At 33.6% G+C, this 67,121-nt stretch overlaps 4 protein-coding genes and 1 long non-coding RNA gene across 13 annotated transcripts; 2 read left to right on the top strand and 3 right to left on the bottom strand.

The window, feature by feature from the left end:
• Positions 1-13,362: 13,362 nt before the first annotated feature.
• LOC110659109 (GATA transcription factor 5) lies at positions 13,363-15,108 on the top strand. Of its 2 annotated transcripts, none has more exons than XM_021816962.2 (2): positions 13,363-13,778; positions 14,192-15,108. In XM_021816962.2, the coding sequence occupies exons 1-2, from the start codon at positions 13,635-13,637 to the stop codon at positions 14,942-14,944; spliced, it is 897 nt and encodes a 298-aa protein (XP_021672654.2). In that variant the 5' UTR covers positions 13,363-13,634; the 3' UTR covers positions 14,945-15,108. The 2 variants fall into 2 exon arrangements, with proteins under 2 accessions (XP_021672654.2, XP_057998462.1); XM_058142479.1 differs by having other exon boundaries at positions 13,725-14,096.
• Positions 15,109-19,905: 4,797 nt separating this feature from the next.
• LOC110659108 (glucan endo-1,3-beta-glucosidase 8) lies at positions 19,906-24,246 on the bottom strand. The gene is made up of 2 exons (XM_021816960.2): positions 22,697-24,246; positions 19,906-21,134 (listed from the first exon to the last, which is right to left on the bottom strand). Exons 1-2 carry the CDS (start codon positions 23,023-23,025, stop codon positions 20,027-20,029), a joined length of 1,437 nt encoding a protein of 478 aa, XP_021672652.2. The 5' UTR covers positions 23,026-24,246; the 3' UTR covers positions 19,906-20,026.
• An 8,012-nt stretch (positions 24,247-32,258) lies between these two features.
• LOC110659107 (uncharacterized) lies at positions 32,259-52,703 on the bottom strand. 3 transcript variants are annotated; one of them, XM_021816958.2, is made up of 16 exons: positions 52,372-52,703; positions 50,774-50,905; positions 42,760-42,897; positions 39,749-39,799; positions 39,263-39,352; positions 39,039-39,185; positions 38,690-38,800; positions 38,436-38,492; positions 37,047-37,784; positions 35,766-35,933; positions 34,432-34,594; positions 34,207-34,352; positions 33,144-33,422; positions 32,914-33,048; positions 32,637-32,818; positions 32,259-32,514 (listed from the first exon to the last, which is right to left on the bottom strand). In XM_021816958.2, the coding sequence occupies exons 1-16, from the start codon at positions 52,462-52,464 to the stop codon at positions 32,448-32,450; spliced, it is 2,697 nt and encodes an 898-aa protein (XP_021672650.2). In that variant the 5' UTR covers positions 52,465-52,703; the 3' UTR covers positions 32,259-32,447. The 3 variants fall into 3 exon arrangements, 2 of the variants coding, with proteins under 2 accessions (XP_021672650.2, XP_021672649.2); XM_021816957.2 differs by having other exon boundaries at positions 34,432-34,597; positions 52,372-52,697; XR_002495698.2 differs by lacking the exon at positions 32,259-32,514 and having other exon boundaries at positions 32,632-32,818; positions 32,914-33,065; positions 34,432-34,597; positions 52,372-52,699.
• A 2,470-nt stretch (positions 52,704-55,173) lies between these two features.
• LOC110659105 (uncharacterized) lies at positions 55,174-63,591 on the top strand. Of its 6 annotated transcripts, none has more exons than XR_009146944.1 (4): positions 55,174-55,432; positions 58,239-59,184; positions 59,544-59,982; positions 63,276-63,591. It is a non-coding gene; the product is annotated as an uncharacterized LOC110659105 (long non-coding RNA). The 6 variants fall into 6 exon arrangements; XR_009146943.1 differs by lacking the exon at positions 63,276-63,591 and having other exon boundaries at positions 58,294-58,372; positions 58,483-59,184; positions 59,544-60,331; XR_009146942.1 differs by lacking the exon at positions 63,276-63,591 and having other exon boundaries at positions 58,239-58,372; positions 58,483-59,184; positions 59,544-60,331.
• LOC110659104 (myb-related protein 2) lies at positions 55,801-58,721 on the bottom strand. Its single transcript, XM_021816956.2, is given in 7 exon segments — positions 55,801-56,173; positions 56,175-56,905; positions 57,485-57,554; positions 57,641-57,725; positions 57,809-57,866; positions 58,345-58,421; positions 58,511-58,721. Coding segments are annotated over 7 exon segments (1,257 nt in total). The 3' UTR covers positions 55,801-56,148.
• Positions 63,592-67,121: the final 3,530 nt, after the last annotated feature.

The following is a 67,121-nucleotide window of genomic DNA, read 5'->3' as shown; positions in this document are numbered from 1 at the left end:
CCTGTGCTGGAATGATAACTGTTGTTGTGGGCAAACTCCACTAAAGGTAGCTGATCATCCCATTGACCTCCAAAATCCAAAATACTCATACGAAGCATGTCTTCCAGTGTTTGGATTATCCTTTCGGACTGTCCATCTGTCTGAGGGTGAAAAGCGGTACTAAAGTTCAACTGTGTGCCAAGTGCCTTCTGCAACTTCCTCCAAAACTGAGAAGTGAACTGGGGCCCTCTGTCAGATATTATGGAAGCAGGAACTCCATGCAATCTGACTATTTCTCGAATATAGAGCTGGGCGTACTGTGCAACAGAATATGTGATCTTCACAGGCAAGAAATGAGCTGATTTAGTTAGACGGTCTACAATCACCCATATCGAATCATATCCCCGCGTGGTACGAGGCAACCCAGTCACAAAATCTATAGTAATCATTTCCCACTTTCATTCTGGGATAGGGAGCTCTTGTAGCTTCCCTTACGGCCTCTGGTGTTCAAACTTCACCTTCTGACAAGTCAAGCACTTGGATACGAAGTCTGCTATGTCTCTCTTCATGTCATTCCACCAATAGCTATCTTTTACATCTTGGTGGAGCCTGGGTGGACATTGTACAGTGTATAGTGTGCCTCTCGCATGATTTCATTTCTAAGATTGTCCACGTCGGGCACAAATATCCTGGAACCTTGCATAAGGGTGCCATCACTGGCAAATCCAAACTCACCACCTTCACCCTGCTGTACTCTTTCTATAATCTTCATCAATTGTTGGTCTCTGTGCTGGGAAACTCTAACTCTATCTCGCAGGTCTGGTCTCACTGAAAAATGAGCCAACAATACCCCCTCATCTGAAAGATCTAAGATCAGACCTTAATCCATCAACTCATGTACTTCCTGAATCAACGGTCTCTTCTTCGCTGATATGTGCGCTAAGCTGCCAGAAGATTTTCTACTCAAAGCATCTGCTACTACATTGGCCTTCCCAGGGTGGTATTGGATGGTACAATCATAGTCCTTCAGAAGCTCCATCCATCTCCTCTGTCTCAAATTTAAATCCCTCTGTTGAAAGATATACTTCAAACTCTTGTGGTCAGTATATATCTCGCACACTTCACCATACAGGTAATGTCTCCAGATCTTTAGTGTAAAGACTACAGCCGCCATTTCCAAATCATGGGAGGGGTAGTTCTGCTCATGCCTCTTTAGCTGTCTTGAAGCATAAGCCACTACTTTACCATTCTGCATCAAAACACACCCTAAGCCAACTCTGGAGGCGTCACAGTATACGGTATATCCTTCACCACTCATTGATAGCGTCACACAAGAGCGGTGGTTAAACACTCCTTAAGCTTCTGGAAACTCTCCTCACAGTCATCTGTCCAAATGAATGAAACATTCTTCCGAGTTAACTTAGTTAGGGGAGCTGCTATCCTAGAAAAATCATACACGAAACGCCTATAGTAGCCAGCTAGGCCTAAAAAACTTCTCACCTCAGTGATTGTTGTAGGCCATAGCCAATCAGTTACAGCCTCAATTTTCTTGGGATCCACTTGAATGCCTTCATTAGAAACCACGTGTCCCAAGAATGAGATGCTTTCTAACCAAAATTCACATTTTGAAAATTTGGCATATAGCTGGTGCTCCCTCAAAGTCTGTAACACCATCCTCAAATGCCACACGTGTTCCTCCTCAGTCTGAGAGTATACCAAAATGTCATATATGAGTATGATGACAAAACGGTCCAAGAATGGCTTGAACACCCTGTTCATCAAGTCCATAAAGGCTACTGGTGCATTAGTGAGTCCAAAAGACATCACCAAGAACTCATAATGACCGTATCTTGTCCTGAATGCTGTTTTGGACACATCCACATTCCTGATTTTCAACTGATGGTAGCCTAATCGCAGGTCTATCTTGGAAAAGAATCTAGCTCCTTGGAGCTGATCAAACAGATCATCGATCCGAGGAAGTGGATAGTTGTTCTTCACAGTCACCTTGTTCAGCTGTCTATAGTTAATGCACAACCTTAATGACCCATCTTTCTTTCTCATAAATAGAATAGGAGCGCCCCAAGGTGAAGTGCTCGGACTTATAAAACCCTTGTCCAAAAGCTCCTATAGTTGCTCCTTTAACTCTTTCAATTCTGCTGGTGCCATCCTGTAAGGCGGTATTGATATGGGGTTTGTACCCGGAACAACATCAATGCAGAACTCTATTTCTCTTCCTGGTGGTAACCCTGGAAGCTCTTCAGGGAAGACATCTATGAATTCTCTGACAACAGGAACATTTCCCATGTCGACACCTTCTACAGATGTATCTCTCACCAATGCCAAATACCCATGACATCTACGCCTCAACATTTTTCTAGCACTAATTACTGACACCAATTTATATGGAGCCACGCTCCTGTCACCATCAAAGCTAAACTCTTCCAAACCAGGTATGTGGAAATACACATTTTTGTTCCTGCAGTCTAATGTGGCATAATAGGTTGCCAACTAATCCATTCCCAAAATTACATCGAAATCTATTACTGGTAAAGGAACCAAGTTTGCTGGGAGGATCTTTCCATCCACTACTACTGGGCTACCCGGAAAAACCATATCTACATCTATGTTGTCACTAAGCGTGGTAGCTACAGACAAAGGGCTTTCTAAAGTTGTAAGGTTCCTACCTAATCTTATGGCGAACACTGGGGAGACAAATGAGTGCGTAGCACCCGGATCTACCAAAACACGAGCCTCATAGGAACAGACTAGAAGAATACCTGCCAAAACTACATTGGAAGCCTAAGCATCCAGGTGGGTTAGGGTGAAAACCCATGCTTGACCCCTACCTTGCGTTGCAGAACTCTGATATTGACTTCTACCTCCTGATCTGCCTCTAAATCCACGTCCTCCTTGTCTTCGACCCTATTGGCCATTGAACTGACTGCCTGCCATGCTGGAAGCACCAGGATAAAACTGACGAAGAACATTTGCAACAGAACCCTGTGACCCCATCTGTGGCTTGCTGAACATGGGGCATTCCCTAGCAAAGTGACCTGGTTGGCCACACCTAAAACATACTCCTAAACCCATCAGACAAGGTCCTGAATGTCCTCTTCCACACTGTGCGTAAGGTGTCAAGAAGGATCCTGAACCAGACCCAGAACTGCTGTATCCTGAACTGTGACCACTGCTGGATCTGTATCCTGGTCTAAATCCTCGAGATTTGTGTTTAAAACCACTCCTCTTATTCCTACTTTTCCTCTATAATTACTTTGGCCTCCGCTATCCGGAGCACCCATATGGAGAACACTTGAAGAACCCTCTGCTCTATTTTTCTTTGCTCTTCCACTGTCATCTCCGATGTAGCTAATCTCAATCTGTCAGGCTTTATCAACTACCACATCAAAAGACTGATCAGACATCATGGCCAGGTTTGCATACCTCCTGTCCAGCCCCTTTAGGAACCTTTTTACCTTCATACTTTCTGTAGCCACTGCTGTAGGGGCATATCTGCTCAGTTCCAAAAATTCTGTAGCATATTCATCTACAGACCTGCCATTCTGCCTTAAGGCCTCAAAGGGCCACTGCTTTTGATCTCTGAAACTTTCTAGTACAAACCGGTTGATAAACAGTTCCACAAACTGGGTCCATGACAAACCTTCCATTCGAGGTAATATGTAATCATTCATCCATTGTCTAGGCATAGGCCCCATAACATGTTACACACACTCTATAAGTCTTCTGTCAGTCAACTGCAACTCCATCCCTGCTTTTTTGCGGGAATCCAAAAATCGATAGGTATCGTCTGACACATCATATGTACCAGGCACCAACTTCTTAAAATTAATTATTTGTTTATAAGGTTCCCCTATTGATGCGGTGGACTGCTGCTATTGGGGAGGGTGGACCATATACTGTGCCATCATATCGATGATTCTCTGCAAACCATCTAGAGTAGCTGCCATTGGGTCCATGGGACCCAGGGTCACAAAAGACTGTTCCTGAACTGATGGTGGCTACTCCTCTACTTGAGCCGCTTTAGGCCTCCTACCCCGCTTCCTTGGGACAGGCACCTCATCCTACGCCGACACCTCGTCAGGAACATCTGATTCTGGTGCAGTGGCAACTCTCCTGCTTCTACGTATTTTCTTGAAATTCAGCAACATTAGCCCACAAAATTTTAAAACTGCATATTAGACAGCTCTACAGACTCATATTTACACAAAATATATGAAGTAGAAACTAGAAGCAAAGATGATAATGCAAGACGAATGTGGACCCTATTTTCCGCATATGACTCCTATTAGACTCTTCCCAACACTTTAGACAAATATTCTGTAACACCCTCACTGTAGCAATTCCATACATTTTACTGTTCCGGTGACCGGTGTCGGTCCGGACAGCTAGAACGTCTGGAAAAATAATTAGACTAAAGTGAGGAACCATAAATAACTCAAATATTGATAATAAAAATTTAGTAAAAATTTTAGAAATAAAATACAACCAAGTTAAACGAGCCGGTGCCCAAGCGATGGGTAACCAGAGGGAAGTTGCGGTTCTCGCAACGAGGAGCCCACCCGGGGAAAAATTCATAAAATAATTTTTGGGACACCAGAGAAAGGTCATTGAGGTTCCTATGGCATTATAATGCCAAGAAAATATTTAGAAAAATTTTTCAATCGGTACAGACAATTTTGACCCGTTAAGCCAAACGGAGGGCATTTTGGTCATTTCGCCTTCAGAGACGATTTTTGGCCGACTTGTCCAGTTGAGTAAATAATTATTATGACATAAAATATGAATTAATGTTGATGAAAAATTAATTTGAAGTTAGTAGAAAAGAAAAGAAAAGAAAATAAAGAAAATTAAAGATAATGACATCACATGATGTCACTCACTTACTCCCAACCAATCACAAGTTAACAAGCATTCTTAAAACACTTAAAAGAGTCAAAAATAGACCAAAAATTTCTGGTCTCCTTCTTCATCTTCAACCAGCCGAAAATCCATTCCTCTTCCTCCATAGCTTTTATTTTTTTTATACCTTCCAATCTTTGATTTCTTACCCTAAAACCCTTAGGTCTCTTCATTAAAACTTGTCCACTCATCTTGGGAAAGTGATTGGCAGCCTAGAAAAGGAAAGAAAGTGAAGAATTTGAGCTCTTGAAAAGCTCTCAAGTGAGGTTAGTGCTTATTTATATAAGTATTTCTTTTATTTCATGTTAGGAACTTGAAATTGTTATGAAATGGTAGATTAAATGAACTAAACTCATGTATATGTACTCTATGAATTTTGGCTGCCCTAAGGAAGGAATAGGATTGAGTGTTTTTGATGGACTTGGAGTGAACTAGAAATCATGTTTAAAGTATATAAACATAAGGATATTGATTTAGTTAGTTAACTAGGGTAGTTTGTACAAAACCATGAATTTGAGCTAGGGTTTGGGAGTGAAAATTTGACTTTGCTTATAAAATTGTTAAAGAACATTCTAATGGTCAATTAGTGACCATTTGAGGTAAGTTGACCATAATTAGGAGTGAACTATTGCATGGCAAAGTGAAATTGGCAGGCTGCCTAGTGACAGCAGCAGGGAGGCTGTGAGTCCAGCCTGTTTGGACTGCCATATCTTTGGCTGTGTAGGTTCAATTGGTGTTTGGCCAATTGGACATGAAACTAGACTTATAATGGCACAATTTTGCTGAAGAAACCATGCCCAAAAGACCAAAGCAAGAGGACCAAAAGTTGGCCCCAATCCGGATACCCTGCAATCAGCTTCTGCAGAATGACCAAATGAACAGTAACTGTTCATTTGGCCATAACTCACTGTAGAATGGGTCAATTGATCTGAAATTTTTACAGCAATAAGATAAGACATAGACAAACAACTTTTATGAAGAAATCTACCCCAAAATATCACCAGAACCTATTCAACAAGGCAGTGGCAGTCACTGTTCATGGTACTGTAGATTTGGTAAATTCTGCAGTTCTCTAATCCGGCCAGCTGTGGTTTTTGGACCATATCTAGAGCTACAAAACTCCAAATTGAGTGATTCAAAAAAGTAAATTCAATTAGACAAATTAAGGAACAACTTTCATGTTTACCATTTCCTCAAATTCCCACTGCAACAGTGCTTAATGGAACAGTAAAGTTAAGCTTCAAAAACTGAAAATTCTGCTCTCTTGTGTTAAGCTTAGAAATGGTGATGGTAATCAATTCCAACAAGTTTTAAATGTAAAATGTGGTGCATTGGGAGTGTTAAAATCAATGTACCTATTTTCTATCCAAAAGTCAACATTTTTGTTGACCAATGAGGTGAATAGTGACACCAAACTTGAAATTCAAAGTTTAAAATTTAGAAATGCATCTAGGAGACTTTAAATTGCAATTGGCAATTAATACTAGCAAATATAAAACTCAAAATATGGGATCTTGGTGTAATTAGAATTAATATATCCATTAAGTATAAAAAAGTCAACATTTTGGTTGACTAGTAGGTGAATAGTAATCAAAATGATTAGTAAATTAAGATGAAAACCTAGAACCAATTCTAAGCTTAAATGCTTAGAATTGTATGACAAATGTAGGCTATGCATCCTAGTCAAAATTGTTAAAAAGAAATTAAGGCCATAAATTTAAAATCCATGAAATATTGATGGATTACTTGAAACATGAAAAATCAGTCACCTAATTGATGTGAATAAATAGCTAGGGCTTATATGCCCATCACAAATGGAATTCATAAAATATTAATAACTCAACTTGAAATATAAAATTTGTAATTACATAAGTAGATTCCTGAATGTATAAATAAGAAAGGAAAAATGTTTTGAATACAATGGTACATGTGAACCATTGTTTAGAATTGTGATCAATATGAATAACATAATGAATAAATAAATAAACCATATTAATGTATAAATGAGACATTAGTTCTCATTATTGTAGAGAGGAGGAGTATTTTGAGTAAAATGGTATAAAAGGATAATTGATGTGAATTGTGATCATATAAATGATCAAATGAATGTATGAATTATAATTGAAATTTATCATGAAATAATAAAGTCATAAAACACAATATATTAATATTTAATGATATTATGTGCCCTTGTATTACCTAGACATGTGTGTCAGATTGGATAGTTTGGCATGCCAATAGGGTATTGTTTTAGCAGTACTGCGAAAGGCTTTATGCCTGTATTCATGGCTTTATGCCCGTATTCATGGCTTTATGCCCGTATTCATAGCTTTATGCCAACATTCATGGCTTTTATGCCCCATTATGTGTTATCATGGCTTTTTAGCCATACTGACTGCATACGTGGTTGACGTTCTGCGTCCCATGGTATGACGGCCCGAGGCACCGCGGTGTCCAGTGCCAACGACCCGTTATCCATTTTAGTCAGCCTGTCGTAGGTTACTTGGGCAGTGTAATCTATTGAAATAAATTAAGACTATTAGTAATTAAAAATATTAGAAATCAAATAAATGAGTTAATAAGACTTCAAAAGAATTAATTAGAATTATGAAATGATCCAAACCACATAAAAAAAAATTGTTAAGAAAAATGACAAAAGAGTTGCAAAAATAGGTATAACTTAACTAAATATTTTAAATGTACCTTCTATTGCCATATAAATATAATCTGAGTATATTTATTAATTCTGTATGTTGTACATTATCACTGTGAATTTTAGAATTAAACGCTTCCAAAGCGAAACAAATGAGAATAAAAGATAATTAATATTAGACACATTGTATTAAATTAAATTGATTCTTAAATATTCAAATTATGCTTCTTTCTTTCTTTATTTGTATATTTTATTTTCTTGTTATATTATTGCACCACTAAGCAGCAATGCTTAGCACGATGGATTTGTTCCCTCGCGCAGGTACTTTGACTAAGATTTTTGGAGTCCAGATCTGCAGAAGTGGCTGGAGTATTCAAGGTTGTCACCTCCTCAGCAATGTATGTAGATAGGGCCCATATAGATCATATTTTGTATTTTGTATAAAATGCTAGATATTGCATTATAATGTAGATTAGGAATAGGTAATTAATATAAATGTGATGTAAATTAATAAATTAGCTCTTTCATATGTAATTAGTTTATACATCATGTAAATTATGAAATTTTGTAATTATTTTGTAAATTATGTAAATTAAGGAAATTTGAAAATTTTGCTTATTGAATTTGAGAATGTTTACATATGAATTGAGTATGAATGGAAATGTATGGAAATGATTATGAAATTGAAATGTATGGATGAGATTTGAAATATGAGAATGATTGATGAGATAATTATGATTAGCATGGATAAGATTTTATTTTGGAAATATTATTGAAATTTTCAAACAGGTAAATAGTAAAATACGTCAACTGGTAATAAAATAGGGGAAACTCCGCTGGTTTCTCCGTCGAAAAATAATTAATATTAAAATATAATGAGATCAAATTATGAAAGGAATAAAGTAAGATAAGATAGGGTGCTCCGGCACCGAATGTAGCACACTTTACTCGGCTATACTGTAGTCGGGTGAGGGGTGTTACATATTCCCTATGAATTTGGAGTCTAAGCTCTAATACCACATTTGTCATGACCCAACCTATGGGTCGGACTGGCACTAGGACCTGGGCCAGCCTAAAGCCCCCGAGGCCTGTAGTAAGACTAACTGTTCCTCAATCCAACTCTAAAGCCCATTTGGGCCCAATTTCAAGAATTTAACCAGACAGAGTCTGTCCATAAAATAGACCTTTTAACAGAAAGTTTTTGACTCATCCGACCTGTAAACAAAATATATAATCAATTAGGGAGCTCAGCTCACCCTCCACATACTCATAATAACATAAAGTCAAATGGGAGCTCAACTCCCTCATCCAGTCCAACATACATGCATATAATAAGTTTACAGGTCCAACATGGCAAATTATATTACAGACCCAAATCAAATAAATATTTCTAACACATGCGAAAATTCTAGGAGTTAACAGAATTACACAAACATAAATAAACGACCTGCGAAAAAGAAAAGCAGGTTAACCATAACAATAATCCTCCTGTAGCCTGAAAAAATAATGAACAAGAGTGAGCGTTTGACTCAGAGAGTAAAATATTAATTTTAACCATAATCTCTATAACTATCTAAAGCTAATGCACCCTGTAGAGTGAAATGCAACATCGTCAATATTTTCACGTCATAACAGTAAAAAGGTAATCTGGAGCACTCACACACCCGATAGGGTTAAACAATACATATATGGGAGCTGATCCCCTATAAAGCCCTTTTAATCCAACCTGTGACAGTGAAGAACTCAAGCCGGACTTTCACTTAATAAACCAAATCGGGGTCCCAGCGAAGAACTCAAGCATTGTCTACCCCGAAGGACCGGGTCCTAGCGAAGATCTCAAGCCGTGTCTACCCGTCCTGTCCATAGCCAACACTATACCACACGCACGCCAACTCACGCACACTGCTCCAAATTATCACAACAACATTCATGGCACTTTAACAGTTGTGAATACAACATAAAATGTGCCTAGAGTTTAACTACATATATACATATTTATAAGTGATGTATGGGCATGCTTGAAAATATCAAAATTACAATTAAATTAATATTTTACTCACAAACTTGACCTCAGTCATTGCGGCAGCTGGACGGAGGAGGAAGGCTGTCCCGGCTCACCTGACAATTTTATTACAATCATTCAGTACATTTGACTCAATACAAACTAAGAAAAAGACCAAAGATATCCTAAGTCGTGCTGAAAATCCGGCAGAGTCTCCCCTATACCTAGGACCTACCCAACCTGCAAAATGGCTTAAAACGCACTTCTATATTCACAAGCCATACACCCACAACTCAATCACATCACGCAGCCCCTCCTGGACCCATCCAAACAGTCATCAATCACAACATGTGAAATTACATTTTAGTCCTCATATTTAACCCTCTTACAAAAACTACCCAAATGAGTTCTAAAAATTCTAAAACTTTGCCCCGCGGTCCTTAGCATCATAACTAAGCTAGTGCAAAATGAATTATAATTTTCTAAGCTACCACAAATATTTTATGAATTTTTAATCCAATTCAAGCACTAAAAAATTACGAAAAAGTAAGGTTCGGGTTAACCTATGTCGATTCTGACCTCAGGAACGCGCTTGGGACATCTGACAATGGTGGGGTAGCTAAAATCTCGATCCAATTCCAAGACTTTTTCGGTAGCCGGTCTGTCTAGCTGAAAATTTACAAACCCGGACAACCGTCGAATTTCTATGAATTGAAGGTACCTACACGAAGCCCACAACACGGGGGTTAGTATATAATTTTTACAGAATTTTCTAAGCTCATTTAATGCTCATAAAAACACTACGAAGTTTCATAGGACCCAACGAAAAACGGTGTCGAAAAATTTTAAAATTTATATTGCCGCGAAGCTCTCAACGAGTGGAGAGCTCTGGTAATCTCGGTTTTCTCGTGGGGTTCACGGTTTGCGAAAAATCTAGCCCAAAAATCAAAATGGGCTAAAACTTCCCGGATAAAAATTAGGCAAACCGCTCAATGGATTTTGGTGTTCTTGGTGTTTATGGAAAGCTCTCGATGTGTAAATGGTGTTTAACACAAGACCCGGCCCAATCGGTGGCCGGATCCGTCGAATTTCGGCCGGGAAGCCGAAATGGGGCGCTGCACATCGCACCTCTTCGCGCATCGTTTTCGGCCTCCTGGAAGGCCTGCCGACGGTGGGGGAAGGCTGGGGCGGGGCGCCAGCGAGGTGGGGAGGGCTGGGTGGTGGCGGTGCGGCGTGGGGAGGAGGGAGGAGAGAGGAGAGAGAAAACGGGAGAGAGAGGAAGAGAGGTTGGGGACGCGCGCGGAAAAAGAAGAAAAGGAGCTGGCCGGTTCAATTCGACCGGTCCAATCCGATCCGCTTCGATTAGGCCGGTCTGATTCAAGATACAAAATTTTGAATTTTTACTCTGCCTTGAAACCGAAAACGAGGCCCAAAAATTCCAAAAAAAATTCTAGAAAATACAGAAAAATTCGTAGAGTACAAATATATTTTTAGTTTTATCACGTGGTCTTTAAATTAATTTTTAAAAATCATCAAAATTTTATATTTTTGAAAAATCGAACCCGTTTTCTAAAACCTGAAAAATCTCAAATAATTTCTCAAAATTTAAATAAAATAAAATATTAATATTTACCCACAAAATAATAAATTTAAAAATTAGGGGTGTTACAAGAAGAACAATACCACTGTCAGTTCGGCGAGTGAATAATGCAGAATCATGTGGACTAGAGAGAAAATCAAGTTGAGCAAGAGTGAAACTAAATTTGGCAAACCAGGCCCTGGGAGCTTGTTTTAATCCATATAAGGCTTGTCGAAGTTTGTAAACTTTATGAGGAGAATGATAATAATTACTGTAATTATGCTATACAAATCTCCTATAATCATGCTGATTGCAATAATTATGCTACACAAATTTCCTATAATCATGCTAATTGCTGTAATTATGTTAACACAAATATAATGGCCCGGCCCACTAGTGATATTGTCCGCTCTAGGCTGAAGCCCTCACGGTTTTAAAACGCGTCACTAGGGGTTACGAACTACTAACTTATAAACCCAGCATCTCTCCCATGTCTTGTCGATGTGGGATTTGCCTAGGGTGTTACAATCCAATACCATGTTAGAAGAAAGAATACAAGTAATGAAGGAAAGGATTGTGTATTTGTCAGTGTCTTATTTACAGAGATATTACATCTATTTATACATGAGAATATGAACTAATTTAGATAAGAATAATAATTGCTGTAATTATGCTACACAAATCTCCTATAATCATACTAATTGCCCTACACAAATCTCCTATAATCATGCTAATTGCTAATTGCTGTAATTATGCTAACAAACCCTATGATTTAGAATTTGTGCAGTGATAGGCAAGTAGAAATCTCTTTCGGCAGTTGATGAGAAGGGGTGCTCAAAATCTGAATACCTTTAATAATTTGATCCATGGGTATGCAAAATAAGGGTCTCCTCATTCTTCTTTTAAGTATGAATATCATGGGTAGGAGAAGCATCCCTCGAGATGCAGATGCTTCATCTTGCTTATCGAAGAGCTGCTTGAGAAAAATGTGAGCCAGCTGAAATTAAAAATTTGAGTGGTAATGTTGATGGTTTTCAATTTTGGTATTTTCATCTCAACACATTTATGAAAATGTATTAAATTGTAAATCTTTGTTTTCTTCCTAATCTTTTGAGCTATGAATGGTTTGATTTTGTTTTCCTTAACAGGGAATAAGGTTGAATGGAATCAATCTAAATCATTAAGATATCCATGATCCATCACCAATCAATCTGGCGTTGAAGGGAATAAAATTTGTAAATAGTGTTGCAATTCGTGTGAGCAACACAATATGCAATCTTCGAGATGCTCTATGAAGATGTTGCTGTTGGTGCAAAATAGAGTCAAAAACTAGTTGCTGCGATTTTTGATTGCAATCACTTGGAGGCGATGCCTAACTGTTGGTTCCATCGTCGTCGAGGTTTCCTTTTTTCTTATGCATATGTTCAATTTTGGGTTTCAATCATTTTGAGTTTTTTGAATTTCTATTTTTTGATTTTGGATATTTGATTTATTGATTTAAAGTTTCAATCTTTAATTTTGTGTGAATTTAATTGCAATTTGGGTATATTTTAATTTGAGGAAATAATCATAGGTAAATTGATAAGCAAAGAGAAGAATTCTAGTAAAGGATAAAAAGAGATCATAATTATAGAAGAATTCGAGTTTAGAATAAATTTAATTTTTATAATGAATTCGAGTGATTGAAAATAAATTATAATTAAATTTAGGATAAATTTATATGGTATGAATATTAATTGAATTAATTCAATTCAATTAAATATTTATTCAAAAAATTTAAAATCGACTCTATAAATTTTATTTCTCAATTTTAAATGATTTTTATCAATACTCTACTTATTGCATACCAATACTCTACTTATTGTATCGTTATTATTCCTAATCACAGCTTGTCCAACAAACCGTAGAGAAGGCGAGAGAGGGAGATATCGGTGATGATTGTTGGTTGGAGAGGGACGAGAGGTGTGAGGAAGGGGGTGGCATAGGGAGAAGGATTAACTTGAAAATTGATAATAACAAATAATAAGGATTAGTTAATTTTACAACGCTTAAAGCTCAATAATGATATCTGAAATTTACCCTAAAGATAGTGAGAGAAATTACGATTACCCTTAAAAATAAAAGTTTTCTTTTTTTTTTTTAAATCCCTTAAAAATAACTAAAAAAAATTCCTTAAAAATAAAAGTTAAAAATATGGAAGTAGTACAGAAAATATATAAAAGGAGGGTGTGGTAAACAGAGGAGAGAGAGAGAAAGAGAGAGAGAGAGAGAGAGAGAGAGATGGGGATGTGAGCTTTTGTTTTCGTGATTGAGCATTTACTTTGATCTTTAGCTTTATGTGCCGACAGAAACCCCGGCCATAAGGGTCCAGCGAGACAGCTTAGCAGTTAGCAGCACTGCATATTTTCTTTTGCTTTCTTTCCTTTTCCCTCACTTTCTCTTGCTTTTTCTCCCATAATTTCTCCATTGCTGGGTTGTGGGTTTTCTTCACTTTCCTTCACGCCATGGATTTTTACCGGAATGTGACAGTTTCCGGTGAGTATCACCAACAGGAGAAAGTCCTTACATCTTCTTCTCCCTGCTCTAAGCTTGGTACTGCTATAACACATACAAGCCCTCTTGATGACCTTTTCAGTGCTCAGAATACGGTTGGTGTTTCCCTTCATTTGAAGTTTTCTTCGGCTTTGCACTGATTTTGTACTTATTCTCTCCTAAGTTTTGCAGAGTTCTGGTTGCTGCTGCAAGAAATTTCCTTTTCTTTTGTTTGTTAGTGCCATGGTGTTCTAGCTACCACAGGAACCAAGGACTCTTTCTTGTTCTTTTCTTGCTTGCTTGTGCTTCCTCTCTCTTCCCCCCATCTTTTTTTCTTGTGCTAGAATTTGGCTACAGGCATCTTTTCTAGTTTAGGTGCCCCAAAAACTTAAAAAGGAGTAATCTTTACTGGGTTTTATCTGTTTCTTGAAATGGTAGTTAGTTTTTCATACCCATTTCATATATGAGTAATGTATATCTTATCTTATTTCTTTTTCTAATGTTTCTCTTTTGTGGCTTGTAAACACAGGAAGTAGATGTCAGCTTAGAATGGTTGTCAGTATTTGTAGAGGACTGCTTATCCAGTACAGGAAACTGCCTCCCGGCACCCACAAGCATTGTTCAAAACACTATTAAAACTCCAAACCCCCCAAAACCCTTGCAGCAGAAGCACAAACAGAACTCCCAATCTTCCTTGGAGAAATTTGTAATTCCAGGCAAGGCAAGAAGCAAGAGAAAAAGAGTCACAAGTGTCAAGACCAGAAACCCACTATCCAGCTGGTCCTATGGCCACCAAACCCTCCATTTTCCCAGTTCAGACCCTCCTTTGCTCCAACAAGCATATTGGTTAGCTGACAGTGAACTCATTATGCCTAAAAAAGAAAGCACCAGCTGCACAAGCAATAACAAGACAAGAGATAGTGAAGTGGAAGAAGAAGAAACAGGAGAGGAGGAAGCGGATGTTGATGAGGAGCAAGAACAGGTTATTGATGTCAGTAATAATAGCAAGGAGAGTATGGCCATTTTGGAAAATAGCAGTTGGCAGCAACAGCAGCCAAGGAGGTGCTCCCATTGCCTAGCACAGAGGACCCCACAGTGGAGGGCTGGACCATTGGGTCCAAAGACACTGTGCAATGCATGTGGAGTGAGGTACAAATCAGGCAGGTTATTGCCCGAATATAGACCAGCCAAGAGTCCTACCTTTGTGAGCTACCTGCACTCCAATTCTCACAAGAAAGTTATGGAAATGAGAATGGCTGGCCCTGCTGTCTTCAATTCCTAGTGAGCAGTGAAATTTTTCATTCTCCAATGAATATCAAAACAACTTTAGTTAAATTTCTAATAGAAATTAAAATATGGGAGAAATTCTAATCCTTATTAATTTCGTAAGGCTTAATTATTTAGCTTTACATATAATATTAGTGTGATTTCCTTGCTTTTTGATTCTTTCTAGTTTCTACAAGTTTTCTTCCTCGTCCTCTTCTTTCAAACTAGCATTTGCAAAATATTTTATCTTATGGATAATTAAAATGTATATTCCTTGCTTGGAATCCAGGCAAAGGAAACCAATGTGTAGAGGCCACATTATTTGTTTTAACATCTTTTCCCTCTGAAACAGAATTTAAGCAAAATTTTAAAATATAATTATCTAGTAAAATTTTGGCCTTTAATGCTACGCAATGTACTCAAATTTTCTATTAAATTATATTTCGATGTACTAAACGTAACCTTAGTTCATTCTCTCTCGGAAACTTCAAAAGAAATTCCCATCCGTTCATTAATTCAAATGATTCATATTAGGGTTTTAATTTTCAAGTTATCATTATAATTAAATTCACTGAAATGAGGATTGAACAAAAATTACCCATCTCTCATTTGTTGCTTTTGCTTTCAAATTCATTCTTCTTTCAAGATTAATATCTCATAATAATAATATGGGCAATAGGTCATAGGAGATAAGATGATGGAGTACACCATTCACGTGATTTCTTCAAATTTGCTTTAAAAAACCAGTTGATTTTCATGAAAACAAGAAACGCTTTGAAGATATTCTTGTCCTTTACTTCTTCTTCTTTCACTCCTCTTTTTCCCTCTCTTCATACTTTCATGCCTCATCCTCCCTCAAAATTTCCCTCCCATTCTATATGAAATCCCCATCTGTCCTTCCCTTCTTGTGTACTCAAAACCCTAGCTAGATGCCCTCATTTAATTACTATTTTATCATTCTTTTTGTCATCAAGTAATGTCATGTTATCTTTTCATTAAAATATAAGTTTTTAATTCACTGATTTTTGAATGGTCTCTAAAATTACAAGGTCTCGTGATTGGATTCCAATAAAAAATAATTTCAATTTCACCAACATTAAACCATTTAAATTGAAATTAGTAGATTCACTAAAAAAATTGAATGCTTTAATCAACAAAGTGATTAATTAAGGGATTGCCCTTACTTGAACCTTAATTAAAGACAATAAATCAATGTTTATTACTCCACTGTGATTAATCTAATTCGAATATCCTATTTACTTATTTTTAATTATTTATTTTTATAATAAAAAAAAAAGTAAGTGCTGTATTATTATAAAACAAAACTGATTGTTGTGTTTAATAATTGTTGCTGCTTGCTGCTCAAAAAAAAAAATATCGATCCGGAAAATTAGTTCAAATTCAGTTGACTTTTCAATTCGTTGGTTACCTAGCCGATTCTAACCAATTTTCTTTATTTCTCAAAAATGAGAGTTTAATATTTGAATTGACCGAATCATGATTAAACCGATTTGACTAGCCGATCCAGTCCGATTTTCAAAACCATGATTAAAAGAGTAAAATAATTTATTTATCTTTTATTTTATAAAAATAATAATTACACCTATAAATATATGAAATTATTTTCAAATATAAAGAGTAAGTTTTACATAAATTCACTTTATTTATATTATTTTTAATATTTTTTTTTTTAAAGAAATCTGATGACAGCGAAGGGTGTGGATTTTTTAAAAATCTAGAATTCGAAGAAATTGTGAACGAGCAACTCAAGATGAGATGTATATCTTATCTTTCAATTTTCTCCTATCTTTGCAAAAAAAATTTATTATTTTATTTATATTAAATTTTCAATTTTTAAAATAATAAAATATATAAATAATTTATTTAATTTAATGGTACTTCACTCATCTCTAAACGTGAGGTCTCAAATTTAACCTTTAATTGCAAGCTTTGCATGTATGCAAAAATAGGGTGATTTTAATTATTGAACATAAATGATGTTTCGTGAGATGATTATATATGTATATATTATTTTTATAATTTTTTATATCTTATTATATCTGTTAATTAAGTGAGATAAAAAAATAATTTAGTTAAGTTAATGAATATATATTATTATAATTTAAGTAATTTAATTAAGTTTTTAATTACTATATAAAATTTTAAATGAGAAATGAAAGTAAACATAGAGTAAATTAAAAATTCTTGATTTGTGTGTGATACAAAATGTTATGCAAACTCAATAATTTAAGTCTCTTTCAAGTTTGAAAAATTTTTCAATCAATTGGCTCCATGCCCATGTTATGTCTCATGAGGCAATTTCTAGTTTCAATATCACCAGAATTCCAATGTTATGTCCCTTCATTTCAAGGTGCTAGTTGACCAATTGGAAGGAGAAGTGGTTACCTTGGGATTCTAAGGCCCTTATTTATTTGATAGTTATATTGTACCTTAATTTTAGGTTCCCGACATTGAAATCTAATTAATCTTTAAGTGATATTTTCAACATAAGGTGCATTTATAATTAGGAAAGGTTATAAAAAGTGAGAATTTATATGGGAATTAATTTATTAATTATTAAATTAAATATTTTTATATAAATTTGTATATTTTATAAATATTTTAATTAATTATATATATATATTTTAATATAAATATTTAATTTAATAATTATTAAATTCGTTTTCTTATGATTTTGAAGTTATATTTAATATAAGTGCCTTTACAAATTCATAATTATTTCTATATAACTTTTTTTTAATGGACTTTGGTTGTAGTTTAAATTCAAAAATTTTTAATTTTTAAAAAATTTATAATTAATTCATTAAATTAAAATTAATTGACGATTTTTAATTTTTGAAACGTTTATAATTAACTTATTAAATTAAAATTAATTGACAATTTATAATTTTTTATATTCATTTAGTTTTTATTGAAATTTGAATTTGAAATCTTATAATTCTAAATATAATTTTAATATTATTAAATAAAATTCATTAATTCATAAATTTTTTTAATTAAAACGTTTTGATAATAAATTAAAGACATAATAATAATAATAATAATAATAATAATTTAATGGTTAAATATTTGCATCACAATATAATATATAGATCAAATATTTAAATTTGAATAACACTTTTTATCAATTTTTTTTATGTAAAAATATTGAATTAAAAAATTATAATTGAAATACCAATTAAATAAAGATCTGCGCCATTAACAGTTTAAACAGCAATATCTTCATCAAAATGATTGTAGATGTTCATGTCATGACAAATTTTTTTTTTTTTAAATTCCCACCAATTGGAATTTGAATTTCAACTATAGTATATTTTTTTGATTTATGGGAGTTTTTCTCTTTGATGGTATTATAATTAATAAAAAATTAATCCCTTCAAAATTTATGAAGTGTGTTTAATTAGTCACAGAAGAAAATATATCCATATATATATATATAGAGAGAGAGAGAGAGAGAGAGAGAGAGAGAGAGAGAGAGAGGATGTATGATAAATCACATCCATAAGAGAGGGGCCCAAGTGGGTTTGGGTTTGTTGTGTTGGTAGGTGTTTGATGGGTGCATAATTGAGGGAAGGAAGTTCAAATTATCTTTTGGACTTTTGGACATGGGCTACTGCTTGTCTGCCTACTGAATTGGAGTTGGGGTCCCACAAAAGAATTAAAAGAAAAAAAAGAAAAAGAAAAGTCACATGTTGCCTATTGAAGATTTCACATGACTCCAATGCATGCTTGTTTCTATACAACAATTTCACAAGTTTGGATTGCTGGTTCCTTATCCTCCATTAACTCTTTCTAAATGTCTTCAACCCCACACTCTTCAATACTGTCTCTTTTCTTTTTTTTTTTTGGCCCCCTTTTTTTTTAAAAAAAAAATTACATTCCTTTATGGTAAAATATTGAAGACTAAAAATGAGAATCAAGATTATATATATATATATATATAGAAGAGGCAAGCCCAATTCTAGATTTAATGGGCTCAACCTTTGACCCGGCCCATACAAGATCTGCCGCCAGGATTTGCATTAATTTTTCATACTGACTATCTATTATTGTTTATTTTTATATATTAACTTTTGGCTAAAATTTGACGTATAATAAATATTATATAAAATATATCACAATTTATATCCATTGGTATTTTTAATATGTAATTCTAAAGAATTTGGAGCATTTGGGTTATAACTAGCTCATATGAAATTGAGCACGTCAACCTGTAAATTAAATATTTGCATGTAGATTCTTATACTTTATATACATACAATTCAACTCAACTAAGCCTTTATCCCAAAAATTTGGGGTCGGCTATCTCGATTCGTTTTCTCCACTCTAAACGATTTTGGATTGAATCCTTAGAAATATGTAATATTTCTAGGTCATGTTGTACTCTCTTTCAAGTCAATTTAGATCTACCCCTTTTTTTCTTTCTATCTACGCTTCACATGATCAAATTAACTCAATTTCCCTTCTCTCAACTTATCCTTAATTAGCACTACTTCTACCTTTTCTCTAATACTCTCATTACGGACTTTATCTAGTCTAGTACGGCCACTCATCCACGTTAACATTCTCATCTTTGCAACTCTTATCTTAGACGCATACGACTCTTTCAGTGCCCAACACTCACTACCATATAACATGGCCGGTCTTATGACTATACGGTAAAATTTTCCTTCCAACTTATTGAGAATTTTGCGATTTAATCCTATGACTAACATTCTCCTCACATCCCTCATCAGCCGAAATATTTAAAATTATTACTTTTAAGCAGTACCACTCCATCTAAACTAACTCCTTCCCTATTTTACATTCATTTTAATAAAAATATTTAATCCAATAACTATTAAACTCGTTCTTATATGAGTTCGGACTTCTATTAGATGCACCATTCATTTTGTGAAGAACAAAATCATCTGAAATAAATTCTAGAAAGAGAATCAAATCAAGAAGCTAGGGACATTAATAAAATTCTCTGAAATTTTATTCAAAGAATGGATAAAGTAATCCAAATTCATAAAGCAAAAAATTCAAAAAAAAAATGTATGTAAATAGTACATCCGAGGTATCTACAAACAAAAACCTATAACAATAAATATGTTACTAATGTTACAAATGCTAAACCCAATAATGAGGAGCGAACAAGAGAGGAAGCTGAAGCAATCTGAATGATAAAATTACATGTCCCTTGTGAAATATTCTGTGAAGTAACCATGGCCAAACCTTGAAAATTACAGGCCATGGGGTTCTGATTCTGTACCTGGAAGTACATATTGAATGCATATGAAGCATTTCCATTAGCATCCAAGCCATTACAAGAGGAGCCATATCCAAGCGCCGTGCAATCTGAAAAAGTGCAAGCATAATCTATGTTATCTGCAAGCTTGCTAAGGTCCTTGGCATTTGGATTAAACATACACCATTTTGATGGTTGATATTGCACATTCTGTGCACCCACAGGAAACTTGTTCTGACCCTGACCAGTAAAATCTAATGCAAATTTAGGCTGGCCATCGTACCGAAAGATTCCCCAATGGCGCTCAAAATTTCCAGGAGCTATGCTTTTTGCATCTTCATCAAGAAGACCAAACAAGTAAACTTCTATGTATCCAGGTCGAAGCGGGGTGCCTCTACTGCTTGCAAGTCGCGGTAACAGCCCATTGTAAAATCTGTAAGCATAGTTTATAGTTGCACTCTTGTCCCCATCAGTGGGCCAACCTACCTCCCCAACTATGATGGTCATCTCTCCAAATCCTACTGTTTTGAGGGCTGTGACCAAGGTGTCGAAGTTAGCATCAAAAACATTGGTGTACTGAATCCCAGTGCTTTTGTCTACAATGGGTTGTGATGCTCCATCAAAGAAAGCATAGTTAATAGGGAAGTTATCATTTCCATAGAGACTTAGGAAAGGGTAAATGTTCACTGTGAAAGGTGCATTATTCTTATTCAGAAACTGAATGATCTGGCTCATGAGGTCACTGATATCACTGCGGAATCTTCCAGCGGATGGATAAGGCTGGTCATCGGGTGAGTTGTAGACATCAGCATTCAGGGGTACAGTGGCCTTTATAGAGTCTCCCAACCCAGCTTCATTGAGGGCATTTTGAATGTTTTGAAGTGCTGGGAAGGTCAAGTTTATGAATGACCCATTGTAGGATGTGAGGAAAGGCTCATTACCAACTGCAACATACCTGCACGGATATAGTAAATGTATTAAAAAAAAATATGCAGAACTCAATTGTGAGGTTTTATTCTCAGCAATGCCAAAAAAAATTGGAACCTAAACAACCATCACTTGGGATAATTTACAAGCAATGAATGTAAATGCTACATCAGTTTGCAATGCATATATTCCTTTCTTCTGAACTCTACTAGTTTGAAGCACGAATAGAATTGGCCATATAACTATGGATATCTTTTGGTAGTTAAATCCTGTTTGATGAATTACTTGCTCCTGTTCCCTTGCTGAGTTTGGAAAATCTAACACACTCTTGAAAGATTCTCACTGGAAATCAATCACAGATTACAGACATCAAGTTCCCTAGATAATAATCTGGTTTCTCACTTCTATAATAGAAGAATCTCTTCTTCTTACACATTGATTGATCATTGCAGTCATCTCTTGGAACAGACAGGCTAGTTCTATTATGGCCCATCCTTTTCTCCTTTTCAATATGAGGTTCTCTCAGAAAAAAATAAACCACACAAAAGAATCTAATACTCTGACTGATTGCTGAGTGTATAAGAAAAGGGACTTGAAGTCCCTGGTAAGATTCTAAAGTCCCTTTTTCTTTCCAGAGAACTTCTCAGTAAGTGCTATGAGAATATAGCACAGATATTAATCAAGAATTAGATTAGAAATAGATTAACATAAGACTGGACAGTAAAATTCAATCGCTAGAATCAATCATTAACTTTTCCAATTAACAAATGCCAACTGCCATCTTATGGCAGATTCAACAACAAAGTCAACTATTTAACACCTTTACTTGCTTCCCAAAATAAATCTGAGTTGAACATCTCAACTCTTTATACATATCAAGAATAACAGAAGTGCGTGCATTTCTCAATAAGTACATGGATCGTGGTATAATATAATAAGGTTTTCTGACAAATGAAATCAAGAAGCAACAATAAGTGGATAACAATCAATGGAAGTTATAGAACTATTAGATTTTCCATAATTGACAATACCTGCAACTTGTATACTCAGAGAAAAACCAAATTTCCAGCATGTTATCCATCAAAACCCAGGCAAACCCATAATTTTAAACTTGTGAAACCACATCACTGGAACAAAGAAATCAACCTCTCCAGAAAATCAATTTCTCAAATAGATTCATTATACATCAGCAAGTAACAAATTCAGATTTACCAAGGAAAAGGCACAAAGGCTTTGGCAATAACAAATAGAACTATAAATACACAATCAAAATTCAGACTAAAGATATAAACATAGTGGATGTCAGCTTCTCCACAAAACCATTCTGGAAATTCAATCAATGAAATCACTAAAGTTCTACACACAGAATATAAAACTACCATATCAGCATCCAATGCAACGCCAGTATAACAAAGGAAAAAATAACACAAAAAAATAACAATAACAATCAAAACCATAAAATCCAAAATTTCAAAATCATTTAACACCATAAATCAAACAAAAGAAATTAATTTAAATCGGTGTCAGTTTCATCCACACTGCAAATTCAATAGAGAAACACAAAACCTAGTACAAAAAGCTTTAACTTACTTGATGTTAACCCCTCCATTGAAGTTGTAGATTGAGACATTCCTCTTGACCCAATCCTTGGCACGATTGTAATCATTCATGGCAGCCAGTTGGTCATTGGGTATAGCCACCATGACTTCAATACCACTTCCAGCAAGTGCACTCATGGTGTTTCGGTCTGCATCAAAAAGCTTCACTTTTTGGATCCCATTGTCCTTCAACATTTGCACCACTGTCTTTGGTGGTAATTTGTGAGTAGCCTGGGTTCCCCAATTAATCCCCAGACCGTAAACACAAGTTCCCAATAGGCCTAAAAGCAAAACCCATCTAAGAAACCAAGAACCACCCATTTTAGTGGAGAATTTAGGGGGAAAGGGAATTGCGCTAAAAGGATGATAAAGTTGTCAAATGGATTATTTATTGATCAAAATTCACCCCTTTTTCGTCTTCTCTCTTCTCTGCTAAGGGTGAGACTTGAGAGTTGTGTCAGAGAGGTTTATGAGAAAGAGAGGGAAAGCAATGGCTTTTGGTATGTGGGTACGCAGAAAGAGCGAAAAATATGCGATTTAATCCCACGGAATTGATATTTTGAGATCGAGATGTGCGCTGTTATGAGATAGACTGAGAGAGAGCAGAAGAATCTCAATGAATATCCAAAAGGTATTAAAAAAAATAAAAAAGCAGAGGAGAGAGAAATTTATACTTATGGCGGTGTATGGAGAACCAACAAGGACCACTGCCGAGAAACAGCCCTTGGGATAGAGAAAGCAGTTAAGGAAGAAACATTAACGGAGAAACGAAAACAGAACAGAACAGAACAAATCAAGATAAAACCGAAAGAATGATGCCAACTGAACTTATTAACAAAAAAATGAATACTAAAGACGGTGGAAGTAACCGATTTTGGAAAATGCGTTTTGAATCAAACTTGAAAAGTGGAAAAAGATCATGAGTTTGAAAAAACAGGGGATTTACGTAGAGTTACACGGAAAAAAACAGAGAAATGTTCGTCAGAAGCCCCCAGAAGAAGACCAGAACCATGTGTTTTGTACGTGGATTCTATTAAAAGAGAATAGGAAAAAATTTTCAAATCAAATGCTGATTAAAACAAATACAAAATGGACAACAAAGAGAGAATTTTTGACAGTGAAAATGTGAAAAAAAAGGGCAATGAGGAAACGACAACGAAACCAAAAAGAAGCCTGAAATTGTGAGATGGGTTTTTGTGTCAATTCAGAGATTTCAGAGAACTCTTAACGGCTAGAATTTGAGAAATTCATAGCTCAAAAACAAAAGGGTTTAAGCTTAGAGAAGGTTTACATATTGCTAATCCTCGGAAATGAAAGAACATATATATGACACGAAACACACAGAAAGCTTAGGCAACAAAGCAATCTTAGATAAAAATACGAAGTTACAAAGAAAGAGAAGGAGGGTTTGAGAAAGTTCTTTTCTTTGATATTTGGGTTCTAGGATTCAAATCCTTTCTCTTAATCTTCCTCTGCTTCTGTTCTTCATTTTCTTTAATCTTTCTCTCGCATTTGGAAAGTAATTTTCTTTTTAGCATTAATTTTGATTGAAGATAGCTTCACTAATTTTTATTTTAAATTATATATTTTTTAATTTATAAATTAATTTAAAAATAAATAAATAATTATTTATTTTTTAATTAAATAAAATAAAAAATAATTTAATTTAATAAAAATATTTTTTATAATTTAAATAATTTAATTATTTTTTTAATAATTATACAAAAATTTTAAAATAAAATTGATGAAAGTAACATATTTTAATATATATTTTAAAATATTAATAATTTTTTTTGTTTAAGAAAATGAAAATATTAATAAAATTTTAAGCAGTGAAAGAGGAACTTGCATATTATGAGATTTGAAATATGACGGTGATTAATTAAACTGACAAAGATAATAGTGAAGTTCTTGAAGTGTAATCCTTAGGTGGCAATGACGTGGCTCCGACCAAAGACAGACAGACAAGACAACCCACGTTATTGTTTAAGCAATGAGCAGAGTGACCGATTCCTGCGACTAGACCGACCAAGAACCGGTTTAAAAATAAAATCGAATTAAAATTTTTTAAATCAAATCAAAATTAAAATAAAACGGATTGAATTGTTTTCGAAAGAAATATATTTTATAAATAAGAAAAAAAAATTAACTATTGAATTTAGTTAAATTAAAACCAAAACAATAAAAAAAAATCTGCAATTTCGATTTCTATTCTGTTAAATATTAAATTAAAATTATGAATTTCATTTTTTTTATTTATATTTTTTTAATTTATCATTCAGATTCCAAGTTTATGCATTATTTTTTGTTTTCTTGGTAAGATTTGATGTTTTATTATTATTTTTTATTATTTATGAGGTTTACATTTTTTATCATTTCAAATTCAAAGTGGCCGGTGACCGACAGGCAGTCGGCAGCATCAGATAATAGATCCCTCGTATCATGTGCTGCTTTTTGGAGATATATATATATATATATATATATTATTAAAGATGAAGCACAATTTATAATTAAAATAAATTATTATTAAAATTATAATAATTTTAATAAAATTTTTATTTTCATATAACTTATATTTATAAAGGCTTCATAATTAATATAAGATTTGAAGGATTAGGTTATTGGTAAATGAATTTATTTTAATTTTTTTATTATAGACTTAAGTATATCAATTTTTTATTGATTTTTAAATATATCTAATTAAATTATTTTTATAATTTATAAAAAATTAATTATTTTAAAATTAATTATTATTTTTTTAATAATATCTATTCTAAAAATCGAATCCAGCTCTCAAAAGTGAAATAGACTTTATACTTATTATTATTATTATTATTTACCTCTATAGTAGATTTTGGTTACATAAAAAAATTTTCTTATAGATTTTGTACACATAAATATAATTTTTTTTTACTAATTAAGTACTGAAATTTAATTCATTACTTTTTCAACTTATTTTAGCAATCAAATTGTCTCCTAATATTGTGAGTTTTTTTTTATTTAAATTCTACCAAAAATTAAATGAAAAAAGAAAAGCCTTAAAAGTTATAGGATGGAGAAGGCTAATCCAGAGGGAAGGTGGGAGGTGCTTTCATACATTGGCATTGAGTCCCACAAGGCCAAAATTATCCAAAACATTAATAGATAAGGTTTTGGCATTTCATTCACATTTTCCATGCTTTCCCACTTCTTCATTGTGTATGGGATTGAGAGAGTGCATACTCAAATATAATTTTATTAGTGAATAATATATTTTTAATTATTAAGTCAAATTAATTTAAGCTATTCATACCTTTTATTTAAGAAATATTATTGCACTTTCTCCTATTAATAAATACATAACTCACTAATAAATTTTATTTCAGTGATATTAAAAGTAATTTCTAAAATAATAACATTTTCAAGTTAAAATCCCAAATAAAACCAATTATTAAAAAGAACACCTACCCACCTTCACATAATTTTATTGAAAATCTATCAAAAGATCTTGTAATATTTTAATGCATGATTTTTTATTAAAAAAATATTTAATTGACTTAATTGTTATTCTTAAAATAAATTTAAATAATAAGCAACTTAATTTGAGTTTAGAAGGTGATTGATTTGATTAATTATTTTTAATTTTTAATTTAAAATATATTTTTAATTTATGAGTTAAATTAAAAATAAGTAGTTAACTATTTAATAAAATTATTTAAAAATAACATTTAAATTGTTTAAATGTTTGTTTAAAAATGTCACGACCTAACCTATAGATCGAACCGGCACTAGGACCTGGACCAGCCTAAAGCCCCCGAGACCCGTAGTAAGCTTAACTATTCTTCAACCCATGACTAGGTCCACAATTTAGGCTCAATATGCATATAAAACAATTTAAATTAAACTATTAAAATTTTCTTTTGGGCCAACTTAGCCCAATAATTATCAAAAACTAAAAATAGGAGAGCCCAGCTCAACCCTATTACATCATTTACAAACTATTCAAGACTCATGAAAATTTTTTTTTTCATTTATTAATATAAAAACTTAAATTCATACAATCCCTAATAGAATTAATGTTACTACTAGTACATGCGGAGTCCTAAATTATAAATTTAGAGAATAATAATACAATTAAGTAATCTTTTCATAACCTGCGAGGAAAGAGACAGGTTATTCTGAAAAAGGTCTCCTCCTGTAGCCTAGAAAAATATGGTGAACAGGAGTGAGCGTTCAACTCAGAGAGTGAAATATCAATTTTAACCATAATCTCTATAACTAGCTAAAGCTAATGCACCCTGTAGAGTGAAATGCAACATCGGTAATATTTTTACATCATAACAGCAAAAAGGTCATTTAGAGCACTTACACACCCGATAATGTCAAACAATACATATATGGAAGCTGATCCCCTATACAACCCTCTTAATCCAAACTGTGTCAGCGAAAAACTCAAGCTCGGACTTCCACTTAATAAACCAAATCGAGGTCCCAGCGAAGAACTCAAGCCCTGTCTACCCCGAAAGATCGGGTCCCAGCGAAGATCTCAAGCCGTGTCTACCCGTCCTGTCCATAGCCAACACTATACCACACGCACGCCAATGCACGCACACTATTCTAAATTACCACAATAACATTCATGGCACTTTAACAATTATGAATGCAACATAAAACGTGCCTAATGTTTAACTACATAAATACATATTTATAAGTGATGCATGGGCATGCTTGAACATATAATAATATCAAAATTACAATTAAAATTAATATTTTACTCACAGTATACCGATGACTATTGTGGCTGCTGGATGCAGAAAAATAGCTGATCTCGATCACCTAATAATTAAATTATAAATTTATTAGTACTAAGTTAAGATAAAACTCTAAAGAGGCAACAGACAGCCTAATTCATGCCGGAAATCCGGCAGAGTTTTCCCTATACCTGGGACCTACCTAACCTGTAAAAAGGCTCTAATAACACTTCTAAATTCAACTCATATCTCATCATCATTATATGGCCCCTCTTGGGCCCTCCAAACCAAGCAATACTCAAAACCTTAAAAATTACGTTTTAGTCCCTATTATTGACATTTTGTAAAAATCCACTCAAACAAGCTTTAAAAATTCTAAAATTTTGCCCCGCGGTCCTTAATAATATTATAAGGCTATTGGAAAATGAATTGTAATTTTCTAATCACCCATGAATATTTTATTCAAGAATATTACTCAATTTCATAAGTTTCCGATAGCTAACATATTCTTAATTCAACCAAATTCAATATTCACATATTTAAACCTCCATCCTCAAGCTTCAACCAATCATATAAAATTTAAATATCTTAATTTCAAATAATCTTATATGCCCATATGCTAAAAATCTAACTAAAATCCATCAATATTTTTCAAAAATATTATACAATCACTTAAAAATTCAACAAACACCATATAATATCTCCAAATAATTTTACTTTCATCATATATTTTTCTTAGAATTTTTCTCCAATTTTTCCTGTTTAAGAAACACTGTATTTATGCTCCACAGACAGAGAAATAATGAAAAAAGTCTTACCCGAAGTTTATCTGTGTCTCAAAAATTCTAAAAATTTATGAGGAAGCCTCTGAAAGTTGAATCATCTCCAAAGCCCACCGGAGCCACCACCGAAACCAATGCGCACGGTGGTCGGCCGCCGGCGACATTTGCCGAATCTGATCATACCATCATATTCCTCTCTTCTCCCTCAGTCCATAGGTGGTCTCGGATCGTCAATCCAACAGTCGGATCGTCGGAAATCTCGTCGGAAAGTTAAAGAAAAGCCGATTTTCTCTCTCATCGCCGGCACCGAAAACGGCCACCAAATTCGGCGAGGCTGGTCTCATTTGAAAAGGGCTCGCTCCTAGGAGTCCATAGCCGCTGGAATCACTCCAATCGGACATCGAGATCACCGGATACGAGCATTCAAAGTTTGAGACTCTTTTTTTTTCTCTCTCTCTCTCTCCACTGTTGGGCGGATTCCGAGCTGCTGCCGCCGCTTGGGAGGTCGCCGGCCGGTCACCGGAGAAGGAAAGAAGAAGAAGAAGAGAGAGGAGGAGAGGAGACGAGAGAAATTTGGGGGGGGGGGGCGGCCCTCCATTGAAATTTTTTTTTTTTTAACTGGCAGTGACAGTGGAAATCCACTGTCACACGCCAAGTCCCATCCCCCTTCCCCTTTTTTTTTTTTTGGTTGTTACAAAAAAGTACTTTAATGTAATTTAATTAATTAAAATTACTAAAAAAAAATATGTAATTAAGTATTATAATTATTAAAATAACATAATGTTGATATTTTTAAAAATTATTAAGATAATATAGTTTTTTACTTTGTCAAATAGTATTTTTAAAATAAGTGGATAAGTTATAAATAAGATATATTTACTCATAATTACTGACTTATTTTAAATAAATTTTTTAATTTATAAATTAAATCAAATATTAATCTACTTACAACTTTCTGCTTTAATCCACTCATAACAAAATATTTTATTAATTTTTAACAATACAAGGCAAAGAAAAAATATATGTCAAAGAAAATAATAAAGGTTCTCCAATTATTGGTCTTATATTATCCTGGATATTTTAAAAAAAAAAATTAGGAAACATAAATAAAAAGAATATATAGATATTTTAAATTAATAAAAAATATTTTTTTTGGAATAGTGAATAGAAAATATTAATGTCAATTAATTATAGATATGAATGATTCGAATTTTTATCATTTAATGTATTTTTAACTCTTTTCACTCTTGATAATATGAAATTTATTTTTAATAAAACAATAGTTAATTATATAATTTTAATGTCATTATATAATTTTAAATTATATCGTTAGTTCATTCTAATATTATTGAAAAACATATAATAGCAAATTATATAATTATAAATCGGAATTTGCCATATACTATCGGAATTAAGAAAAAAAATTATATAATTTTAAATTAATTATAATTAACTATGTTATTTTAATTAATTAGCGATATAAATATATAATTTTAAAGTCACTATAATAAAATAATAACAAATTTAAGAAGAAAAATATAAAAATTCATAATAATAAAATTTGCACCGAATGGTGTAGTGAAGACAAGAGATTGCGGCAAAGGTTTGATAAATGATTCTTTTTCTTTTTTAAAGGAAAGCTTTGATGAATGATGAACAATCTCAATTGCACCGAAAGAACTTTTTCTCCTTGACTTATATTGACTTTTTATTATTGAAAAATTATTGTATTTTTTTGGAGATTTCTTATAATTTTTATAATATGTCTCTAAATTTTATTTTATATTTTATTTTTATTTTTTAACTTTATCTTTTTTATTAAAAATTTTTAAACTTTAATTTTATTTCACAAAATATTCTTTAAACTTATAATCGTAAGTTTTCATATAAAAAATTTCTTTTAAACTACAATGTGACATATATAAATACATATTTAATATTTTTTGGTAAAATATACATCTTTCATTTATCGGAATGGCATTAATATTTTTATAATAAATTCATATAGTGATTTAAACAGTCATTATTTATTAAGTGTGATAGAAAAGAGATAAAAAGATTATTTTATTATTTTTTTTAATATGAAAATCTGTTATAATATTTTAAAAAAAAATTTATGAAATAAAATTATAATTTAAAAATTATTTAATAACAAATTAAAATTAAAAAACATAAATAAAATATAAAACAAAATTAAAAAAAAAAGCTAGTCGGTGCACCCACCAATAACAATAAAATATATCAGCAATTTTATTTAAAAAAAATAAATACTTAGTAAAATCAATAGTCCTATTAGTGAGAACATCATTAGCAAAAACATGGGTTGAAGCACTTTTAATTGCCTCATTTGCTGATGTGCTATATTATTATTGGAAATAGTTAGCGTACTAAATAATGCTTATGACATGTTACACCAACATGCAATAATTTTTTTTTTTTTAATTTTCTCAAATCTGATTTTGCCTTTAGAATTTTGAAATTAAATTAGAAATGAAAATTTTTAATGTAAGTTAATATTAAAAATAAAAAAAAAGAAAAGGTTTGTGTGATTGTGAGATCAAACTCCAGAGATCATTAAATGTGAAAAAGAAAAAGGCAATAATTTGCAGATGTTTGACACATAAATGAATCCTTGAATGTCTCTATCATAATCATAACACCACCAATTTGTTTTTCTTATTATATTCATTTTGCTACTTCATGCACATTTTGAATAATTTTGTGCTCCAGAAGAAATTAGAAGTGACTGCTTCAAAAGAATTTAACTATAATTTTTAAATTAAACAAGCTTAGGATCTTATTGGTAAAATTATTATTATTAATTTTTTTTATAAATATATTAATTAGATAATATTAAAAAATAATTTAAAATTAAATTTAATAAATTTTAATTATAAAAATATTAAAATAAAAAAAAAACTTTTTTTAAATTATTTTTTAAATAATATTTAAAATAATACTTTTATTTAAAAAATATCTAAAATAATATTTTTATTTAAAAAAATAATTTAAATCCTTAAAACTCAATGTGAAATACACACTTATACTCGTGTCCAATGACAATATTAATAGTCGGAAAAGCAAGCCAAAACCTACTCTTACTCTTTCAATTTTTTCAAATAAGACATTATAATCAATATCCACAATTTTTTCACAAAAATTATTAAAATTTAAATTCTTAATATATTTTATTTACATATTTAGCTTTATGCGATTATTAAATTTTACAAATATTTTCATAAAGATAATTAAATTTTAATTATTTTATAAAATTCATTAAATTTATTTTATAAAAGTCAGTATGAATAAAAAATAAACATTTTTAAGTTAATATATTAATTTACCAAATACAATTAATGAAAAAAAAAAGAGAAAAATTTAACAGTAATCCATTTTACAAATATTTTTTAAGAGTAATAAAATAAAATAATTTTATTTATAAAATAACTCACAAGTCCATAAATTAATCTAAAAACATGTCTATTTTATCCTAGGGAGTTGATTCACAAGAAAAACCTTTAAAACCTCGTAGCATACTCATAACTTTAATTTTCGATAAGAGACTTTTATGAAATTGAAATAAAATTTAATAAGTTTTATAAAAAATAAAAAAAAAATACAATAAAGTTATCATATATAATATTTACCCAACTTTGTGTGATAAAAAGTCGAGTAGCTTTACTGGACATGCAAATCAAATGATTTGATATTATTAATATTTACAATGAAAATAATTTAAATCCTTGAAATAAAATTAGCCGAAGAAATCAAATTGTTTGTTTGTTAGACTCTTATAATTTGGATTCAGGAAAATAGAAAATCAACGAAACTGTTGAGAGTATAACATGAACCGGCCATGGGAGAGGGGAAATCTGAATCTCGAGAGAAGAGTAGCTAGCAAGAAGAGCTCCTCAAGACCCTAGGTGATTTCTTCTTTTTAGAATGTTTATTGTGAAGGTTCCTTCATTCGTATACTTTCTTTTAACATAATCTGTTTTTAATGATATATTTAAAGAATGCTTACCAATCTCCACGCCAGATCTTCTGCAAGCATGATCTTGTATTTAGCAGATTTCACACCGATCAAAGTATTCCAAGGGCTCTGACAAGAATAAATCACAATTTTAACTACTACATCCAATTAAAAACTTCTGAAAAAATCAACCCACAAAATTCCTGATGTATGAACTATGGATCAAATTTGGGTGATTGTTATGGTGCGGGGCATCCCCTAAACAATAAGTTCATCTTCAAGATAGTTATACTCAAAAGTGAACTCGGTCTTGATTCTTTGACACCTGAGCAGAGCAACAAAGATTATTAGAACCACAGAAAGCAACTCTCATCCTCACAGATACAAATACATGCGATTTTACTTGTAACAAAATTAAAAGTTATGGAAACTTAAACATCCGCATACCATCCATGTTGGAGGTCATCATTGGCAATATGGAAATCAAAGTAAACATAAGTGCCCAGTTCATATTCATCAGTTGCAACTTTGGGTTCCTCATGCCGTTGAAACCAGGTGTTGTATTTTCTGTGGTATCTCCAGGATTGCTTCTTTAGCTCTCTTGCAGCCAAATATTGCTGATAGGTATTCTGCAGACAATAACTGACTTTAGAACAAGTTCACTGTGATTTTATGCCAGAAATTAATATCACATATAATAAATTAACATTGTATGCCACATCACCTGTTGGTAGTAGAACGCAAAGAACAAAGTATCAGTGCCATAATTATCAATGGTTAGTCGTTCCCAGAATCCAGGATTATTTACAATAGGTGCCTGAACTTGAGGATAGCTAGGAGGTGTGGCTGCAGGGTGCCTCTGAAATAGACAATCAACTGCATATAATTTTCTTAAAAGATATTAAGGCCAAAGTTTAACAGGGCCAAAAAGGACAAAGATAATGGAATCCATACTGGAGTATAGCTCCTAGCACGTTCCGAGTCTTTAGGTTGAGGAAGTTTGTGATATGCAGCCTCAAGCATCTGCAAATTGTATAACTGATCATGCAGAGCCCCAGAATTCACAGCAGATCCACTGATAGTATCACCAATGGCACCAAGGTCAGAGACACTTCTCCGACCAATAACACCAAGGGCAGTAGAAGGTTGACCGGATTGTATGGGTTGCCCAGGCGAGAGATCAATATCTCTTGGCACTTGGACAGGCTCTGCCAAAGAAGCAGATGCTCCTGTCTGCAGCCAAAAAGCAAATTTACATCACATCATTCCAAACATTAAACTGACGTTTAATACAATGTACACTACCACACTTCAAACCAGTCATTTTTTGAACAAACAATTACTGCCAAAGAATTACAGAAAGTGCAATTTGACGTCTTCAGATAAAGATTTTGCCCAAGACAGTTAAACTGTAATGAAATTTCTGGTTTTAGTCTATAGTACGTAAATAGAAATTCATAAATAGATTAACTGGGATGAGCACCAATAGAATCAAAACATATTCTTAATATATTAACTCTCTATCACAAATTAGCAGCAGTCCATTAGACACCAAATATGCCACTCCCTAAATTAGATAATACAACAAACATCCTCGCACTCCCTAAATTAGATAATACAACAAACATCCTCAATAGTTTCTTTATCCTAATTGTGCTATGAGCTTTCTGAGGATATTTGAGAACAAATGATTAATCCCTGAGATGTACAGTCCATAAAATTTCAAGTCATACAGTACAACCTGTAATCCTAAACCAATATCATGCCAAGCCACCAACCTATGGAATTTTCTATTTTTTTATGCATTTGGCCAATGCCTCTGGAGATTCTAACGACCAGAACAGGAATAAGGATGAAATTGATTCCATCAAACAACCAAGGCAATTAAGTAACCCTTCCTGGGAGGGTGGAAAGGTTCCCAGATTGATAAGGAAAATTCCATTGCAAAACATTTGAAAGGCATCATTCAGCATAATTCATGGTACAGCAGGCAAGATAAATGAATTACACAACATACAGGAGTATCCATTGCGTATGGAGTTTTCAATTCATCCTTGTTCACAAGATTTTTGCTCAGCCCAGATGTAGCAACAGATTCAGGAATTGAATCATCAGGTAAATTCTGAGGTTGCTGCTGCTCCTCGGCGTTCAAATGGCCAACATCTGCACTATCCATTCACAGCATTACCATAAGCACATTTAATGACAGTGAACCAATTAAGGTAAACTAATTAAGTAGTACCTGCATCTTTTGCACTACTTGATATCATAACTTGTTGACTAGACTGTTGATGGATGGAGTTTTGCTGCTGTAAGGCAGCAGATGTAACAACACTGTGACCTGGTGCCTGAACTCCAAGTCCCAGACTAGATTGAGAAGAGACAGATGAACTTTGAGAATTGAACTGCTAACATAGTCAGAAAAGTAAGCCAAAAAGGTATCAAACTAAATTTTTAATTATACAGGGAAGCTAAAAAGGCAGAATAAATAGGACTGTCAAAAAATAGCACAAACAAAAGGAAAAAGAATTCTATAAACACAAAATATCAACCATCATCATGTGTCACCAAGAGCATGATCAAATAAGAGATGATTACTTTCTTTTTTATTATTTGATAAAAAACTGTGAATGCGCTTATAATTTTTATATTGAATTTAAATAATTTGAAAAGTTAAATTCAATTCATTCATACAAAACCTAATTCAATTCATTCATACAAAGAAAAAGAAGCAAAAAAAGAGTACTCTATATATATATATATATATGCATTCTCAATTCAAGATGGACACTTTACATTAAAAAATATTAATGATTGAATAGATATGTCAACAAGTGCGTGGAGGCAGTTGTGACTGATAATTATGAACTTTGTTTCCACACCACAAAGCATATTGCAGAAACAATTATTGATCCAACTACACCAAATTTAGAAGATGTCACAAACAAAAGGAAAAAGAATTCTATAAACACAAAATATCAACCATCATCATGTTTCACCAAGAGCATGATCAAATAAGAGATGATTACTTTCTTTTATATCATTTGATAAAAAACTGTGATGTGCTTATAATTTTTATATTGAATTTAAATAATTTGAAAAGTTAAATTCAATTCATTCATACTAAACCCAATTCAATTCATTCATACAAAGAAAAAGAAGCAAAAAAAGAGTACTATATATAAATATATATATATATATATATATATATATATATATATATATATATATATATGCATTCTCAATTCAAGATGGATACTTTACATTAAAAAATATTAATGATTGAATAGATATGTCAACAAGTGCGTGGAGGCAGTTGTGACTGATAATTATGAACTTTGTTTCCACACCACAAAGCATATTGCAGAAACAATTATTGATCTAACTACACCAAATTTAGAAGATGTGTATTGGGAAATGATGACTGAGCTAATTTTTATGCAAACACTAATAAAAAGAGTTGGGAAACACTACCCTGAAATATCATATTTTGCCAGAACAAAGTTTCTCCACAAATTGTTAGGCCGGAAGAGCAAGAAGGGCAAGGAATTGAAAATCATGTATAAGAACAGGCACCTGCTGCAACAAGGGGTTTTGTTGGGCAGAAAACTTTTTATGATTTCCACCAGCAAGAGATGGCATGCCAAGAAGGGTGCTGTGACCTTGTTGCTGGACTTGTTGAAGGCGTTGCAAAAATTTCTCCCTCTGATCAGGTGCTATTTCAGTTCTTGCACGAAATTGTCCCTGAAATAAAAAGTAAAAAATGGCCTGGTGTGAATCTAAAAATACTGTTTACTGGAACTTAATATTTATTAAAAATTAAGTGAACATAATGCCCTAACAAAGTGAAAGGTAAGTTCTATAGGACTGTAGTCAGACCAACTATGTTGTATGGAGTGAATGTTGGCCATCTAAAGGTCAACATACCCACAAGGTGAGTCTGGCAGAAATGGATGTTTGGTAACATAGTAATGGATCAGATTAAGAATGATAATATCCGCTAAAAAATTTAACACATATTGGAGATAATATGAAAGAGGGTCGTTCAAGATAGTTTGGTCACGTAAAATGGCCCAGTACAAAAGTGTGATAAGTTAGTAGGGGAAAGAGTGGAAAGGGGGAAGAGGGAGGCCTAAGATGATGTGGAAGGAAGTAGTTCACAGGATTTACAAATTTGGATGTTGAGGCAGACCTAGCGTCTAATAGAATTGAATGGCGAAAAATGATATATATAGCCGACCCCAACTAGTTTGAGATTAAACCTTAGTTGTTGCTGTTGCAAATGAACATAATTGTCAGCATGCTTTGTCATTCTCCCCTTGTTAGCTTATATACATTTCTCCCCCTTTGGTTAAGCAAAAGGTTTTCCTCAATCTTCAGCTTATTTGCTTTACCTCATTAGCTACGCACTCTCTCCCTCCCTCCCTTTCCATTCTTTCAAGTTTTGTTTCTTTTCAGTTAAATTAACTATTTAAGAACAGTAAAGCACATGCAAAATTATCTATCGGTTCAGTCAACATGACTACAAACTACATGGATCTTGTTTCACTTCTATTTTCCAAATAAAAGTAAAATGCTAAAAGCTGCAATAATTAAACTCTTACAATTTCGGAAAGGCCTGGAGGCACACAGTGGGTTGTATTTCAGATGGAGTCAAGTCCTACAATATTTTACATTAGTATATCCCCTGCCACACATTTTCCGTCTATCCAAATTAAAAAAAATTCTTCTATTTATCAGCTACATATCAAATGAATTGTTGCTCATGAGGACAGCATAGATTGAGAAGCCATACATTCACAAGTAAGGCTATTATATGCACTAGAGCAACAATGCATAAAAATGAAACAAACTTACCAGTTCATTCTGATTTTGAAAGGAACTTCCAGGTCTCCAGTTCATGCCAGGGACCAAAGAAGGAGAAAAAACTCTTCCACCTATTGCAGCAGCTTCACCAACATTACTAGAATCAACCATACCAGATCCATCATTAATCTTGCCAGTCTGAGGCAAGATCATTCGATTACTTAATGGGGAAGTCAAGGGTTGGACCATTCCACTAGTCCCAAGTCTATCATCTGTTGCTAAAATACTTCTTTTTGCAATGTCAGATGCTGACGGTACTGCACCAAGTGCTCCATTGCTAGGAACTGCACCAGAACTAAGAGGGATACCAGATGAAGGCTGACTAGGGAGGCTACCTCTACCAATGCCCCTTCCTAGTCCAGTATCAGACAAAGCTGGTGAAGGTCTACGGCCAGGGATGCCTGCAATTTCTTCCTCCTTTACAGAATTTCCCAGAATTGCAGGAGATGAAGGAATGGCAGCAGCTGCATTTTCCAGCACACCTCTAATGGAAATCGAACTTGGAAGAATTGAAGAGGCTGAAACACTAGACAATGTATGAGATGGAACACAGACAGAAACGGGAGTTGCATGATTCATGGTTGGTGTTGATGCAGCAGAAGAACCAATCATACTACTTTTGGCAGGTGGAGTTCTAGCAACAATTTCAGAATTACCATCCTGTGAGGCTGTATCATCAGCTTGCTCCTGAACAGAAGTAGCCTGCTCATGAGTAGAAGTGGTAGTAGCCTGGACAAAAAACAATTAATTCCATAATTACATTTTACAACAATGTTGCTGGAAGGCATACCAGAAAGTTGAGGAAAATTTTGGGGAATCGATAATAAGAAAAGAAACTAGAATATAATGTGGAAGTTTAAGTCCAAAATGAAATACAACACATCGATAACTATAAAAGTGAAAAAAGGCTCTCATAATTATGAAACAGTTCTCAGTTTAACATATTTTCAAAGCAGAACCATTTGGCAGTTAGCATATCATCATTAGCAGTAACCTTGATGGCACACTTAATATTTAACATACAAGACTAATGGACCCAACAAATCTGAATCCCAAGATAACTTTCTTGTCAAATATTAAAAATTAGAACAGCAACAAGGAAGGGCACAGCACATGATTTCAAAACTTTTTTTTTCCAATCCACAATAAAATAGGAGGCAAATATGGCATATAAGTTACAAGCAACACTATTTTTATAATCAATAAATCTCAAGAGACACCCATGATCAAGGCTTCAGTCATATAAGTTACAAGCAACACTATTTTTATAATCAATAAATCTCAAGAGACATCTATCATCAAGGCTTCAGTCTTCTCAAGATCCTTAAGAATTAGAAAGCAAAAGATAATAACATTCTCAATTCAGCACAAATAACATACAGGCATTTGAGATGCTGGTGCTGCTAAAGAAGTCTTCAAGCTGTGAACTGGTGCACCCTGTGGACAAAATCACAATTTCAGAAGCCAACAAATAATAAACAGAAGTGGTATATATACATTTAGGGAGGAGGAAGACAAAAAAAACATAGTATGATTATTGATACATCCAAAAAGAATTATGGAACAATACAATTATATTTTATCACCAACGTGGTAACAGAGCTAGAAAAATGAACTCCATGTCATAAGTTTACCTTGACAAGACCAGGAGGACCGACTGTAACCAGATCTTCAAGAGACTCCACCTTGTCTAATGGTAATGAGCTATAAAGCTCTTCGATGTCACTAAATTCCTCAAAATCCTCCTATGGGGTGGGGTGGGGTGGGGTGGGGTGGGGTGGGGGGATAACATAGCTAATAAAGGTTAGACAAAAGCAAGCACATGAAAATCTTTCTCATCAAGTATACTAAAAATTAAACAAAAACTGGTAAACACAGGCAAAACAACATACTAGATAATGTATGCATCTGAGATATGCCATTTATGTAAGTATTGTGTAAAGTTTAGCGTGCATTAACTAAACAAAATTGAAAAATGCAAACCTGATTACGTTCCACATAGTCATCCAAGAAGTCTTTAACATCATTAACCTGCTCAGGACTCAATTCATCATTTTCCAGTAGCCTCAAGATATATTCTAACTTCATTATATGAGCCTTGTGCCGCACAATAGATGCCTCCAAATGCGTCTGAAAGGTCAAAACAAATAAATGACTATAGAAAGAAGCACAAATTTCCAAAATGCATGATTGGTTTCCTGTCCTACCAGTCTAGGCGGCCTCGTCTTTCCTTTCTTTACAGATAGCCCTTCGATCTCAGATTCAAAGCTATCAATCTGAGATTCCAACTCTCCAACCTAATCAAGGATACAATAAGTTACTTACACTGCCACTAAAACATACAGTTGCTATAAGAAGTGCAAGAGAGGTTAGTTTGATGCTATAAACTGTAATTATGAGGTGAAAACAACCATAAAACAGTTGAGAGTTGACAATCCCAAAGAGTCCTTTAATATAAAAATGAAAACAGTGAGAGAGCTTAAATTCTATATGGGGAAAAATGTCATTCGGTCAATTTTTTAGGCCATCTGGCCACTTTATAACTTTGTTGCCGTTGCAAACACAACATGCAGTCAGCAAATAGACTGTACACTCAAGTTACTACAACGCTACTAGATAATGAAAATTTTATGCTATCAACAGAAAGAAATAAATTTTTAAAACAAGAGGCTGTGATTTTAAATTTTATATACCACATTGTTTAACCAATCCCTTGTCTCTGATTTTGCCTTCTCCTTTGGATCCTATCAAAAGAAATTCACATTATTAGCATTTTGACTACAAAAGTAAATTTTCCAAAGGGAAAAAGAGATAAGTGTAATGAATACTAGTAAGGAGAGTAGGGTTTGTAATTGTATGTGGAAAGAGTAAAATAGTGAGGGTGGTGTGTGGTAGTTGAGTAGTTGTAAAGATGTTACAGCTTTTTAGGAGAAAGTCAAAGCAGTTACAGTAGTTAAGAGTGTATAAATAGAGTATAACTGTATTAGAATAGGTTATTCCAAGAATCAATAAACAAGAATACTTTTCTCTCATCTTTGAATATTCTTTTCTCTTCTCATCCAATTTATTTCTTTTCTCATCCAATCTATCTGTTTTCTCATCTATTTCTCTCTCTCTCTCTCTCTCTCTCTCTCTCTCTCCCCCTATTCCTCTGTTTCACTTGGTTGGCAGGCTGTTATGTAACAATTTGATATCAGAGCCTTGATCTCAGTTGGGTTTGCTTCCAATATTTTCTATTGGAGTCACAACTCTGCGCAGATTCATGGGAGTCTTCCAAAATTTCAAAATTCCAGGTTTTTCTCTGCTCTTCTCTCTTTCTCTCTTCTTTCCCTCTATTCCTTCTTTTCTTCTTCCTCTCTCCCTAAAATTTCTTCCCTTTCTCACCTCAATTTCTTCTTTTTTTTTTCTTCTTTCTTTCTTGAAATTCTTGAATCAAATTCTTTCTTCTTCTGTCACTTTCTGGTTCTTTCTTCTATTCCCTTCTTTAATTTCTTATTTCCAGCATTTCAAGAAACCTGTTTCTTGAAATTCTTAAAAATTTTCTTCCTCTCCCTTGTTCTTCTCTCTTGCGAGCTGCCTTATTCTCTTTTCCCCTCTATCAAATTCTTCTCAATTTCCCTATTTTCAATTTCTGCCCTGTTAGGGTTTCAAAATCAAGACCTGTCTAGTCAAATTCAAGAAACATCTGAAATTAAAAACAAAAAATCTTTCTTTCCTCTCAATCTTTCTTCCTTCTCTACAAAATATTTTCTTTCTATTTCTATAATTTCTTCTCTATTCTTCTTTTCACAATTTTTCTTCTTCCTTTCTCTGTGATTTTCTTCGAATTCCAGTATCAATTCCTTATCCTTGCTTAGATCTGATTTTCTTTTACTATTTTCCTCAAATTTTCTTTCTCAAATTTTCTTGGAAGTGAAATACAATCAGAGCATCAAACCATGGAAGTACAATCTTGGGAACAAAAGGATCTTAAGGGAATGCTAGAAATTTTTGAAAGAAGAGTAATAGAACGCTTAGAGGAGCTGCTGTATCAAAAATAGAAAAAATTAGATAAGTTGTTAGAAGAACAAATAGAAAGGAGGGATAAATTGTTTCAAGAGGCACAATCCAAAAGTCAATTTCAAGATTTGGAGCTGAAATCCCAAATTCCAGGGGGTTTTACAGAAAATGGAAAGAAAACAGAAAATGTTGCAGCCTTTACTAATGATGCATTGGAATTGTGTCTTGCACAAGGAGGGAAAACATTACAACATCTAGAGCAGGATTTTCTTCCTCATATGTCTAGTATAAGTGAGGTTTTTGGGGAAGAGAATGGTGAAGATATAAAAGACAACAATCATGGAACTGAAGTTTATTGGGTTGATGACAATGAATTGGGAAAGACCAAGGAGAGTGTTGCTAAGAAGGAGATTGTCCTTCTTGATGATAAGATTCATGGGGATGGAGATGTGAATAAGTCGATTCAAAAGGAGGAGCAAAAATTTCAAATTATTGAAGATTTAATTCAGCAGAGTTTTGAGAATGATGTTAATGGTGCAAATGATGAGAATACTCAGGGTTTTGAGAATGATAACATTACTGAAGCCTCTAGTAAAGTGCATATGAGGCAACTAGACTATTCAATGGGAAGAATAGGAGCTGAATATGAAGTGGAATTCCTTTGCTCAATAACACAAAGGATGATTTTGCCTCAGTTCAGAATGGAAGAAGTGTTGGAAGCTGCACTATCTAGAGTCCAAAAACCTAAAATTTCTGGGAGTAATGGGAATGGATGGAGTTTACTAATTCAAGAGAACCATGATCGTGAGTTTTACTATTGTGAGTTCCTAATGTCCATAGAGGATAAATGGGAAATATCAAGAAGGCTGAAGAAGAAAAAATTAATTTTGAAGAACATTGCATTTGTAATTCTTAAACAAGATGTATTTGAAAGATGGAGAAGACAAAGAAAGAAAGATTACTATGACGAAGGAAACGGATTGACATTTTGATGCTGGTTTATTGTGCACAATCAATAATTTCAGTGTAGCACCCTCCCTTATTCATTCTTGAGGACAAGAATGATTTCAAGGAGTAGGGAATGTAATGAATACTAGTAAGGAGAGTAAGGTTTGTAATTGTATGTGGAAGGAGTAAAATATTGAGGGTGGTGTGTGATAGTTGAGTAGTTGTAAAGATGTTACAGCTTTTTAGGAGAAAGTCAAAGCAGTCACAGTAGTTAGGAGTGTATAAATAGAGTATATCGGTATTAGAATAGGTTATTCCAAGAATCAATAAACAAGAATACTTTTCAGTTTTCCCTCATTTTTGAATATTCTTTTCTCTTCTCATCCAATCTATTTCTTTTCTCATCCAATCTATCTATTTTCTCATCTATTTCTCTCTCTTTCTCTCCCTATTCCTCTGTTTCACTTGGTTGGCAGGCTGCTATGTAACAATAAGTTTACTCGATCTCAGACAAAACAGAGAAAGATGATGAGTAGAATTTCTTTGAAAATCACCCAACATCCAAAAGGCAATTTTTTTTAGAATTGAGGAAAAACTACTCATTTAAAAATTAAAGAAAGATGGCCAAGACCAATAATCATCTATTACCAGTGACAATCACCAATCAGAAATGCTTCAAAAATATCATACAAATAAAAATTTCCATTCACATTTAACCAATATGATTAACAAAACAGTAAAAGTGTCCAATGCTTACAGTTTTTGGCTGTTGGCCTAGTCCTTCCTTTGAAAATGCCTTTGTTTTCGTTTCCTTCTCACAGATCTTAAATCTCTCCATTTCACGCTCAATATGCTTACGAGCATCCACTAAAGCCTGCTCATAAGAGGCACTAACCTACATGAACATGAATCAAAGAAAAAAAGAGAGTTATCAACCTCAGAATCAGTGTAAAACACACATCAAAAGAATGAAAAGCTGCCATCATATTTCACATCATGATAATCAAACTTGACACAAAAGAACCAGACAAATTCCTTATATATTAAAACTTAAGCAATTTAGCGCATAGAAAACAGGAAAGCATACAAAAATGTCATAACCACCAGAAGTACAAATTTTTTTTTTTTAGAGGCAAACATATTTACAGAAAATGGGTAAAAATGTATAAAGAGAAAATTGAGAATGTTAAGTTATAAACACAATGGACATGTTGTAAATCTATCTAATAAAATAATGAACTTTTAAATCATACAAAAAATGTCAATCTAAAGTTTGCTTCACAAACAGGAAGTTGACCAACAACCATGCTGTTCCTTCAAATAAGTAAGTTTGAAAACTGGAACAAAGGTATCTTAAGTATAACTAAAGATAGAAATGACTAATCATATTATCCTCGGATTAAAAAGATTTTAACCAAGGCATCATTCATTTCACTAAAAATATTTTCACAGAAAACAGTTTATAGCATTTACAGCATTTAGAAAAATAAGTCAATGGAACATTGTTTTCATGGTCAAAAGGAAAACTATGCCATTTTCAAGTAAAATAACTTCCACTTTTCAAAATAGTATTAAGATTTTGTAAATTTTGACAAACTCATTAAAAAGGACAGAACCTATAAGAGAAACATATAAACACATACTCATTTCATTAGTCTACTAACTATGGTGTATGGTGTTATGTAACAGAAACCCCACATCCAGTATAGCTGAAAATATAGAGGAAAGAATGGGAAAAGAAGAGAAAGAAGCAGAGAAAACACAGGGAGAGAAGAAAGAGCAGAATTTAGAGAAAGATGAATGAGAATTTCATTGATAATATTCAGGAATAGTTTCTCTAGTTACAAGAGCTGTTATTTATACAGCTTTAGATCTCTCTAGTAACTGTTCCCGCCACTCTCGAATTAATTCCCAGCTGACCCTACTAGCTTCCATACTATTTCTTTATTATAATTTCAACCCCACAGACCCTCTATTTATTTTCAACACCCCTTCTCCTTATTCAAACATTACCCACTTCTTGAAACCATTCTTGTCCTCAAGAATGAATAATGGAAACTGCAATATAACAGTAAAACTGTTGCCTCCATATCCAGAAAATGACCATCAAATGCAACAGAAAATAACCTGAGAGAATCAAAATGTTAAATTGGAATTTTTTTCTGTACCATAGGAGATGAATTTCTTGCTTTGTTATGTATCATACTGATAGAAGAATTTTACTGAACTAAGAGATAAACAGATTAAGAGCAGAGAAAAGAAGAAGAATCACACTTTCATTAGAATCAAGAACGAGAACATCTCATCAATTACATCTTATTTATAGACTATTCAATAGAACTAACTACTTCTCATATTCTTCCATGAGGCTCGCCTAATCATCCGCCGGATCTTCGCTATACTTGCCACGTGTCTGTATACAACAGATCAGCTTAACAATCTCAACTGTTATGTTATTCAACAAATAACGATTCTTTCTTGCCCACTACTTAATCCCTACGCTGCGTTTTACTATTGTTGCTGTTTTTCTTGCATCAACTACCCCTCCCATCAGATTCCTTGTCCTCAAGGAAAGTAGGAAACCTGACCTGTAACTCATCAGCATACTCCCACGAAGCATCAGCAGGGGAAAGACCTCGCCAATGGATTAAGAGTTGAGTGGCAGTTGCATTATGCCTCTTCACCATGCGACGATCCAAAATAGCTTGTGAATAAGCATCTTGGATGTGAGACACAGGTGGTAAGGTAGGACTAACAGTCACAAGTGCCGATGCATGTTTAAGTTGAGAAACATGGAAGACATTGTGGATTTGAGCATCAAAAGGAAAATTGAGACGGTAGGCAACTGCACTAATGCGATCCGTGATCTGGAATGGCCCAAAATACTTTGGTTGGAACTTATGATGCCCCTTCCGAATAGAAAGTTGTCTATAAGGCTACAATTTAAGAAATACCCAATCTCCCACTGCAAATTCTCTATCTACTCGACCCTTATCAGCTTGAGTTTTCATTAGATGCCTAGCTTTATCCAAATGAAACTTTAGAATAGATAAAGCATTTTCTCGATCCCTTAAAAAAATGTCTACTGCAGCAATTTTTGAATCACCTGGAAAATAAGGTAGGTATATAGGAGGTGGAATTCCATAAAGGGCCTCAAATGGAGACATACGAATAGTGGAGTGATGTGAGGTATTGTACCAAAATTGAGCCAAGGGTAACCACTGAGCCCACGAGTGCGGCAAATCTCCTGTCATACACCTGAGGTAACTCTGAAGGCATCTATTTACCACTTCAAACTGCCCATCCGTTTGTGGGTGGTATGCAGTGGATAGTTTTAATTGAACCCCTTGAAAAGCAAATAATTCCTTCCAAAATGCACTCAAAAAGATGGAATCCCTGTCACTCACAATTGTTTGAGGCAGTCCGTGCATCTTGAATACAGAATCTAGGAAAGCCATAGCTACTGTTTTAGCAGTAAAAGGGTGATGGAGGCCAATAAAGTGGGCAAATTTGGATAATCTATCTACTACAACCATAATGACTGTCATACCACGAGATAGAGGAAGGCATTCAATAAAATCCATGGTTACGTCAGATAATAATGTGGTAGGGACAGGCAAGGGCTGCAGTAAACCTGGTGTCACAGTCAACTCTGGTTTGTATCTCTGACAGACAAAACAATTCCTAACATATTGTCTCACATCTCGATGTAACCCAAGCCAATAAACAAGAGAAGATATTTTTTTTAAAGTAGCAGTCACACCCGAGTGCCCTCCAGTAGTAGAATCATGGAATACAGCCAATAATTGTTGCTTTAATTCATGATTATGACCCACCACTGATTTCCCTTTTCTCCGCAATTGTTGATTATGCCACTGAAAAGATGGATGAGAAGTAGAATCAAGTTTCTTATCATTTATGAGATGTTGGCAATTAGAATCACTACCCCAAGTTTCTGCAATCTGCCCATATAATGATGAAGGAAGCAGTGTAGAAGATAAGACATTCAATTCTAGTAGTAGTGATCTTGACAAAGCATCAGCTACTGCATTTTCAGAACCCTTCTTATATTTGATATCATAATCAAAATGCATAAGCTTCGCCATCCAAGCTTGCTGAATGGGGGTTGTAAGTTTCTGATCTAAAAGGTATTTTAGGCTGTGAAGGCCAGTTAAGATAGTAAAATGCTTTGTTTGCAAGTAATGATTCCATTTTTTAACAGCAAATAAGATTGCAAGTAGTTCTCTCTCATATGTAGAAAGAGATTGATGCTTGAGGGATAAAGCCTTACTGATAAAAGCTACCGGATGTCCAGATTGCATTAATACGGTCCCAATACCAATATTTGAAGCATCTGTTTCAATGACAAACTCTTTAGAGAAATCTGGTAATGTGAGAACAGGAGCAGAAGTTACAGCTAATTTAAGAGACTCAAAGGCCTGTTGAGCTTTGTTTGACCAATGGAACCCATTCGTCTTGAGTAATTCAGTTAAAGGCCTAGCAAGAGCTCCATAGCCTTTGACAAAACATCTGTAATACCCTGTGAGCCCTAGAAAGCTCCTTAATTGCTTTGGAGTGGTAGGTCTAGGCCATTGTCTCACCACTTCAATTTTAGATGGATCAGTTTGAACCCCTTTTGCTGAGATAACATGTCCCAAATACTCCACTAATGGAAAGCCAAAAAAACACTTACTCCTTTTGGCTAACAATTGGTGATCCCTCATAGCTTGCAGGACCTGTTGCAAATGAATAAGGTGCTGCTCTTTATTCTCACTATATATTAGAATATCATAAAAAAAAAAAAAACTAAAACAAATTTCCTCAAAAATGGCTTGAAAACTGAATTCATGAGACTTTGAAAGGTTGCAGGGGTATTAGTTAAGCCAAAAGGCATAACTAGGAATTCATAATGTCCCTCATGAGTTTTGAAAGTTGTCTTAGGAATATCTTCCTCATGCATCCTGATTTGCCAATATCTAGAAAGCAAGTCGATTTTAGAAAATGTAGTGGCATGCCCCAGTTCATCAAGCAACTCTTCTATCATAGGTATAGGATATTTGTCTTTCACAGTAGCATGGTTAAGTGCTCTATAATCAACACATAGTCTCCAGGTGTTGTCTTTTTTCTTTACAAGCACAATTGCACTTGCATAAGGGCTAGTATTGTTCCTTATCACCCCAGCTTTTAACATATCTGCAATCATGTCTTCAGTTGCATCTTTTTGTTCAGCTGCATATTTATGTGGTTTGATGTTAATTGGTGAAGATCCTGCTTTGAGAGCAATTCTGTGATCATGAACACGTTTTGGGGGCAAGGTCTTTGGCTCCTGAAACAAATCATTATAAGTCAATAAGAGATTATTTAAATCAGGCCAAGATTTCTATTGCTGCTCTAACTCGACTTGCTCCTGCGGACCTGCTACTGAATACAAATAGCAGTAGCTTCACGTCCTTCCACGTGAAATAATCCATCATCATTAAGGCAAGTCATCAAGCTATTAAGCTCTTTTGAAAGTCTCTTTTTAGTTTCTCCCTGCAACACACAAAGCATAGATTCCCTTTTAAAAGTCATCATCATAGTCTGAAAATTCCATAATATCTCCCCTAAAGTGGAAAGCCACTGAGCCCCCAAGATTAGGTCATAGTTATCCAAAGCAAGAACATATACTTCTACATGAAATTCTAAACCTTGCATGCTCCATGTAAAATTCTTACAGAAGCCCTCACATTGTAGCTGTTGCCCATTAGCTACTTCAACTGATACTCCAGCAGTTTTTTGCAATTCACACTTAAGCTTAGAAGCCATTTTCGTACTCAAAAAGTTATGAGTACTTCCTGTATCCACTAGAATATGCAATATTCTTTTCCCACACTCCCCTTTTATTCTCATAATTTGAGTTCCCTGTGTTCCCCACATGGCATTGAGAGATAATTGCATATCTGACGCCATTTCACCTTCAATTCCCTTATCCTCATTTTCCTCATCTTCTTCATTCTCTTCTGTAATTAATTGCATCACATATGCTTGTTTTTTCTTACATTTATGAGCAGGTGCATATTTTTCCTCACACCAAAAGCACAACCCCTTTGCCCTTCTTTCATCCATGTATTTATCAGTAATTTTTGAGTTTTTGGCAGGTACAGCAGGTGGTTTAGGTAAGGAAGGTAGTGGTAACAGTCCTGGTTGTTCTTTAGAAGTAGAAGTTGTTGTTGTTGTTATTGTGGGTTTATTGGTTTGGATTTGGGTGGTAATACCAGAAAAAGGTAGTTAACTGTAGCTGGCAAATTTAACTGAAGGTTTAGGTTTATTTTGAATGGCAGCTACTGTGATCTCTTGTAATCTTGCTAATGAATAGGCTTCAGCCAAAGTAGAGGGTTTAAACATTCTTACTGGCATTTGTAGTTCATCTACCAGGCCCGAAAGAAAAAAACTCAATGCTTGGTGCTCCCGGATGCCAGCTTTAGGATATATCTCATCAAAAGCATCAAGATAATCTTGTAGAGAACTAACCTGTTTAAGGTTCCTCAAATCTGCTAATGGATCCTCATATGCATTACTACTAAATCTGGCAGATATAGCTCCCACATAGGCACCCCAATCAAGGTAAGCTATAGGTCCTCTCACTTTAATGAACCCTTGATGCCATTGAAGGGCTTTACCTTCTAGATGCAGAGCAGCCATCTTAACCCTATCATCAGCGACAACATTTGCAACCTCAAAGAAATAATCCACCCTTAGTAGCCATCCCTCCAGTCCTTCTCCACTGAACCGAGGAAACTCCAATTTAGTAGAATTCCCCCAAGATTGTCTAATCTTATGGCTAGACACATTTTGATTGCTAGCGCTTCCATCTGATCCTTTTCCACTTGCCAACTCCATATTCTGCAAACTAAGACCAGCCACCAAGGCCTTAATCTCATCCATTGCCTTTTGATTGCATTGCTCAGCCTCTTTTCTTAAATTTTCCTGCCTTGCTTCAAACTCTTGCATTAAAGCCATCACTCTTCTCTCCAATTCATGGGAACAGGTTCCCTCGGCCATAGCCAAGGAACGATGAGCTCTGATACCACTGATAGAAGAATTTTACTAAACTAAGAGATAAACAGATTAAGAGCAGAGAAAAGAAGAAGAATCACACTTTCATTAGAATCAAGAACGAGAACATCTCATCAATTACATCTTATTTATAGACTATTCAATAGAACTAACTACTTCTCATATTCTTCCATGAGGCTCGCCTGATCATCCGCCGGATCTTCGCTATACTTGCCACGTGTCTGTATACAACAGCTCAGCTTAACAATCTCAACTGTTCTGTTATTCAACAAATAACGATTGTCTCTTGCCCACTACTTAATCCCTACGCTGCGTTTTACTATTGTTGCTCTTTTTCTTGTATCACATACCCATAATGCCCTTCGAAACAGGGAAATAGGGAGCAAAAGAGATAAAAATAGACTGGGTTGAGAAAAGAAATAGAAAGAGCAGAAGATTTTGAGAGAATTAGAGAAGAAAGAACGGTGATTCTTTGTATCGATTCTTGGAATTTCAAGAAGAAAAATGAAGAAGATAAAGAAAGGAAGAAGATAGAAAGAAGTAGAAAAATAGAAGAATAGATTGAAGATGGGAGAAGAAGAAGAATTAGGGTTTTGCTAAGACGAGAGAAGAAATCAAGAAATAGAGCTCTGATACAGAGAAGAAAAGAAACGGAAGAGAAAGAAGAAATAAGGGAAAGAAGGAAGAAATATCTAGGAAGAAAGAAGAAATAGAGGGAAGAAATCTCAGGGAAGAAGGACAAAGAAATAGAGGAAAAGAAGAGAGAAGAACAGAGAGAAACCTGGAATTTAGGCTCTGGACATGTTTGTGACCCTAAAGAAGCAGAAATCCAGCAATGGCCACCCATTTCCAAGCTCTGATACCACTTGTTATGTAACAGAACCCTACTATCCAGTATAGCTGAAAATATAAAGGAAAGAATAGGAAAAGAAGCGAAAGAACAGAATTTAGAGAAAGAAGAATGAGAATTTCATTGATAATATTCTGGAATAGTTTCCCTAATTACAATATTTGTTATTTATACAGCTTTAGATCTCTCTAGTAACTGTTCCCGCCACTCTAACTAATTCCTAGCTGACGCTACTAACTTCCATACTATTCCTTTATTACAATTTCAAGCCCAAAAAACCTCTATATTACAATTTCAAGCCCAAAAACCCTCTATTTATTTTCAACACCCCTTATTCTCCTTAGTCATATCATATTGTTGGTCATCCTTGGCTGTTAATAACATCTCCCATTATCAGTCACTCATGACAACCACAATTTTCCTTCTCCTCGTCTTATGTTTTCTTTCTCACATTCAACAATAAATTAAAAAATGAAGCTCTTATAGTTCTAAATATTTCCATAGTTTTATATATTGAAAGAATATTAATATTTTTTAGTGTATCCAAACATCAAGAAATAATTTCTAATTGATTTTATTATTGCAACCAAACAATGGAATTATGTTATTTTCTCATATAAAATTTTCCACAAACAAGGTATTTTCTGCAAAACAAGCAAAGCCTAAATCAATAAATCTTGTGACTTTACATTAATACAAACCCCAAGATGATAATAAAAAGATCAAATTAACAGTCATTGTTGACATCTAAATAAGACTAAATCATAGAATTAGAACCAACTGTGTCTCATGAATTCACAAGTTCTATTCATATTATGCATGCTTCAAACACTTTGAAAAATATACTAAAACAAAGAGGACTGACCTTCTTATCCTTGATCTCACTAGATTGAATCCATGTTTTTATCTGATCCCTGTATCTCTGTAGCTTTTTGATCTCCTTCTTCAAATCTGCCTCAAATTTCTCTTTCTGATTTGCATTATCTGTATCATAAACCTAAAGAAAACAATACAAATTGATAAACAACCACAATTTGAAAGCAATAACCAACAAAGTTTAATTTAAGTTGATGAAGAAATAAAACAAACGTTAAACAGTCAAGAATAAAATAGAACTTCAACAACAAGTTGACAATAAAGAAAAGATGAGTACCATAAGCCTAAAGTAATAATGCATGTTCATAAAACCACAAAATTTTGAAAAATAACCAGAAAACCCTCAAGTTAAGTCACTGAGAAAGTAATATACTAATATGTAACTTCAATCACAAAAATGACAACAACAATGCCACCAGCAAAAGAAAAATAAGTAATTTTCTATTTAATTTTACTAAAAAAAATTAGGTGGCTTTTGGTAACCCAAATTGAGTGCGCAACTTTAAAATTTCAACATGATTTTTTTCAAATATATGTCCTAATATTTTTTTAGCACTTAATTCAAATATAAAGTACCATCATCATATGCCGCGGCAAATAAAATTTTACTTAATTTTTTCAGCTACTAATAGTTATTTTGTAAATTACCACAAAACCACTAGTACGATTATTATCTATGAATAGTACCATTGCCATTGCTGGCATCATTTTCATTAATATACTGGTTAACTACCATTGGAATCATCATTTTCCACCAGATCACTTCAACACTATCAGGCAGTAACACCACCATTACCATTCCCAATCCTACAACCACTACCACTTTCACCAATCACCAGTCAACACTAGAGCAATGCAACCTTCATTTAACTCTGCCAACATATGAGCACCATTGCCACAAACACAACAATTACCATAATCACCAGGACCAGCACAGTTGCTATAACTATCATCATAACCACTTTTTTCCAAACAATTTTCTTTTCTTCCCTTTTCAAACTCAATAAATCACAACTTCTTCACCAATTTTAAATTTCAGAGCTTAATCTTTCAGTACTAAAATCATTCAGCTATTAAATTCCATTTTTACCAATCAACACCTAAGACTAAGACTGGGAGAAAACAGCTCCAAATTAAAACCAAAAAAACCTAAAAAATAGTGAAGGTCTATTGTTCCACACGAAGTAAATTGAACAAGGTAAAGAAAATAAGAGTTTGCATAAGCAGTGACTTCAAAACCACTCAGAGAAAAAGCATTTAAATAAAAGGTTACGTTGCATTGCATGCACAAGTTGTTTTCTAGATGCTAAAAAAAAAAGTTAATTGCTATTAAAAATGGAAAAAAAAATGGCACTATAGATTCTAATTCGAGTAAGTGCTTAGCGTAAATGTATGCCCATTTCCAGCATTTTCTAAGCAACCAAACAGAGGTCCAGAATGAATTAAAAAGATAACAAAATACTAAAACAATACAGTGGTTCAGAGTCACAACTAGTAAGAGAAGTGATTTTAGATTCCTGAATTGATGAATTTCGGGCAAATTCTGTTCAGCCAGATATTAAACGAGAGAGAGAGAATAATGATTACCTTGTTCCAGATGCTGTCGAAAACATCGACACCTTCTTGTACCTTCTTCAGAACGCGATCAATCTCGCCTTGCAGCTTGCGGCTTGCTCCCATTGTGGATATAGACAAGGGTGAAGAGAAAAAGTGGGTTTTACCATCCAATAAGAGAAAGAGTCCAATGGTATTTTCTTCTTCTTTCCGATTTGCGTGCACAGTTACAGTGCTGAGTTTTAGGGTTTCTTATTTTTTGGCTTCCTTTGGCTGAGAAGATTAGAAAGAGACGGATATGGAGATGAATGCAAAAGCAGTTGGAAGAGAGACCTGAGTGTTTCGCTCGTGGCTCGTGACAGTTCTATTTGGGCATTCAAGATATTTGGGCTTTCCGCTTTTGTGGGCTCTTCCAGCATTTAGATTTTTATTTTGGACTGTAGTGTAATTTTACAAATTCAATTTCTTTTTTTACACTTTTCTATGTATTTTTATAATAATAATAATAAAGGCTAATGAAATCATTTTATTTTGGTTTTTTGTTTTAATTATTCAACTTAAATGACTTGGTTACTAATTTTAAAATTTCAATAATTAAATCAAACTGTAATGGCTTAAACTTTTAAATTTATTATTATTGAATAACATGAAGGACCATCATAATTATTTCGACTAACATAATTATGGAAATTGTTACTTTTTTTAAATTAATTTTTTAAATGTATTATGTACATTATTTATAATTTAATTTATTTTTATATAATTTTTTATTAATTTTTCGTATGCAATTATAAAATAAAAAATTCCTACTTTAATATAAATAATAATAAAATCAAATAATAAAATATAAATAAGTAATAATTAAATTTAAATAATAAAAATAAAAAATATTATAATATTTATTACATTTTAATAATAATTATGATGTCTTTTTTACTTATATATTTAGTTTTATATGTTTATTTTATATAAATTATTTTTAGTGAATACTGAAAATTAAAATAAATTAATAGTTAAAATTATAATAAAAAAAATTAACAATCAAAATAACTTTTTAACTCAGTTTTGATTAAAGATTAAAAAATAAACTTTGAAAATCATGTTAAAATTATTTAAAAAATAACTATAATTATAAAAATTTTAAAAAATATATTTTTTAATATTAAACATTTAAATTACATATTATCATTTACTATTATTTAAATTTTAATTGATTTTATTAAAATTATAAAATTAGTGTTAATTATATTCTACTTACCTAAATTAGTTTAGTTTTATTCTATTTACATAAATTAGTCAAAATTAAAATGTAATTATAATAATTTCATTGAAGTTTTCAATGTAAACTATTTTTTAATTTATTATATTGAATAATAATTTGAAAATATAAAATTATTTATTTTTAGTCTTATTAGAAATGAAATAATTAAAATTTGTTTATATATAAAAAATAAATTTTAAGTTTAATTAAAGTTATATTTTTATCAATATAAATAATTAAAAAAAGCTATAAATTTATAACTAATAATGTGGTTTATTTACTTAAATTTGATTAAAAAATTAAATTCTTCAATTTAATATATAGTTAATGCTAAATTTTTATTTAATTATATATATACTTATTAATTTTATTAAAATAAATTAAATAATTTTTAATAAATTAATAATATTTATAGAATTACTATATTATAAATTATAATATATTTTTTTAGTATAAGTAGAGTTATTATTAAATTAATATTAAAATTTTAATTTAAATTAATTATTTTGTAAAAAATGAAATTATTATATATTTAGTGATAAATATTTTGTCGCTAAAAATTATTAGAGACATTATAAAATATTATGAAATTGACATTTTAAAAGATTTAATGATAAATATTTTACCGTTGAAATATTAGTGATGATAATGTTTGGAAGGCACTAATTACTAAAATCATTAGTGATACATATTTTTATCGCTAAATAGTATTAGCGATAAATTTATATGTATTAGCATGTTATTATTTTTAAGATACATTATTGACGATAAATTATTTATTTATAGTCATAAATTTATTTTTTTATATTAGTCATAAATATTAAATAGATAAATAATTTTTCATTTTTATTTTTTAATTCCATATTTTTATTAATTTCTTCTTATAAAATTTTATATTTATTTGAAGCTAACTATAAATAGATTAAGAATTTTAAATTTATATAAACTCTAGAATTAAAAATTTTAAATTTATATAAATTTAAAATAAATTTTAATAATAAAAATATAATTATAATTAATAGATAGGTTAATATTAATTTTTATTTATTAATTTCTTATTTTAGATAGTTACTTCTTATAAAATTTTATATTTAATAAAATTAAATAAAAATAGAATTAAGAATTTTAAACATAATTGAAATAAAATATTTTAATGAATTATAACGAAATAATTGAAATTTATAATTTCTAAATTTATATATTATTAATAAAAATATAAAACTTAATTTCTATAAAAAATAATATAATTATGTCTTATTAATAAATATATTAAACATTTATACTATTAATAGAAAATATATTTTATATATTAATTTAGATATCAATTATTCAATCATCCAAAGTAAATCTATCAATAATTAAAATTATTTGTTTATAAATTAACAGGAAATCGAACTTTATTATTAAATAATTTTTTATTTTTTAATTTTATTAATTATATCTTTTTCCAATTATAAGTGAATAATAATTTATTATAATTAATATCTAATTTGATAATTATATAAATTGTAAATTAAAAAAAAATATATATATATATATATATTTTTTTTTTTTTTTTTTTTTTGTGTGTGTGATGATGCCACTTGAAAAAATGGTAATTTCTCCTACAAATAATCATCCAATTAAACACTAAAAAATTTTCACACTGGATTTTTGTAATATTCCTCCTCGCAACAGCCTCGTTCTTCCTAAAAATAAAGGCTTTGATCAAATTGAGAGATGTAGCTGCACTAGTCTAATATTTTTGCAAGCATAAGTATTTCTAAATGTTTTGATCATCGTTTTATGCTTCTCATTCATCCATGGCACAGCTTCATCAGCTTACTTCCAACGGTACGCGTCTTCTATACTTTCGAACTACCATGTATCATAGACAAGAAAAGATTTTTTTTTTTTTTGGTGAATTGATTAAGTATTTTCCCGGCTGTTTGCTGTTCCGTGTGAAATTTTATTGTTTGGGGCTGCATTGCATTGAATGTGGAAGTGAATTGTCATTTAGGCTGGGAGTTTAGCTGTTTATCCGAGTAATTGGGAGGAAAATGATCAATTTTTATCTCATACATGAAATGGATTGAATTGCTACGTCTTTGAATTGGTGGTTAACAGTGTTTCCGAAATTAATAAGAGAGAAGAAATTTCAAGTAGTGCATAGAATTAAGGCCCGTAAGCTGAGTATTTGTTTTATGAATAATGAACTAGGATTACTTGGTCAATTTGAATTTGAAATTTTTGATTATGCAGTAAGTATTTGAGTAGCTGGCTGCAAATTTTTTTAGGGCTGTTAATTCTCTAACTCTTATGATATATAAGATAGCAGAGTACACATTTTGAATCCATTTACGCTATATGGTTCTAAATGCACTCTACTTCTGTTGGTCCAACTTATTTCATTGAGATTGAATTGATTGTTTCCTGGTGGCTTGGCTTGGCTTGGACAAGCACACGGAAGGTCGTCCTGTTGGCCTTCCTTCTGCTCTGATGTAAATTCAGAATAAGATGCCTCATCTTCTGAAATTGTCTAATTAACCATTATCTTCCAGTAAACCATCTCAGTTCCAGCTAAAACCATTCAAGTTGTTTGCAACTTGAAGCCGCATCAATTTCATCGTGGGAATTGAGATCTAGTTTTGTTGCAAAGTAAGACGGTCTATGTCCTGGTGAAATATTCTCATTCTGTAGCTTAAGTGAATCTGTCCTCTTGTTAGTCTGGTCAGGAAAATTGTCATCATCATTCCTTCCCTTATATCTTCCCTCAGCAAAGCTACTACTTGTATTGCCGCTTTCTTCTTGGAGTCCAACTCTCATGGATAAATCACTGGAGCATCTTTCTGCAGAAAAAATTCTCTTTTCTGTAGTGTTTCCCACTGGGGAAAGGAACATTTTGTTATCTTTTAGGTTTTCATCCCACTTGAATTCAGTTGGATGCAGCATGTGATCTTCTGCCATTTCCTTTGACTCCAGGAGAGCATTACCATTATAGGGTCTAACCCTTATTCCAGTATTGTGTATGTCTTGTTCCTTTTGGGACCCTTCACAGGAGGTCAGGCAGCTGTCCATTGAACAATCTGTAGGTGGAGTTGTTTGCATTTGCTGGGGACAGAGACCCTGCAGTTCTTTCAGCTCTGAAAATGCTGAATTCAGGCATTGAGTGGATACTTTGGACACTAGTTCAGACAGTTGAACTTTGGCAGCTTCAAGTCCCACAGTACCTAAATTCTGCCTTCCAAGAGTTTCCTGTGCTTTCTCTAGCACAGCTTGTAGGTATTTTCCTTGAGCCTCTATGCGAAGCTGCAAATGTCGTTGTACCTGGTTCAGTCCAGAAAAATTTTCAGAATGTGGCTAAATCCTATACCACAGAGATACATCAATGATGTCGAATTAACTGATAAGAAAACATAGTAACGAAATAGGTGATGGAAAAAGTTGTGTGCCTGAAAATACCTAGTTTTTTGTGTTGTTCTAAGGAAATGAAACTTGTGCACTGCTTAATCTACTCCCACCTTTGTTGCATGCGTGACTATACTTTGTTTTTGATTTATGAATTTAATGGTTCTTAGGGGATTACCATGTGGATATAGTAGCTTTCTTCATTTTAAATGAAAAAGCATATAAGCAGCTACACTTCAACTCAGCTATGTTTCTGAGAATTATGTTATTGTGCTTTTAACATTTGGGAAGAGTGGGAAATCATTCATAATGAATAATTGGCTTATTTCCACAACCCCCCACCCACCCAACACCACCCCCCCACAAACCACCCCCGCCCCCCCACACCCCCCCCCCCCCCCCATCATGGTTAATGAAGGTTTTTACCAGCACTTCTAATATGTTGAAATGGGCTGCCTCTTATTTTATTGTCAGCATTTTAAGCAGTAAGCACTGTACCTCAAGTTGCTCTTGTAGTCTTCTCTGCACTTCTATTTGCATTTGCAGTGCTTCACTGATGTGTAAGCTTCTGTATTTAAATAAGCATAATCATTAAAATGTTTTGCAATGTGAGAAAGTAAATGAATGAACATAAATCAGTTCAAGTCTGCATACTTGTTTGTTTGGGATCCAATGCTTATATTGTTTATATGAGTAACATTTGCTTCAGACATTATATCACCTTCCACAGCATTAGCACCTGTACCAAGTGAGTTATATTTTAGTGTTAACCAGTGAATTTTTGAAAACATTTTAACTTTTTGACATTGCACTCTTCCTTACCAATTTTGCTGCTCCTGCAAATAGCTTGTCCATGAAGATTCTTGCTGAGCCTGTACTTCTGTGGACACAAAGCAGGAGTTAGAACTTTATACGTGTGAATATAAAACTAATAAATCAACACCGAACTACCCTCACATTATCTAATGAAATTATTAAAAGGAAAGAGTATTCTTGAATGATATTTGCATCTTTGGCTCTTTGATGCTCAGGCTTCTTGGCTTCTTACTAATTACTAATTACACTTCAAGGCACAAGATTTGGCTGCCTCTTGTTTAATGTTTTCCCTTTTTCTAACAGTAATAGAAAATGAGACATCGTGTACATTATAAAATTACAGAAACAGTGAAATCACCCGGCTATATTGCTTCCTATCCTATAATGGAAAGGACAAATTTCCGTTATTTATTTATTTTGTTACATGATTGGCTAGATTACCAAATATTATGGGACTTGAATCTGACAAAAACTTTTGAAAGCTCTATCAGCTGGTATTGATAATATTTCCAAGTAGATTCTGTAGAAGGTGTACAATTTACCTGTAGATGACTCTTTAGATGATACAAGGTAAGTCCTGGAATCCCCATAAGTTTCATAACTGCTTTTGGAGTAGCTTCTGCAAGGAAAAAGAACAATGGTTGAATATGCGGAACTTACTATTATTTACTTTAATTTAGGATTTTTAAGTTTTTCTAGTATACTCACTGTCCGCTCCTCCAAGCTGATTGACTGCTTCTATGAACCGTTCGTGGAGATCTGGTGTCCATTTTAGTCGAGGCTTTGCATCAGTTGAGAGGACAAGTCCAGAATCTCCAGGACCATTCCCACCTTGCAGGAATAAATGCCTATCGGGGGGGATTGGCATTCTCGCAGAGGAGTGGATGCTCTTTCCTTGGTGTTGATGATGATGATACATCTCTATCTATTAAAATCCCAATTCAAGTTTAACTTGAAATGGAAGCAGTAAAAGTGTAACTATTGTTGTTAAGATCAGTGGTGTTTTTACCTGATGCCTTGTTTTTTTTTTTTTTTTTTGTGCTCTCTTGATCCAATCTTTTACTCCCTAAAATGTTGAACTTGATCATGCAATGTTCTTCAGGGAAAATTCGATGTCCTAATACTTCTAAGCAAAATTTTCTCAACTTCCCTTGCCTATTTCTTCTCTCCTTTGTTTGATGCTCACAAACCAAAGATCTGAAGGTGGCTTTTTATAAAGCCAACTGGGGCAAGGAAGGTCGGTGAGGCACAGAATCTTGGATGGGGTTGATGGAAAACCTGACCCAATCCGACCCAATCCAATATTCACAGTGACTTGAAAAGAGAGATTGCTTCTTACTTTGTTTAGCTGTGGGGCCTCTCTTCTAACTCCAATTTCTATTGTAAGTGCTACCTATTTAATTTCTTCTGCACATTAACTCTCCAAACACATTCACAGTTTGCATTAGATACCAGTATCGATCCACCTGTGTTTTTTAGATTTTATGCATTTGGATTTGTCCATCTAGCAAAAGCAAGAATCTTATTCCAGGATATAAGAGGAATTTTTCTGACTTGGATTATGGGAATCCACTATCTCTAGTGTTAAGACCTCCGCCCTCTCATTCTCATGGAAGATTCTCTGATTTATTATATATCTGTTCCTCTCCCTGGTCTCAGATGTTTTTTCAGTTGTCAATGTACTAGTGAAACAAATCATATTATATAATTGGGCTTTAATTGAACGTTAACTATACCACAGGGCAGATGGGTTGTTTTAACTGGTTATATTTGGAGGATTTAGAAGAAGATTCTGTTGACTGGTGCACCTGGAAACTTTGGAATAAGATACAAAACAAGAAAAGGGAAAAAAAAAAAGGTTGAAAGATGCTTGTCCTTGGACATTGTTTGAAGGCAACGAATGGAATAAGGAATACATTCTCTTTTGTCTCCTTCAGTAAGTTTGGTACTTATTCAGCCCACATAGTATAAAATAGAATGGGCCCAATTCTTTTTCATCATCAATTGGAATAAGACAGCCAGCTCTGCACCGACGAAACCTAAGCATCTGGGACCCAATGAAAAGAAAAGAGAAGGATTGTACTTGCTTCCATACTTACATTTGATTAAGGAAAAGACAATTCTTGCCCTGGAAATGACTACCTGCCCACGACTCCTGCCTCCATTGGCCAGATTCTCTTGTATGAATCTATACACTCATATTTCGCTACTTGATTATTGTTTTATGTTATTTTGATTCTTTTTTTTTTAATTTTTTTTAATCAAGACTTCTTAAGCATTGCTATATTTATAACTTCTCATTGAATGACTGTATGAACAGATGAGCTCATTATTGTTGTTTTCTATAATTTTGCATGGATTTGCTCAGAAGATATGTAGAATATATGCACCATAGGCACCATATAATTTTGCATGGCTTTGCAGGGAAGATATGTGGAATATAATGCATCATGCAGATATGCGAACACACATAGAGTCTCACATTGACTTGTACATCTGAATATTTTTTAATGAATACACATTCGAATTTACAGACCCCATCTTCATGTATGGGTACAATACAATAGAGTCCCTGCATGATGTTCAGTTGACTAAAAATTGTGCTGCTTGTGCTAATTATTAGACCTTTGTTAGCCTCTAGGAGATTAGATATATCTTCTACTTCATACATTATGAAGTGCTATGTTGGAATGGTGTAAAATAACATATTTTTTGGATTTGCATTACCAAAAGTCAAGCATGTGTTAACTGCATGATCTTGATGCTTATGCTGTTGTATTGAATTTCAATGAAGGATCTGTTCTTGAGGTGATCATCAGGAATTATACTCTACCTATTTAAAATACAAAGAATATTATCTATATGATCAACAGCTAATGCAGAATAAATTCTTCAATTAAGCAATGGAGAAAACAATCTTCCAACTTACATTAAACCTCATGATACATAATATTTGTTGACAAATAAGGACATATTCGATTTGCATGTTCCTGTTTATTGAGGCTCGAGAAACGTCTTAAACAACCATTGCCAAAATTCATAGAAATTATAAAAGTTCATTAAAGGGTCGAGCAGGGAAAAAAATCCCATTCCTTGAACAAAATCTTAGTTCCAATTGGCCTTTTAGGAAGATAAATTTGATTCTGATTTGTCAGGATATTTTATGCAGTTCGGGAAAATCTATGAAAAAACCTCTAGGTAAAGTATTAAAGTGGAATTCCTAAATAGTTTACTGGCATGTGGATAGGAATAAATTGCAAGAGGCATGATAGGGTACCTTGCAAGTTGCAAAATTAAATTACTAGTGATAAATGAAACAAATGTGACCACTTGTGAATTCTGCTAGAGTCATGATGATATTGTAAACTGCTAAGCTAAAGATATAACAAGTGACTGTATACATTTGCATAAGCCAAGCAAATTGGTTAACTTTAATTTTTGATCTTTCCATGACAGGAATATCATGTATGAAATATTCAATGTCATATCAGTAACTAAAAGCTGCTATTTTCTATGCTTACCCCTGTATAACTAAAGAATTTAAAATGTAGGAATCCATTAAGGTAAACCTTGTTTAATTGGGTTGGTACTGTGTTAAAAAGTCATTAGTTGTTTTCTGTCACATGTATGATTTACTTCATCAGAAACTAATTTAAGTTAAATACTTCATGTTTCATCATATTTTGCACTATATAAAATTGCTGATGAGTTGTGATGGACATTCGAAAGTGTGTATGCCTAGCCATAAATAGAATAAACATGGGTGTTTTAACTTTCATTTCATGTCTCCCAAGGACTCAAGATATTGGCAATGGTACATGTAAAGTACTTACCTTTCCTTTGATGTAATGCCCTTATTTCTGTTTCTTCTTGACAAGGGCTCTCTCTCTCTCTCTCTCTCTCTCTCTCTCTCTTTGTGTGTGTGTGTGTGTGTGTGTGCATTTTTTTTTGGTACAATACAAGAGAATACTTAACATTTTACTTTCTGTTATCACCTTCCTCTCTCTGTGGTTGATATTCTTCACTTTGGAATTGAGGACTTGGATTTTTGTTCTTCCTTGTACTTACATTTCCTTTTATGGATTCTTTGTTATAATAATTTTACTTTGAGGATGAAAGGGAGCTCTGAAAAGAGAAAAACATCATATATTAGAGAATCATGCTAAGGACTAGTCAATCATAAGCAATGAGACGTGTTAAACATTCATTGGTTGCATTTTTTGGACCACACATGCCATGGCACCAGATGAAATAGAAAGTGAGAAATGACCACGGAATGTATTCCTTGTGGGAAAAAATATATAGCAGTGGAAGAAAAGCTGTTATAGATTCTAAGAATTGGAATGTTAGAATCTAACTCAAACTAAGGCCAATGAGTCATTCTCAAGTCAAGAATTTTGTTATTCCTCTCTACTCAAAGCCACAAAAAATGGGTTCCCACCCATCTTTTCTTTCCCTCTTTAGCTTAATATAGTCAGATGCCCTTCAGACATTCATGATTAGTGTTGTGTCCTTATAAGTTGAGAATATTTGCCCTGTTTAGAGATTGCTTTGGTTTATTTGAGATGTAGTTTGCATAGGTACCATTTTTGCAACTCTCTTCTGAGTTCTGCCACTAATAGGCTGTCAAAACTGCAACTAGCATTCTGCTTCTAGGCTTCTTATCCCCTTTCCTGTGTTGTTTTCTATCCCACTTGAAAATCAAGTTCTATGATTTTTGTCCCCTCATGCTTTATTAGACATTAATCCCTGCTAAGTGAACTAGGTTTTATTCTCTAACACGCCTGCTATAGTTAGGGTTGGCCAAGGCTTTGTTTGGGTTTGCAATTGTTCAACAGTTTTATGGGCTCAAATCATCCAAAAATTGGGGATGAGAGCTGGTTATTGTTTCTTCCTTCATTGAACCTGAACTTGATCGAAACTGAAATCTGTGATTTTCTCGAAGATATAATAGTAAATATAGTCCTATAGATACCATACATTTAAAATGAAAAGTTAGCAAGATTTGTTTCCATGTGTAACAAATTTTCATATATAGAAATCATGATTTGCAAAGAATATGATTCGAAAATGGATAGGTAATGAAGGCTGAGCCACCTAATTAAGGTAGGATTACTTCCTGCAGATGCAGCCTCCCATGTCTTCTCCCTGTCCTCTGATAATTTAAGTTATTTATAGCAACTTAAGAGGAAACGAATAATCACCTGATATGATCTGATATCATAGTGAAGAAAGGATTGTGATAAGTGAAGATGAATATGCTGCTTTTTGGTGGAGCAATTTGGACTTTTTTTTTTAATACAATTATTGTTCTATTTTATTTGGTTTAAGATTTTTTTTTTTTTTCTGAAATCAAATCTTTTTATTATTGAAACTAAAATTAACCAAACTGTACTTTTCATTTTCCCTTTACTTTTTCAAGAATATTTCTTTAAAACCACTAACTTAAGAACTTTTTTTTTTTACCTTTTAGGAAATGTTCCTCCATGCTGTGAACCCATGGTGCTAATGATGATGCAACAATGCTATTTGTATAATGTTGGTGTATTATTTATGTATGAGAGTCATCAACACACTAATTAATCAATGGAGTATAATAAAGTTTATTATAACTTGCTATTCAAATTTGATCTGATTAAAAAAAAATTGAGATTACCCAATAGGTTAGTTCAATTAATAAGTTTAGAAGTTTTTCTCTTTTATCAGTTAGTGTTTGATTTTGTTGGAAAATATTTTAAGATTATTTACTCGGAATGCAAAGGAATCTGAATAGCTCACATGTAGCATAACTCATTATTCATACCCTTAAATCAAACACATACTCTCTCATATACATACCTAACAGTTTCAGATTCCATAAAGGTCAGTGTTCTTGGGACCTTTGTTCCCTCCAGGCAGCATCAAATTAGGGCTCACTGCGATGCACAGTGAAGTAGGTTCCATGATCAAGTGTTGATATCTCCAAATATAAGAATAGAATTTCCAGGAACGCATAGCATAATTCTTTTCTTGTACATGTGCGTGTGCCTGCTTTTTGGCAGAAAAGTAGATTCCAATTCCATACAACAGAAGGGACTATTTTATTAATAAAATAAAATTTCAGTGATTAAATTATTTCAAATTGAAAAGTAGTTAATGTCACGACCCAACCTATGGGCCGGACCGGCACTAGGACCTGGGCCAGCCTAAAGCCCCCGAGGCCCGTAGTAAGCCTAACTATTCATTAACCCAATTCTAAGGCTTATTTGGGCCCAATTTCAAGAAATCAACCGGACAGAGTCCGGCCATAAAGTGGACCTTTCAACGGGGAGTTTTTGACTCACCCGACCTGTAAACAAAATATATCATCAATTGGGGAGCTCAGCTCAGCCTCCACATACTCATATCAGCATAAAAATAAATTGGAGCTCAGCTCCCTCATCCAGTCCATCAAACATGCATATAATAATTTTACAGGTCCACAATAAGAACTTATATTACAAGCCCAATTTAAATGAAGGTTTCTAACACATGCGGAAATTCTAGAAATTCATAGAATTACACAAATATTGATAAACGACCTGCGAGGGAGAAAAGCAGGTTAACCTCAAAAAAAATATCCTCCTGTGGCCTGAAAAAAATATTGAACAGGAGTGAGCGTTCGACTCAGAGAGTAAAATATCAATTTTAACCATAATCTCTATAACTATCTAAAACTAATGCACCCTGTAGAGTGAAATGCAACATCAACAACATTTTCACATCATAACATCAAAAAGGTAATTTGGAGCACTCACACCCTGTAGTATCAACCATAATATATGGGAGCTGATCCCCTATACAGCTCTCTTAAATCCAACCTGGTGCCAGCGAAGAACTCAAGCCGGACTTTCGCTTAATAAACCAAATCGGGGGTCCCAGCGAAGAACTCAAGCCGTGACTACCCGTCCTATCCATAGTCCACACCACATCACACGCACGCCAACGCACGCACACTGCTCCAAATTACCACAACAACATCCATGGCACGTTAACAGTTATGAATGCAACATAAATCGTGCCTAGAGTTTAACTACATAAATATATGCATATAAGTGATGCATGGGCATGCTTGAACATATAATAATAGTGAAATTACAATTAAAATTAATATTTTACTCACAGACTGGACAACGGTCACTGTGGCGGCTGGGCGGAGGAAGAAGGCTGTCCCGGCTCACCTGACAATTACATTACAATTATTTAATACAAATGACTCCATACAAATCAAGAAAAGACCAAGTACGTCCTAAGTCGTGCCGAAAATCCGGCAGAGTCTCCCCTATACCTAGGACCTACCCAACCTGCAAAATGGCTCAAAACACACTTCTATATTTACAATCCATATATCCACAGCTCAATCATATCACACAGCCCCTCCTGGGCCCATCAAATCAGTCATCCATCACAATATGTAAAATTTCAATTTAGTCCTTATAATTGATCATTTTTGCAAAAACTACCCAAACAAGCTCTAAAAATTCTAAAACTTTGCCCCGCGGTCCTTAGCAATATTACTAGGCTATTGCAAAAAGAATCATAATTTTCTAAGCTACCACGAATATTTTATGGATTTTTAATCCTATTTAAGCACTAGAAAATTATGAAAAAGCAAGGTTCGGGTTTACCTTTGCCGATTCCGACTTCGGGGACGCGCTCTGGACGTCTGACAATAGGGGGTAGCCAAAACCTTGGTCCAATTATGAGACTTTTCCTAGAACGTGCATCGGCGGAATTCACAAACTCGGACAACTGTCGAATTTCTGCGAATTGAGGATACCTACACGAAGCCCACAACACGGGGGTTAGTACATAAATTTTTTAGAATTTTCTAAGCTCATTTAATGCTCGGAAAAACACTGCGAAGTTTCGTGGGACCCACCGAAAAATGGTGTCGGAAAAATTCGAAATTTATGTCGCCGCGAAGCTCTCGACGAATGGAGCGCTCTGGTACTCTCGGTTTTCTCGTGGGATTCACGGTTTGCGAGAAATCTAGCCCAAAAGTCGAAATGGGCTAAAAACTTCCCGAGCAAAAATCGGACAAACCGCTCGATGGATTTCGGTGTTCTTGGTGTCTATGGAAAGCTCTCGTCGAGTAGATGATTTTAGACACAAGACCCGGTCCGATTGGTGGCCGGATCGGCCGGATTTTGGCCGGGGAAGTCGAAACGTCGCGCGCGCAGGGGAGGACGTTCGCGCGCGTTTTCCGGCCGTTTGGGGCGGCGGCCGGTCGGCTGGGACGGCTGGGAGGCGGCGCCGGTGAGCTGGGGTGGCAGGGGGAGGTGGCTGGCCGGCGGCAGGGGCAGGAGGAGAGAGAAAAGAAAGAAAGAAGGGGAGGAGGTCGGGACGCGCGGAAGAAAAGGGAAGAAGAAAAAGGGAGCCGGTCCGATTCGGTCCGGTTCGATTCGGCCGGTCCGATTCAGGATACAAAATTTTGAATTTTTACTCTGCCTCGGGACCGAAAACGAGGTCCAAAAATTTCGAAAAAATTCCAGAAAACTCAGAAAAATACGTAGACTCCAAATATATTTTTAGTTTTGCCACGTGGTCTTTAAATTAATTTTTAAAAATCATCAAAGTTTATATTTTCGGAAAATCGAACCCGATTTTTAAGATCCGAAAAATCTCAAAAAAATTTCTAAAATTTAAATAGAATTAAAATACCAAAAATGCTCATAAAATTTAAAATTTTGGGGTGTTACAGTTAATGGAGTTAATAGTCAATTTACACTGTAGAGACTAATTTATTAACATAATTAAACTTTAAGGACCAAATTATTACTCAAAAACATACTAAAGACTAATATGTGAGTTTTGCTATACCTTAAAGATTTAATTGTAAATCACCCTAACAAAAACTATAGACATATGGTAGGAAGTAAGTTGCATTATTAACCATGAGCTTGTTCAATAATATTTATAAATATAGCAGAAAAGAATCCTTATCCTGCATAAAATATATGAGCTGCATAAGCAGATCCCTTGTTAGTTCTGTGGTTCACTTTTAATTGGTACCTAGGACTATTAGGTCTTCCTTTATAAAAGTCACCCTCTTCCCAAACCATCCATTTCATGTTAACATTCCAAATTTAGTTCCAATTGGTAAGTAAACATAAAGGGTACTTATGTTCTAACATTCTCTCTCTCCAAAACTTTCTTCAGGAGTCAAGCTTGGTGAGGTCCATTTCCTGCATATATTCTCACCCATTTTCTTTAGTTGGCAAGTGGGAGGTGTTCACATAAAAATGGTAAAGCCAGCGTACTTAGGCTTTTTCTGGTCCAACTGCATTTTTTTTTTCCC

This window comes from Hevea brasiliensis, unplaced genomic scaffold (genome assembly GCF_030052815.1).
Source record: "Hevea brasiliensis isolate MT/VB/25A 57/8 unplaced genomic scaffold, ASM3005281v1 Scaf5, whole genome shotgun sequence".
In the NCBI taxonomy this organism is placed as follows: Eukaryota; Viridiplantae; Streptophyta; class Magnoliopsida; order Malpighiales; family Euphorbiaceae; genus Hevea; species Hevea brasiliensis.
This window is presented reverse-complemented; position numbering and strand designations above follow the sequence as displayed.

Bases quoted from the DNA above. Each gene is read 5' to 3' on its own strand.
- LOC110659109 (XM_021816962.2), top strand. From the start codon at position 13,635: ATGGATTTTTACCGGAATGTGACAGTTTCCGGTGAGTATCACCAACAG. The intron at 13,779-14,191 runs GTTGGTGTTTCC...TTGTAAACACAG, and splicing joins TTTTCAGTGCTCAGAATACG to GAAGTAGATGTCAGCTTAGA.
- LOC110659108 (XM_021816960.2), bottom strand. From the start codon at position 23,025: ATGGGTGGTTCTTGGTTTCTTAGATGGGTTTTGCTTTTAGGCCTATTG. The intron at 21,135-22,696 runs GTAAGTTAAAGC...ATATCCGTGCAG, and splicing joins AATGGAGGGGTTAACATCAA to GTATGTTGCAGTTGGTAATG.
- LOC110659107 (XM_021816957.2), bottom strand. From the start codon at position 52,464: ATGGGAGCAAGCCGCAAGCTGCAAGGCGAGATTGATCGCGTTCTGAAG. The intron at 39,800-42,759 runs GTAAGCATTGGA...TTCTTTTGATAG, and splicing joins TAGGCCAACAGCCAAAAACT to GATCCAAAGGAGAAGGCAAA. The intron at 32,819-32,913 runs GTGATGTGGCAT...TATTGTCTGCAG, and splicing joins TTGCGTTCTACTACCAACAG to AATACCTATCAGCAATATTT.